Below are 72,089 nucleotides of genomic sequence, written 5' to 3' on the forward strand. Positions count from 1 at the left end.
CCAAAAGGAGTGCAAGGTTTCTATCCCAACTCCTGCTGCTCCAAAATCTAACTCATCTAAAACTGCTGATGTCAGCTCAAAGCCAAAATGGCTGAAACTGAAGAAACCAAAACACCAGGCAAAGGTCTGGTCGCTGAAGAACATGACTGGGCTGATTCAGATGACTCTGATGATGAGGAGTATGTTGACGCCATGTGTCTCATGGCTCTAGCTGATAGTGATGCGCTGACAAAAGACCAAGTCTCAACAAGTCAGTGGGTCAACGTCACTGTCAAAAAGGTACATACTCTTCTTTCAACTGCTGATGAGGACAAAAACAAAATTCTTGAGTCCTTATCATGTGATCTTCAGTTCGTTGAAACTCTGCGTGCTGAAGCTCACTCAAAACTCCTTTCAGTAAGTTCTGAATTGAGTGAAAAATCTGATAAACTCAACAGACTGAAGAATGTTCATGTTGAGCTTTAGTCACATGAGTTGCTGACTCAAAAACTTCAGCTTGAAAAGGAAAAACTCAAGCTTGAAGTTCTCAACCTCAAGAAGATTGTGACCTCTTGGTCAAATGCTTCCAAATTTCATCATCAATGTCTAAATGAACAAGTCCCTGCACAAGTTCAGGCAGTGATAGGTGGAGATTTTGAATCTACTGCCTGCATCGCTGACATGTTTAAAGATGATGTGAGACCGGAAATCTCAATTCCTCCTTCTGGTATTACTTCTCATGAGGAAATGAAAAAGTGGTATTTCGTTAAAGGAAATGATTACCATACTGAAATGGACGCTGGTTCCTCCACATCTCTTTCTAGCGACCCTTCAAATTCTTCTGAAGCTAAAGTAGTTAGCTCATCCTCATCCTCTAATAACATATTTTCCCATTTGCCTATAGTTGGCATGATGCCACACGAAGGCAAAATTCAATATTCTCCAAATGAAACATTTCATGGAGATATTTCAAGTGATGGCTACAAGTCCATCGCTCCTCAACCCCTTACTTTGAATAAGTCTGAGACTTTCAAAAGAAGTAACGTTGCTGCTCCTTATGACTATAGCACGCCTCAGCGAGCTGATCATACAAAGCAGCAACCTCAGTCTATCTCATCAAATTCTTTTCCTTCTAAAATCTCAAGTGCTGATGTATCTCAGCATGAACGTCTCATGGAGAGACGTGTAAGGTTTGGAGATATTAGAATTCATAATGAGGGCTCATCTCAAGCCAAACCGGTTGTCCATCAGCGGGCCTCTCATCATTCTCCTCCACGATCCATTCTGAGACACCCAACTCCTCTAAGAAGTAAGGTGTCTCAGTCGGTCAACAGACCAACCACTCCTCAGCGAGGAAACATTCCTCCTCAGCAAATGAGGAGTACAACTCCTCAGCAAGGACACACTTCTCGGCAGCGACTAAGAAGTGTTACTCCTCAACGAGGAAATGCTTCTCAGCACCAATCAAGGAGTGTAACTCCACAAAGGGGACACTTGCCACATCAGCAAGTAAGATCCTCCACTCCCAATAAAAGACAGTTGTCTTCCCAGCAGTCACAGTCGTCTATTCCTCGTGTGAAATATCTCCCTCATAGGCAAGGGAGGTCTTCCACACCCAATCAATCTTCTAGATCGACCACTCCCAATAAGGTTCCTCAATCCAGCACCTCCTCATCTCAAACTGATCTAAAACAAGCTTGGAGTGTGTTAAGAGGGTCACAAATGGCCTCCTCTTCCACTCCTCGTCTAGATGACCCCACTGGCAAATCTCTCTTGGGTCCCCCTCCTCTCTCAAAGAATTCTCGCAAACAAAAATCAAAGCCTAAGCCCAAGGCAAAGACTAAGGCTTCAACCTCTTCTGACCCAAAAATTGTTGAACTTGCTCAACAAAATGATTTGTCTTCTCAACTTAAAGAATTCCTTCTCAGCAATCAGCAAAGCAACTCCTCTAACAGGAAATGCTATATATATGGCATGAGAGGTCACATTGCTACAGATTGCTGTAACTCAAGAGATGCCCCTGAAGTTGTTGTGCAATCAAATGCTCACACTTTAGCCTATGACTCTCTAATCAACCATGCCTCATCTACCATGATTAGTGAGAGTCCTCCAAATGAATCTCTCTTCATTGACACTGGGTCTATGGGAACTCATCAATCTAATCTTGCCAACTACATTGCTTCTCAACGCATTGAGATTCCTCATTCTCAGAATGTCATCTCCAATTTGTGGGGACGACCTGCAATGCTGGTTGAGTTCAGTGCTCCCAACGTTATCAGCAACTCAGTGGTGCTTCAAGAAAATGAGAATAACATGATGACCACTGATGAAAATGACAGAATTCATGGGCTTCCTGACTTAGGAAACCACTTCTCCCTTGAGGAAACCTTCTCCGCTGAGTCTTCCTCTACCACTGATGCACCCATCATTACCTCTACTGACATTCCTGTTAGTGAGTCTGAAAATGGACCAAACTAAAATCGTCTGTCTTATCCTTGCAGGGTTCACTGGGAAAAGGTGTGTGGTATTTGGACAGTGGATGTTCAAAACACATGACTGGCTCAAAGACCTTGTCGGATAACTATGTAGAGGCTGCTGGCCCTACTGTAGTGTTTGGTGATAATTCTACCGGACAAACTGAAGGTTATGGTCTCATCTCCAATGGGTTAATCAAATTCTCCAAAGTTGCCTATGTGAATGGACTAAAACACAATCTCATAAGCATAAGTCAACTTTGTGACGCTGACTACAAAGTCATTCTTGATAAACATCAAGGGACGGTTGTAAATATAAACAAAGAAGTCGTATTGGTTGCTCCAAGAAAACGAGATGTATATCTCGTTGACTTCACTCCTATCAAAACTGATAGTGAGACTTGTTTCTTTGCAAAGTCAGCTGCTGAACTGAATTGGTTATGGCACAAGCGTATGTCGCATGTGAATTTCAAAACCATAAACTCACTGGCCAAAAAGAACCTTGTTCGTGGCCTTCCTCCTCTCTCTTTCGGAAAAGATAGGCTCTGTGGTGCTTGTGAAAAAGGCAAATGCCATAGAGCTACTTTCAAAACTAAACAAGCCAACTCTGTTAAGGCTTGCTTTCACCTTCTTCACATGGACCTTTTTGGTCCAGTGAATGTCCAAAGTCTAAAGGGTAGCAGATACACTTTAGTTATTGTGGATGAATATTCACGATATACTTGGACAATTTTCCTTAATTCCAAGAGTGATGCTGCTGATGAAATCATTAAATTCATTAAGAAAATGGAAAATCTGAACAGCTTAAGGGTCAAAGAACTCAGAAGTGATCATGGCACTAAGTTTAGAAACCACACTCTTGAAACTTTTTGTGCTGATCAAGGGATCTCACAAAACTTCTCTTCCACTAGAACTCCTGAGCAAAATGGTGTTGCTGAAAGGAGAAATAGAACTCTTATAGAGGCAGCACGCACTATGCTCAGTGAGTCCTCTCTTCCCAGTAGATTTTGGGCTGAAGCAGTCAACACTACTTGTCACACCCAAAATAGATGTCTTATTGTCAAAAGACATGACAAAACTGCTTATGAGGTTTTAAGAGGAAAGAAACCTCAAATCAAATACTTTCATGTATTTGGATGTCTTGTCTTTATTCTTAATAATAAGGATCACTTAGGGAAATTTGATCCTAAAGCTGATGATGGTTACTTTGTTGGACACTCTTCTATCAGCAAAGCTTTTAGAGTTTTCAATACTCGTCTTCAAAAAGTGGATGAATCAATTCATGTTACTTTTGATGAAAGCTCTTCTGCTCTTAGAGATGTCCAACCATCTTCTACTGAAGAGATCTTCAATGAGTTCATTAACCCTCCTATGGAGGATGCTGACTCATATATCAATGCTTCTTGCTCGCCTCCCCCTAATCAGCAACTCACTAAGGATAGTTCAGCAGACACTGAGCTAGAGCAAGTTGTTGCTCATATCTATACGATTGAGCCAATTGAGCCTATATTAAGGTCAATCCATGCAGCATTAGCCAAACCTAGATCACTGGCTGATGATATGCAAATTGATGACTCTGCTGATGAAGAGTTTCATGATGCTTCAGCTAATACTGAGGATATGGAGTTTGCTGATAACTCCAACATCAATAATAACTCAACTCAGTCAAATAACTCAACTGATCATCCTGATATTGAACCCACTGTCACTATTGACCTTTCCTCATATAAACCTCTTCCTTCTGTTCACTTCTCCCCATCTTCTGCTGATACTCATCTTGGCTCTTCAAATGTTCCTTCAGTTAAGTGGACAACCAGTCATCCTGCTCACCAAATTATTGGTGATCCTCAGCAGGGCATTGTAACTCGATCAGCGACTAGAAACACATGTCTATATGTTAACTTCTTGTCAATGATCACTCCCAAAAATATTGGTGAAGCCATGGCTGATCCCTCTTGGGTTGCTGCCATGCAGGAAGAACTCACTCAATTTCAACGACAGCACGTCTGGTTTTTAGTTCCTTTACCACATGGTAAGGAACCCATTGGTACCAAATGGGTCTATCGAAACAAAATGGACGAAGACGGTGTTGTTGTACGTAACAAGGCTAGGCTGGTTGCACAAGGTTATCTTTAAGAAGAAGGAGTCGACTTTGATGAAACCTTTGCTCCAGTGGCCAGATTAGAAGCTATACGCTTATTTTTGGCACATGCTGCTTATCGAGACTTCAAGGTCTATCAAATGGACGTTAAGAGTGCCTTCCTAAATGGAAAACTCGATGAAGAAGTCTATGTCGAGCAGCCACCTGGTTTTGAGGATCCAGCCAAGCCACATCATGTCTATCGTCTCTACAAGGCCTTATACGGTCTTAAGCAAGCCCCCAGGGCTTGGTACGACACTCTCTCTGAATTTCTACTCTCTAACAACTTTCAGCGAGGATCCAATGATAGCACTCTTTTCATCTTTCGAAAAGGTGCTCATATACTATATGTCCAAATTTATGTTTATGACATCATCTTTGGATCCTCAAGCACTAAACTATGTAAAAAGTTTAGCTCTCTTATGTCATCTCATTTTGAAATGAGTATGATGGGAGAGTTAACCTTCTTTCTTGGGTTGCAAATACGTCAGCTCACTGATGGTATTTTTATCAACCAGGAAAAGTATATCCGAGACATGTTGGCCAAGTTTGATATGTCTGACATTTCTCCAAAACCAACTCCCATGTCTCCTCCCAATAATCTCCATGCTGATCCTGATGGCAAGCATGTGATCCCCACTCACTATCGTGGGATGATTGGCTCGCTAATGTATCTTACAGCGAGTCGCCCTGATATCATGTTTGCTACTTGCTTATGTGCAAGATATCAAGCATCTCCCAGAGAGTCTCATCTTCTTGCTGTCAAACGCATCTTTAAATATCTGAAGGGTACAATGACCTTAGGTCTTTGGTACCCTAGGGAATCAAATTTTGATCTTGTTGCTTACTCTGACTCTGATTATGCTGGTTGCATGTTAGATCATAAGAGTACCAATGGAGGATGTCAACTGTTTGGGGGGAGATTAACTAGTTGGTCTAGTAAGAAATAGCATACAGTGTCCATCTCCACTGCTGAAGCTGAATATGTGTCGGCAGCAAGTTGCTGTGCACAAGTCCTTTGGATGAAACACCAACTCGCTGACTATGACTTAGATTACACTAAGATTCCCATTATGTGTGACAAGACAAGTGCGATTGCTATCACACATAATCCTGTTCAACATTCCAAAACGAAACATATAGACATTAGGTATCATTTCATACGTGACCATGTCATGAAAGGAGATGTTGAAATTTATTTCATCCCCACTGATGATCAACTTGCTAACATCTTTACAAAACCCCTAGATGAGAAGAGATTTAAAGATCTTGTCAGCAGGCTGGGAATGTTGAATGGTGACTCATCTATCTAACTTACATGTCCTGTGTAAGATTAATTGGAGTCAGCAAGTTTAAGTTTGTCTTACTTGCGTAAAAACAAAATAAAGGCAATGGAAAGCCATAAGTTTCCATCTAGTCCAATAGCAAACGGTTATTGGTAAAGACTTATAAAATCCGTTGATCCCTGTTGCTTTGGGAAAAAGCAAAATAAAGGCAATGGAAAGCCATAAGTTTTCATCTAGTCCAATAGCAAATGGTTATTGGTAAAGACTTATAAAATCCGTTGATCCTTGTTGCTTTGGGAAAAAGCAAAATAAAGGCAATGGAAAGTCAAAAGTTTCCATCTAGTCCAATAGAAAACGGTTATTGGTAAAGACTCCTAAAATCCGTTGATGGCTGACAATTTGCCAAAAAATTGTATCTCAGCGACCATATGTGTGTCATATGCTCGCTGATACTTTATTTAAAATATGTTCTTTTCGATATGTTCGCTGAGACATTTTTTATTAAATAAAATAAAACATATTAAATAAAACATAGGACTAGGTCTGAAACTCACTATTTTGGATGTGACTGTGTTGATGACGTGGCAGTCTTTTGTGCCACATATTATACACGTTTACAAAAAGTTACCCACTTGTTTTTACTCAAGTGCGTAATCCGTCCACTTGAGACCATGACTATGCCTCTGTTGGTCTGTATCTGTCAGACGAATACGGCGCATACTCGAGTATTTTAAAAAATATCTTTTTTCCTTTTCAAAACGTTACTCACAAAATGTTTTATATATATAAATATATATAGGGTTACAGTTGTTAAGCAACTGTAGATGTTGAAAATAAGGAGAGAGAAAAACTCTCTTTTGTCTTTTCGTTTCTGACCAATCACCTTCCTTCACCATACCTATATATACTTCTTCATACCCATTCTTCCTTTTTCATGCTTTCTTTCAACTATTCATTCTCTTCAAAATCTCTCAAAAACTCTTAATCTTCTCAAAATCATCATCTCTGCTTTCTTAGTTCTTTGAATCTTTATATTGTTCTTTCTCTCTAAACTTTAAAATGGCTTCATCTTCTCAAACTCCATCTGCTTCCGCCGCCACTCAAAAGTCTTATCTGAATTCTTCTTCTTTCTCTCCATCTGCCAATGTTATAAAATCCTCAAAGATCTCTTTCAATGCTTTTGAGATGGTTGTTAAACCTAACAACCATCTCGGCTCGTCTGTAGTACCGAAAGGTACAAAAGGATATAAGCCAATACTCGATTTCATTCATGCTTCCCCTGCCAGTCACTGTATAATGGCAGATCCGGAGAAGATATATGTTCATCTTCTTCGTGAATTCTGGTGGACATGTAACTATGATGAGTCCACCCAGTCTATAGTGGGTACTGTTCGAGAAGGAACAAAAACCATTTCTATCACTCCAGCATCATTACGCCGTACTCTACGCTTTCCACAAGAAGATGAAGAAAATGTGTTTGTGGAAGCTGCTGGAGATGATGAGTGGAAGGCATGGTTGCCTTTGATAGGGTACAATCACAATTTGAGGAACCCACCGGCCATCCCTAGCAATCCTCTCAAACAAAATCTCCCAGGGATATGGAGGGTTCTATTCACCCATGTGATCCAGTGCATGGGTGGAAACTCTGGGTCATATAATCAGGCGTCCTCTACTTCGATGCCTATTATTCATGCCTTGGCAGAAGGTAGGTTTATGGATTTTGCCTTTGTGAGAATTTTCTCCCTCATCTTCAAAGAGGCGCTGGGTGATGATATGATCTACCAAATGCTGCCATAATACAAGTTGCAAGGGTTGGCAGTAACATCTATAAGCAACCAGCTGAACACTTGGTTGCTCGCCTCACTCCACATATAAAAGAGGTACTCTTCTCCCTTAACTCTTCTTTATACCCCAAAAGCAGCGACTGAGAGGTAGCACTTCTTTTTGATGAAGTGGCTGATACAGTCGCTGCGGACGCCGGAATGCCTTCTGAGGCTGGTTCACTGATAAACCCCCCAGCGACCTCCAAAGCCTCCAAAAAGACCAAATCTTTCCTAAGGCAGCGTCCCCAACTAAAAATCTACAATCTTCACCCTCCGCTGTCGTCCCAAAACGAAAGCGGAGTGATTCAAAGGGCAAACCAAAGGTTAGGAAGTCCTCTACGCCCAAGGACGATAGTACCCAAGCCACCCCATCAGCAGCCTCCCAACAGGCTGCTGACGAGTTAAACAGGAGCAGCAAGCAGCCACCTCAAATTTCTGTAGGAGAGGTTGGTAAAGATATTGGGTCACCCCAGCCCACTAGAGGTCTTAGTCCAAATCCACCCCAAACAAATATTCCCTCTTCTCTTCAAATACCCTCTGAGTCGTTGACAGTAGCCAGATCACAGGTGATGCTAGAGTCAACACCCTCTACGGTCGATGATACCTTGGTGGAACAACACACTGAGGTTGAGGCACCAGGTTCCCTTTCCCCAACTACTATCAATGTCTCGGAAACTGTTTGTGCAGGGACCGAGACTAACATTTTTGCAGACTTCGATATGGAAGATGAATACGGCAGCTAGTTTGATCCACAAGATTCTCATGCTGAAGTTACACTCGCTGCCGCTGAAGAGAGTGAAGAAGAAGTTGTTGTGGGTGAGATGTTTGAAGGTGATATGGGCTTCATAAGGATTGGGGAGCATCAAAGTAATGAAGAGATGCCCGAGATGCTTGCTGATATGCCTCCTCCTCCTTCCTACTCCCCAAGGCCCACAGAAAGTTTTGAATCTATGGGGCACTTTGGAGAGTTTGAGACTGTGCTTAATGATGAAGAATTGCAAAGAAGGAAGGAGCTGTGCAAGAATCAACGTATTAGACCAGGAGTGTATGTTGAAGTTGAAGAACTGGATGATGAAGTTATAATGGAAGTACCTCCTATGCATCATCCAGATTTCTTTGGCACTCCTTGCTCCAAGTACCCAGTCTCTCTAAGATCTCTAAGGATGCCAGAGCTTGACGATGAAAGAATATACACCGCAGTGGACTTGCCTGGACTTGACTATGTTGAAACGTATCAATTGCAAGAGCTGCTGAGAAGAATTCAGGTGTGCCAAAGTCAAGGGAATAGGCATGGGTACTTGTATGCGTGGTTGGTTGATCAGGTTGCCCAAGTACATTTAGAAGCGCATATGCATAGCAGTGATAATCTTAATGTGGGCTGGCTGAGCAGAAAGATGTAATTATTCGAATGATTAAGGCTCAGCAGCAGCATACTGCATCAAATGAGAGGCTCTTCAAGCAGAATCAAACCCTTCTTAATGCAAGTATGAATCGGGTTAGTGTCTCAAACTCCTCTATCTCTGCCTCGCTGAATAAACTTAAAGAACAAATTGCTAAGTCAGCGACGGCAACCGAAAACACTGCCCTTCTCTCTTCTCTTCAACAACTCTCCCAATCGAACATTCTTTTTACAGCTCAACTCAATCATCTTCAAAACTCCATCAACTCCTTCTCTCGCAATCAACAAAATTTTCTGTCAACTCTTACCACTGAAATTGCCTCTCTCAAATCTTCCTTAAATTTCTCCTCATCGGCTGATGATAAACTCAGGATAGAGGAATCTGTCAGCAGCCAGCTCAAACTTGAAAAGGAGGTCTCTAACCTTAAACAGATGATGCAAGAAATGATGGGTCTCCTCAAGAATAAAGTAGAAGTAGCAAGTACTCCAGCTACTTCCAAGGGGGAGAAAACTGCAATTAACGAGGAGACCCCAAATGCTGAAAATGTCCCCCTCACTGCCAAAGATCGTGAACAGGCAGCAAGTGTTGAAGGGGAGCACGCTGAAGAAGGGAGTGCAAAGCCCGCTGAAGTTGTGACAGCGAGGCCAATAAATGTGTCAGGTTTCAAACCAACAGATGAGTTTCATGCTGCCCTTGTAAAGAAGTATGCTGAAAAGGGAAAAGCAGCAGCAGTAACTCAAGGCAAACCACCTAAGGTTCCCATCTCAGCAACTGCACAAAAAGATAAGCTCATGTCCGGAGCTCTTCCCAAGTCCTCTTCTGAAACATCTGCTGAACTCACTCCCACTGAGATAGTCATTCAAGAAGAGCTGAAGAAAAAGAGAATTCAAGAAGAACTATCTCAGAAACTGATAAGTGAGCTGATTGTAAATGAAGAACTTGAAGGTGCTGACGATGAAACCAAAAGGTTAGCTGAGCAGTCTGGTGGTTTGGAAGCTCTTAAGAGGAAAGAGCTTGAGTTCTTTGCGAGTAAGGAGAAGAAGCTTGAAGAAGCACGCCAAGCCTATCTTACTTCAAGAGAGGTAAGGCAAAGAAAAGAAGAAATCATATGGGTCAAGCCCACTCTTACTCAGCAAGGAATGAATCTTCAAGTTCAGAGGAAAGGTGTGCCCAGGGTATTCACTCTTAAAAATGTCAAATCTGACACCCTTGGGCCCACTGAGTGGATCGAGATGTATAAGCTCATCAAAGACAACAAAACACCGGTCTTTGATCCACTCATAAAGATGGCTGGTGATCAAATCAAGCAGACAAGGAGGATGGAAAAGAAATACAAAGTTGAAGACTCCTTGCTCAGTGCTGCCAGACATCCATACTCTCCTCCCTCTCAGCAACCTAGAAGCGGTGTCAAGAGGACAGCTTCTGGGCAGGTTACATCCTCACTCCCCACCATGCTTAGAACTTTGTCAAAATCTGACATTGGGGAGGAATCTTCACTCAACCTTCGCATGCCTTCAAGACTTCTTTTTGTGGAAGGGTTGTACAGTGAAGATATGGGAGGATTTTGCTTCACAAATGTTCATGGTCATGAGCTCTTTTTTAGGACCAGTGAACTCTCTGTTGCTCCCTCTGGATTTCTTATAAAATTAAGGAAATACTGCTCAAGGACTTCAAACAATCCAAGATTCATTCAGCTGATTGATGAAGAGCTGATGAAGTCCGAGAGACAAAAAGACAAGGCGTTCATAGAAGCAAAACAAGAATCTATGTGGGAGTAGTTTTATACTTGTAATTTGTTTACTTTGCTGTACTTGTAACTTGTTTCTCATATATAAAATCAGCATTGTATCAAAAATCCCTTGTCAAATGTTTGTTAGTGCAAGCCCTCTATTCAGCTAAGTCTCCTCAGCGAATAGGGGGAGATTGTTGGATCAGGGATTCGCTGAGGAACTCAACGAGGGGCTCATTCAGCGAGCTGTCAGCGAGTTCACTTATCTGCAAGCATATTCTATCTTCAAAGTCTAAAAGGATATGTTCAATGACTCACCGTCTAGTATTTGTTAGTCAAATATGAGCGGGAATTTGAAGATTAGAAGAATGGTCCCAAGGACACGTGTTGAAAGATCAAGATAAAGACATGTGACCTTGTACTACTTCGTTGCAGTGAAGTTTCTCTTTCATACCGTTTTTGGAAACAAACTAGATGAAGGAAAGAGGCTTCTGCAGATCTGAATGATCCACCAATAGATAGTTGACAACCTTCATGTGTCAACATCTACTAGAGCAGTCATGTGATTCCTTATCTGCCTATAAAAGGAATCACTTGACCCAGACACAAGTGAGGTGGGTGTGTTCCACGGTTTTACTTTATTATCTCTAAGAAAATTTCTTAAGTTTTTGTGTGTTCAAAAACTTAACATATATTTTCTGTTTATTGTTTATTGTTGTTGTAAAACAACCATCCATGTTTTCATCGTTTACTTTGATATACATATAACTAAACAAAGTTCTTTACTTCTCATCTCTATTCTTGTTATTTCATATTTACATTACAAGTTAGTTAATTAAAACACAAGCAGTGCATTCGAGGACCATCAAATGCTATTTTTCAATTTCTTGTTTTTGTTGGCTAAAGAAGTGTAATGATTCGTCAAGTTTGATAAGGCAATTCTACAAGACTCTTTATCCTTAATTGATGAAAAAGTAGAGTCGAGATTTACCTCATCATCGGGATATTCCTCGTCAATGCTGTCAGCCTCCAACACTTTGTCTTTGCTCAACCTTGCCATGAAACATACATTTGCAGACAGATCTTCATCTTCATCATCAGACAGCAAAAGCCACTTGTTATCTTCAGCAATCAAGGCTTGACCGGCTTCAACTTCCTTTGCCAGGAGCATCTTCTGCTTGTAGTATTCATAATTTTTCTTGCAAGGCAGCTTGCAATCCACAGCAAAATGACCAGGAACTCCACAGTTGTTACACTTTTTGTCAGATGTTTTTCCTTTTTTCACGATTTGTTTCTCAGTTTCTGCTTTCTTATCTCCGTTCTTGGAACCACTTGATTCACCTTGTTCAAAACTCTTTTGATGATATTGTTCCTTCTTTGGAAATGCACTTGTTGATGAAGTACGAAAATTGTTGTTAGTTGGCCTCGCTTTGAAATACTTTTTCTTGAAATGCTTAGTCACAGCGGCAAGAGCTTGGTAGAATTTATCAGGAACACCATCTCTTGGAGCCAAGAAATCTTCTCCCTCCTCATCAGATGAAGAAACAACAGTCATTTGTCTTTTAAGAGCCTCAGAAACCTTTCTTTCAACAACCAATGCCAAAGGATCAGTAGATACAACTTCTGGCACTTTGTTGAATGAATATTTGCTTTGAACTTGAAAGATTCATAAAGAGTATGAATGGTGAATTTGGTCAGATTTTGATGTTGCTTGATTTGAGTTCCAAAATCTTCCCACTCGGGACCAAGTGCTTTGATGAATTTGATGTTAAGCTCAATTTCAGTTTTCTTGACCTTGTTCTTTCTCAGCTCATTGATTACATTGCAAAATCTGTACTACACGGACTCGAGAGATTCATTTGGTCATTTCTGAAAATTGTCAAACTCAGTTAAGACATTTGTCAGTCGGATTGTTGAGGTTACATTAGCACCTTCCATTTGTCTAGCAACTTCATCCCAAATCTCCTTTGCTGTGTCATAAGAATCAACTGAGCCATAGATCTCATCAGGAAGTGCTTGATACAAGCATGACCTAGCTCTGTTGTCAGCAGCAATACGATCTTTTTGTTCGGCATTCAAAAGATCAGGAGTCAAAATAGCACCGGTATGACGATGCATAGCAAGTCCATTCATGATTGAATCCTTAAGCATGTGACCATTAGTCTGACGTTCCACATAATCCATGAACCTTTTCTTCCAAAGTCCATAGTTACCACGATAAAGAACTGGAGGTCTTGTATCAGTACCCAGAGCCAACGCTTCACGAGTAGCCATTAGAAATTGATTTGAGAATTGAATTGATTTTTGAAGAAAGTATGAAACGATCTAAAATGAGATAGAATGAAACGATCTAAAGTTGGAAAGATAGGAAAACGATCTAAATTGATAAAGGAATTGAAACGATCTAAATTTTGATTGGAAATGAAACGATCTAAATCTTGATTGGGAATGAAACGATCTAAATTTTGATTGGAAATGAAACGATCTAAATTTGTCTTCAGGAATACAATGATCTAAATTGAATTTTGGATGAAAAATTCTAAGCATTCTGAATGAATTTGGACAGAGTTTTGGTATAAATGTAATGGAATGAATTGAGCAAAACCAATCACGAAGATCAATTACCTAAGAAGTAATCAAACCAGGAATTGTTTGAGTGAAAGATGAAACGATCTAAAAGAGATCGTTTTGGATTCACCAAAACTGAAATGATCTAAAAGAGATCGTTTTGGTTTTTCAAAGTCTGAAACGATCTAAAAGAGATCGTTTTAGATTTCTTCACAGAGTTTCACCAAAACTTGATTATTTTCAAGAATTTGAATTGACCAAAACCAATCCAAAGGATCAGTTAACCACAACCACACTTGTCAAAACGATCTAAATTGAATCGTTTTACAAGCCACAACACTGAAATGTAAGTATCAAGAAAAAAAACTGAAACGATCTAAATTAGATCGTTTTAGCTTCACAATGTCGTCTTCAACCTCTGAACATGAACAACTCCATTGACGATTTTTAAAACTTCAATATCTTTTGATTTTCTGGAAATTGGAACATGAAACCACTTGTAAACAGTTTGTTTTCACCTTAGCAACGATCCGATTAACACAATTCAGCTTATAACACAACAGAATCAAATCCCAAATTTTAGCGCCAAAAACTCAAAATCTGAACTTTTGATCTAGATCGAATTAGAACACGAAACTTGAGAGGATTATGTAATTAACTATGAGGAATCGAACGGTGAACAAACATTTGTGATTTTATGTGATTTGAGAGGTTATTTTTGAATTTTCAGTGATTTAAAAAAAACAAACAAAAACCGGATTAAAAACAGAATTAAAAGGTGATTGTTTGATGAATTGTGATTGAATTCAGTTATGGATCGAGATCAAAACGATGTTTTGCTCTGATACCACATGCAACAACACGATTTTATCACTCGAATTCACATCAGCAATGGCGGTTTAGTGTGTGTGTGTGTTCTTGGTGTTTGTGTGTGTGTTGAGAGAGAATTAGGATCAAGTGTGTGTTATTCAGGTGTAATGGTATGAAACGTTGTGTCGAGGTTATGTCAAGGTTATGATTTCTAAGGAATTGAGGGTTATTTATAGTCTAAACTAACCAACTATGCTAATTATCACAATTAGCTCCTCAACCTTAGAAATCATCAACACATGACTTAACAACAAGTAAGTCCATAACCTAAATTACAATGTATCACTATTTTTGGATTTCTAACAGTCCATCTGACTGCGGATGGTAGGCTGTGCTCATATCGATACGTGTTCCCAAAGCTCGTTGGAGCGATCTCCAAAATCCTGAGGTAAATCGACTATCCCTATCACTAATGATTGATACAGGAACACCGTGTTTAGCTACAATCTCCTTAAGATACAGACGCGCATACTGCTCCATAGAGTAATCTTCACGTATAGGTATGAAATGCGCTGACTTGGTCAGTTGATCTACCACCACCCATATAGCATCTTTACCACTACTTGTTCTTGGTAACTTTGTGAGAAAATCCATAGTAATCTTTTCCCACTTCCAACTGGGGACCTCTGGTTGGGTTAACAGTCCTCCTGGCTTCTTATGTTCTGCCTTAACCTTCAAGCACGTTAGACACTTGCTCACGTAAACTGCCACATCGTTCTTCATTCCTGGCCACCAAAATAAATCTCGCAAGTCTTGATACATCTTATCTATCCCCGGGTGTATAGAGTATCCTGCCTTGTGCGCTTCATCCATTATCAGTTTCCTTAGTCCTCCATACAGTGGTATCCACAACCGATCACAAAAGTACCGTCCTCCATCCTTTCCTTGAGTAAACTGTTCCATCATACCTCCCAAACCTTCTTTATCAAGGTTCTCTTTCTTGTTTGCTTCTGCTTGTGCCCCAATCACCCTGTCCTTCCGATTATTGAGCACGGTAATACTCATGGCTCGAATTCGTCGTGGTTTAACTCTCTCTTTCCTACTCAAAGCATCCGCTACTACGTTTGCCTTCCCGGGATGATATCGAATCTCACAATCGTAATCGCTAAACAACTCTAACCATCATCTCTGGCGCATATTAAGGTCTTTCTGGGTGAAGATATGCCGAAGGCTCTTATGATCCGTGTATATTACACTCTTCGTCCCACATAGATAGTGTCTCCAACATTTGAGTGCAAAAACGATAGCTCCCAACTCCAAATCGTGTGTCGTGTAATTCTTTTCATGAATCTTCAGTTGGCGTGAGGCATATGCAATGACCTTGCCTCGCTGCATCAGCACTCATCCTAAGCCTTGACCTGACGCGTCACAATAAATGAAAAAATCATCGTTTCCTTCTGGGAGACTTAAGACCGGTGCATTACATAACTTCTCCTTCAAGATTCTGAAAGCCTCTTCTTGTTTCTCTCCCCAATCGAAACTTCTATCTTTGTGCGTCAACAACGTAAGAGGTTGTGCGATCTTTGAGAAGTTCTCGATGAATCGTCAGTAGTAACCTGCCAAGCCAAGAAACTGTCTGATCTCTGTCGGTGTCTCTGGTCTTCTCCAATTCTCTACTCCTTCTATCTTACTGGGGTCAACCTTTATTCCATCCTTGTCGACTACATGACCCAAAAATTTCACCTCTTCCAACCAAAATCCACATTTAGAGAATTTTCCATACAACTTTTCTGCCCTCAAAAGTTCCAATGCTTCCCTCAGGTGGACTTCATGTTCTTTCTTAGTCTTTGAGTAGATGAGAATATCGTCAATGAACACAATGATGGACTGATCTAAGTAGGGCTCACATACGCGGTTCATCAAGTCCATAAAAACGGCAGGCGCATTCGTTAAACCAAATGGCATCACCAAGAACTCAAAGTGCCCATATCTCGTGCTAAATGCTGTCTTTGGCACATCTTCTTCGCGAACCCTTAACTGATGGTAGCCCGAACAAAGATCAATCTTTGAGAAATACTTTGCGCCTTGCAACTAATCAAATAAATCATCAATGCGCGGTAGAGGATATCGATTCTTAACGGTTAACTTGTTGAGCTCACGATAATCAATGCACATGCGAAAAGATCCATCCTTCTTCTTTACAAACAGTACTGGTGCATCCCATGGTGATGAACGTGGTCAAATGAAACCCTTGTCTTGTAGTTCTCGTAACTGTGCCGCGAGTTCTTGCATCTCAGAAGGAGCTAAGCGGTATGGTGCCTTTGCCACAGGAGTTGCATTAGGTACGAGATCAATTCGGAATTCTACTTGTCGAGACGGAGGCAATCCTTGAACATCGTCAGGAAATACATCGGGAAATTCACGAACTATTGGGATATCGGCTAGTCTAGTTACTTCTGTTGTCGTGCTCATTAGGTTTCGTTTGTGAGACTCGGGTCGTTCACCTTGGATTTCTAGTACGTCTCCCCCACTTAAGGGAATTCTAAGGATTTTTGCGCGGCATACAATCGTTGCATCTACCAGGGATAACCAATCCATCCCCACTATTACATTGAAACTACCAATTTCAAATGGGATTAGATCTATATAGTATGAATGAGTATCTAGGGTTAACACACATTTAGGCACAACTTGGTCAAGTTTAGAGATTCCACCACTAGCTACCTCTATTTCATAGCAAGCATGGGTATGAATGGGTTTCACGTTAATAGTGCACACAAAGTTAGTGGAGATAAAGCTGTAGTCGGCACCCGAATCAAATAACACAGTAGCTAGATGATTGTTTAAGAGAAATGTACCCGTGACGATGTTTGAATCGTTAGCAGCTTCCATAGCATTCAAGGCAAAGACTCGGCCCCTGGCTTACTGGGCTTGGTTAGCTCTGGGAGGATTAGGTGCTGCAATCTGTAGAGGATTCTGATTGGCTGCGGCTGGAGCGGGTCGCCTAACAACTCTTGGGCAAGCATTGCGGTAGTGATCAGTGCTGCCACACTCATAACAGGCTCTCTGATTAGCTGGAGGAGTTCTGAGGTTTCTTGGAGCGACATTCAGTGGTGCTGCTGGAGCTCTGGCAATCCTGCAATCTCTAGCCAGATGCCCAAACTTCTGACAATTCTGACAAAATCGACATGGCACTGCTGTTGAATGATGATAAGTACAAGTAGTACACTTGGAAAATTGGCCAACATATGCCTTCTGCCCTGGCTCAACTGCTGCAAACACTTTCCTAACTCTAACTCTCTTTTCAGTTCTGAAATCCCTCCTCTTACTAGCTTCACCAAAGTCTCTCTTCTTCTCCGCAGACTTTGACAATGTTCCAGCCCTAACCAAGTCGTCAGTCATAGCACTGGCTCTTCGAATAGCTTCTTCAATCGAGTAAGGAGGAATGCCAGTCATTGTGTTGCGAATCTGGGGAATGAGACCATAGATGTATCTCTCAATCAACTTGGACTCAGAAGTCACTAAGTGAGGTACCAATCTAGCTAACTCTTGAAACTTGCTAGTATACTCTGCATGACCAGATCCCACCATGGTGTGGTGCCAAAACTCCTGCTCAATCTTCTGCATCTCATTCAGTGGACAAAAGCGGTTCTTCATCATCTCTTTAAACTGATCCCATGGGGTTTCGAAAGTAGTAGTTCTCCCAAGGGCTCTTAACAAAGTGTTCCACCAAGACAGTGCATCATAGGTGAATGAACCTCCAGTGAATCTTACTCTTTGATGAGATGGACATTCACTTATGTCCATGACTGCTTCCAGTTTCTCCAACCATTTCATAAACACACTAGCTCCTCCTCTTCCATTGTAATCTGGTGGACCACACTTCTTAAACTCGGTGTAACTGCAACCTCTTCTCTCCACAGCATACTCATCATTTCTAGGAAATCTTCTGGGTCTAGGGCCCACATACACACCATCATCAACAAACTCCACTTCGGGATCAAAGTTCTCTAGTTCTTGATTCACTTGTTGCGGTGCAACTCTTATAGGTTCAGCTTCAACTTCAGGTGCTCTTCGGTTCTGATTCGGGACAGCACCCATTGCAGCAGCCACTTGTTCGATGATAGTAGGCATTGAAGCCGCTAACTGTTCAGCAATGATAGTGGCCAAATCAGGGTTCTCACCATAGCCCATGCCATCACCACGACCACTACCACGGCCTCTTCCTTGTTGAACCCCACGACCTCCTCTCGGGTTGCCACGACCACCTCCAGGATTACCATGACCAGCACCATTTTCTTGAGCTTCGACATTCGGGTTTGCTCTTTTTCGCACCATTTTCCTATATTAGGAAAAGATGGGATCGGCGTTAGAATGAGGAAATAGTCGTTCATGACGTCATTTACGCACTCTCAAACACACTCGTGTTAGTTTTCTAGAATCCTATACACTTATATTTTCATTATCGCATGTAGCTCAAGAAATCAAGTATTACATCGGAAGGTGAGCATTATCATCACATAAATCATGCAGTACAAAGTAACATTACAATAAGATACTCAATTCATGAAGGATAGTTCGCGAGGTGAATAACATAACCAATTCAACTTAAATTTAACTTTTTAAATCCGATTAACTTTTGACAGCCAAAGTGTGGTCCGGATCTAACACCTACATCCGTTGCACTAGCGGTGTATGTATATAGGGTGTACCAGCGGCTAACCCTCCACACCTCTAGTACATCTAATGCAAGGTCGGTTCCCGGTACTAATATGCTCTCCAGGTATTGGCAAAGGTATGTATACAGGGTGTACCAGCGGCTAACCCTCCACCTGACCAACACCCATTGAGCATCCCAGAATTGCTACCACACTCCAACTATCTTAGGCACGATCCATGTTGCCATCATGTCCATAGAAAATATACCACACGCAAAAAGTTGATCAGGCTTTTCTGTGATGATATATCGCCATACTTCCTTGCTAACAACACGTCATTTCGCTTAAAATAATTACTTTAATTTAATACATCTCATAGATCGAATACCAATAGCATGAGTTCACGTGGCAAGGTAGCATGGTTCTAAGGTCTGCGCATAAATGAGTACAATAGCGTGAATATCGCAGATACAGATAAGATTCATAGAGATTGAATGCACACATAAATCCTATCATGCATGCTACGTGCGGTTCCTAAGTTATAGTCTAGGCAAAACTACCTAGTTCACTATAACTACGGCTCTGATACCAATCTGTAACACCCCGACAGCGGCGGAAAACTCGGGATGTAAGATAAAGCACACGCGCACATTTAGTTACATAGGAATACTAAATGAGTGCATAGAATAACCGTAAATAGTCAAACTCGTAATCAAGCAAGCATAGTTGTAGTCATTACACACAAGTTCAGCAAATGTAATCAAATCAAGTACGATAAGTTCCCACGCAGGGGAAACGATTAGGCATATTGCCACCAAGCATAAGTAAAAGCATGCAAACTCCAATCCTACAGAGTATGAGCACAGATATAAGTAAGATATATCTATTCGAATCCAAGTATGTCTTGATGTCAACCTAATCACAAGTCATTGAGCATAGATGAATACATGTATTAGTTCTTGTGATTAATTATTCACTGAAATGTCCTTGATGAACTGATGATTTGGTCCCTTAAAGATTATTTGAACGTTCTGACTCAAAAGTGTTTTAGATGTACTAGACTCGAAAGAAACGTCTTTTAACCTTAAAGATGTAACAACCCTACTTTTTATATATTATATATACGTGCTAGTTAGGTTGCCTATGTTCCCGCCAGCCATAGTTATGCTTGAAGTTAGTAGATAATGCCCTTAAATTAGTAATCTAAATGTAACACCCCGAGCTAGGCTCGAAATGCACCGAAAACATGACACAAGATGGAATTACCGTAGAACGAAACTATATGAAATTAAAAGGATTCCGTGAACCCAACAATTTAGTTATAAAGTCACAAAAGCATAAGGAGCATACAACCATCAAGAGTTTTACAAAAGTGATATCAAAAGGTGGCTCATGATCCTAAGCGAGTCCCATCAATGGGAAATGAATCACGGATCCATGGTCATAGTCCAACTTCTAGCAAAGCAATCAAGCTCTTGGGTTATCTTGGTTACCTGAAAAGTGTACTAACAATGTCAACACTGGGTTGGTGAGTTCGTAGGAAAGAAGGAACAAGAACACATACCAATGCCATCCATCACATATGCAAACATAAAGAACAAGAATTTAGACATCAATTAAGTATCTAACATGACCAGTGATCTCACACTTGCACCTGTCCCTCAATTGTTCTCATGTCATCCATAATTGTCATCAAGTACGTATCGTACCCGTATAATGTCATCAAGCACTAAAAGTGCCCGTTTGTATTGTCATCAAGCCCCTTATTTGCATTCATTGCACATATATTGATCATCCATGACCATCATTGTCCACACACATAACCAACTCCGTGTGTATATACTTCGTATGATACTACTTTTGAAAGGCCTTTGATGTTTATATATAGGGTCACCCGCAGCCTTCCCACCACATCTCCAACCTTTCAAAGGCATTATCATCCTCCATATATACCCAACTATCCTAAACAAACTCATCATACATACACAAGTAACCATACAATGAATCACATATCGGCACATCAACAAAACCATCGCACAACATGTAAATCACAAATGTCATCATGCACGAAGTACACTTTTCAGCCCGACTCTTAAAAGACTAAGGGAAGCTACGAAAACTCACATTGATTGGCAAAAGGAGTGAATCTCTAGTTAAAGTTGTCCAACAATCGTCAAATGCCCACAACCTAACAATACGTGTCACAATACAAGTCATGGTCAACACTAGTTATACAATACCACCACTTCCCCCAAGGTGTTTTAGAAGTGATTCGGGGCATTCAAATGACAAATAAAGGGTTTTGGCTAAACACGGTTCAATGACTTAGCACCAAAATTTGACATAAAAATCAAAGTGTTTAGAAATGTGTTTAATCAATTTTGTTGACCTTAGAATGTTAATATAAGACCATTAAACAAGTTTTGGATCATTAAAAGTCGACCGATAACCGAACAAAAAGTTGGGGAAGGAACAGAAAGACTGCGGCCGCTCGCACGGTCGGCCGTGTGAGTATCTGTATTATGGGAAAACTGCAGCCACAAGCACTGAGCGTCTGTCTGAGTGGCCGTGCTCCTACTGGCAGACTTTTGACTCCAAGATCGACTAAGGAAGCTCCAAAACACATTTTTATGCCTAAATCACCATATTTTAACATCATTGAACATAACCCATATCATAATCTTGTCCCAAAACATCAAATCCATCATTAAATCCTTACAAATCATCCCAAAACCCTAATGAAACCCTAATCCATTTTGACTCGATTTGTGACCCGAAAACACTTTGTTATAACTAGAAACAAGTTTATAAGTAAGAAAAGATGAATTTGAGATAGAAAACACTTACCAAAACTTCCACAAGCAACCAAACCCGAATTTGACCTAAATGGAGCTTTTTCTTGCACTTGAAACCTTGAATTTTTTATATGATGCTAGAATGATGAGAAGGATGATGATTTTGTTATGATTTCTACTTGAACATCATTAAATTTGTGAATTAAATTAGAGAGAGATTGAGAGCTTGAGTGTGTGTGATTGTAAGTAAATAAGAATAAGAAAGATATGGAGAAATGGGTGGGGAAAAAAAAAAGGGATAGGGTTAACTTGGGTGGGTCATGGGTTGGGCACAACCCATGGGTAGGATCCATTTACATTTTACTAGTTAGCTTGAATGTCATCTAAGTGAAAAATCGATTAGCATCTATTAATGATCTCGACTAGCACCTAATTCTCAACTTGAACAATAAATTGGCCCATATGAACACATTGCACTCAATTGAACCTTAAATTGCACTAGAACATATATTGATTAACTAATACTTAGTCAAAAATACACATAGTCAAAGAGTCAAGAACCACATTTGTTACATTATTCCCCCGTTAAGGGAATTTCGTCCCGAAATTCGATAGAACCCTAATCACTAAACAAATGCGGGTATTTTGATTTCATGAAGTCTTCCCGCTCCCAAGTGAACTCGGCTCCACGTCTAGCTTGCCATCGGACTTTGACTATCGTATAACGTTTGTTCTTCAACTTCTTGACCTCTCGTTCCAAAATTTCTATCGGTTCTTCTACAAAATTGAGCTTCTTATCCACTTGAATTTCATCCATGGGCACATGATGCATAGGATTCGCCAAACACTTTCTTAAGTTGCAAATGTGGAACACGTTATGCACACCACTAAGTTCTTGAGGTAGCTTTAATCGGTATGCCACCTTGCCTACTCGTGCGATGATCTCAAAAGGTCCTATGTATCTTGGTGCAAGCTTGCCTCTTTTTATGAAACGAACAACACCCTTCCACGGGGAGACTTTCAAAAGCACATGATCACCAACATTGAATTCCAAGGGCCTACGCCTCACATCGGCGTATTTCTTTTGCCTCTCACGAGCCACTTGCAATCTCTCTTTAATTTGTGAAATCACCTTTGTTGTCTCTATCACTATCTCCGGCCCAATGAGTTGGCTTTCACCAATTTCCGCCCAAGCGAGTGGCGAACGACACTTCCTACCATAAAGTGCTTCAAACGGTGCCATTTTAATAGTCGCATGGTAACTATTATTGTACGAGAACTCAACCAACGGTAAATGGTCTTCCCAACTCCCACCAAAATCAATAGCACAAGCCCTCAACATATCTTCGAGCGTTTGGATGGTTCTCTCGGTTTGTCCATCCGTTTGGGGATGAAACGCCGTACTCATGTCAATTTGAGTACCCATTGCTCGTTGAAAAGCTTCCCAAAAGTTTGATTTGAACCGACTATCTCTATCGGAGATAATAGAAACCGGAACCCCATGTTTAGACACCACTTCTTTAATGTATAAACGAGCTAGTGTGTCAAACTTATCGGTCTCACGAATAGCTAAGAAGTGAGCTGACTTTGTCAACCGATCCACAATCACCCATATAGTATCACGACCACTTCTTGTCTTCGGTAACTTCGTGATGAAGTCCATTGCAATACATTCCCATTTCCATTCCGGTATCACCGGTTGTACCAACAAACCAAGTGGCTTCTTATTATCGGCCTTCACTTGTAAGCAAGTAAGGCACTCACTCACATATTTAGCCACATCACGCTTCATGCCCGGCCACCAATAGAAATCCTTTAAGTCAAAGTACATCTTATCCGATCCCGGGTGAACCGAATAGGGTGACCTATGAGCCTCATGCATAAGAAATGTTCTCAAATTACCAAAGATGGGAATCCAAAGTCTTTCACCTAAATATAGCCCGTTGTCTACCTTTCGATCAAATAGTTGCTCCATGCCATTTAACCCTTCGTTGCCAAAATTTTCCGGTAAGGTAGCTTGTAATTGGGCTTCTATAATGCGGTTACGAACACTTTGTCCCACCGTGAGACTCATGACTCTCGCTCTTCTCGGCTTGACTCTCTCCTTCCTACTCAAAGCATCGGCTACGACATTTGCTTTGCCCGGATGGTAGCGAATGTCACAATCGTAATCGCTAAAAAGTTCAATCCACCTTCTTTGCCTCATATTTAACTCACTTTGATTAAAAATGTGTTGGAGACTTTTATGATCGGTGTAGATTACACATTTGGTGCCATAAAGGTAATGTCTCCAACACTTCAAAGCGAAAACAACCGCTCCCAATTCTAAATCGTGAGTAGGGTAGTTTTTCTCATGCACCTTAAGTTGTCGGGAGGCATAAGCAATAACCTTGCCCCGTTGCATAAGTACACACCCCAATCCTTGACCCGAAGCATCACAATAGACCACAAAATCTTCAATTCCATCCGGAAGACTTAAGATAGGAGCATCACATAACATATCTTTGAGAGTTTGGAAAGCATTCTCTTGTCTCTCACCCCAATCAAACTTCTTCTCCTTTTGAGTCAAGAGAGTGAGTGGTTGTGCTATCTTGGAGAAACCTTCAATGAATCTTCGATAATAACCCGCCAATCCAAGAAATTGACGAATCTCGGACGGTGTCTCAGGTCGCCTCCAATTCTTGACCGCTTCAATCTTGCTAGGATCCACATGAATCCCATCCTTGCTAATCACGTGACCAAGGAAATGAACTTCTTCCAACCAAAACTCGCATTTTGAAAACTTTGCATACAACTTCTCCTTTCTAAGCAACTCTAACATCTCACGCAAATGCTCGACATGATCTTCTTTCGTTTTTGAGTAGACAAGTATGTCATCAATAAAGACAATGACCGATTTGTCCAAGTAGGGTTGACACACCCGGTTCATCAAATCCATGAACACCGCCGGTGCATTAGTCAACCCAAACGGCATAACGGTGAACTCATAGTGGCCATACCTTGTACGAAACGCCGTCTTTGGTATGTCATCTTCATGAACTCTAAGTTGATGATAGCCCGAACGGAGGTCGATTTTCGAGAAGTATTTGGCACCTTGCAAACGATCGAAAAGTTCATCAATTCTAGGAAGTGGATATCGGTTCTTCACCGTGAGCTTGTTCAATTCCCGGTAATCAATACACATTCTAAAGGACCCATCTTTCTTCTTCACAAATAAGACTGGAGCTCCCCAAGGTGATTGACTAGGTCGAATGAACCCTTTCTCTTGAAGTTCTTCAAGTTGAGATTTTAACTCTTCCATTTCTGTCAAGGCAAGTCTATATGGAGCCTTAGCCACGGGTGCGGCTCCAGGTATCAAATTAATGCGAAAGTCAAGTTCACGAGATGGGGGTAAGCCCGGTAGATCATCCGGAAAAACATCGAGGAAGTCACGAACAATAGGGACGGTTTTCAATTCTACCTTTGTGACGGTAGCACTAAAAACCTTGGAACTAGAAAAATCGGATGTTTCACCTTGGACTCTAAGAACCTCACCATTAGACAACGGAATTTTGACCACTCTTTCACCACATTCTATAACCGCATTTACCGCCGTCATCCAATCCATACCCACAATGATGTCAAAACTCCGAATATCGAAAGGCATGAGATCAATGTAAAATTCGACGTCGTTTAAAGTCAAGATACAATCACAGAGTACTTGACTAAGTCTAGTTAGAGCACCATTGACCATCTCAATATCAAGCACATAATTTAAGGCACAAGGATGAACATCTATCAAAGGAACAAAACTATGGGACACGAAGCTATAATCGGCTCCGGAATCGAATAACACCGTGGCATAATGACCGTTAAGAAGAAATGTACCTGCCACCACATTTGGATCATTGCGGGCTTCATTTGCATTCACCGCAAAGGCTCTTCCCCTAGGTTGCACTTGGTGGCCTTGTTGGCCACGGTTTTGGTTAGGACCGGCGATTTGGAGTTGATTTGGATGAACCGCCACTTGAACATTTTGTCCCACCCATTGAGGACAAGTATTACGATAATGATCGGTGCTTCCACATTCATAACAAGCTCCCCGTTGACCCCTTTGATTGTTAGCTTGAGGAGGAAATGTTTGGAGAGGAACCGCATGAGTAGGAGCTACTCTCGGGGCCCTACAATCTCTAGCAAGATGACCAATTTGATTGCAATTGAAGAAAGTCCCACAAGGAGTGGTTGGAGCATGATGTCGAGAGCACTTACTACAAAGTGGATGAGGACCCACATAAGCCTTCCTTGTCGGTTCAATTGCCGCAAAAACCTTTCCTTTGTTAGGGTGTCTAGGGTCAAACCTACCCATTTTCTTCGCTCCACTTGACTCGGGTGCATCCTTTCTTTTTGATGATGATGCTTTGCTCAACTCACCACTTCTAAGTAGGTCTTCGGTAACACTACCGGCTCGGTTTATGGCTTCCGTCAAGGAGGTAGGCATGATATTGTTCACCAAGTGTCGGACTTTTGGAGTCAAGCCCATAACAAACTTTTGAATAGCTTGGGCCTCGGGAGACACCAAGTGTGGGATGAGTGTTGACAACTCTTGGAAACGACGAATGTACCCTTTGTAATCCGCTCCATTCATTTGAAGTTGCACGAACTCCAATGTTAAAGTTTGAAGCTCATAGGGAGGACAAAACCTTTCCTTCACCAAGACCTTGAATTGATACCAAGGTATAGCATTGCCCGCCCCTATTTCCTTGTTCCACCATTTCAAGGCATCACCTTTAAACATGCCGGTTGAATAAGTAACTTGATCATCATAAGTACAATGGCTCCTAGCAATCACCGCTTCAATCTCCTCAATCCACCTTATACAAGCCGTGGGACCCCCATCCCCATTAAACTCCGGGGCTCCACAACTCTTGAAATCCTTGAAAGAACACCCTTGACGATACACTCCATGTTAATTGTACATGGGAATGTAGTTGTCTTGCATCACCGGTGCCTCTTCCTCTTCCACCAATACCGGTTGGACATTTTCATTGTTCACATTTGCTTGAGCTTCAACATTAGGCACCGGATTGTTGGGTGTTTGGAGAGATGCCGTGACTTGGGCAACTATATTAGGCATGATGTTTGTGACCGCTTGAGCGATCGCGGTTGCCAAGTCGGGTGTTGGTGCTTCACCCTCACCTTGACCTCTCCCTTGACCTCTCCCTCGGCCCCTTCCTCGACCTCTACCTCCACCCCTACCTCGACCACCACCTCTTCCTTGAGCTCCCGGTTGAGGCTCTTGTGAATTTTCTCTGTAAGTAGTCCCGGCTCTTCTTGGTCTCTCCATTACTATAAAACAAGAAACACGTCGACTCGAAAAGTTAGCCTCAAATGCTCACATGTTAGTCACACAAGTAGTTAGTGCTCTCATGTCGACATACCATGCATCAATCATATCTTTACACTAAGGCAAAAGTACTAATGTTCTAGGGGAAATCGTTATGTATCATGCCATCATACCAAGTTCACAATAATTGTTCATCATCAAACCGCATACTCATGTTTCATGCATCACACAACCAAGCAACTAACAAGCGGTTCAAAGTATAATTCAAAACTAGTATGCTTTCCAGTTATTGGTTTGGGTTTGTATACAGGGTGTACCAACGACTAACCCTCCACCCAACCAACTCCTAATAAGCATATCGGTTCCTTATTATACTCCAAGCCAAACATGTGCAATCCGTGATGTCATTAACTTGTTATAATACTGGGTAACCATAAAATAGTTGATCAGGCTCTTTTAGGGTTGCCACAATATTATATCATGATAATGCCATAACTTCATCTTGCCCTAAATCATCAAGCCATATCAAATCAATCATCTCAATCCAACAATATGCACACAACCACATTGACCTTAAATAATCACATTAATCTCATGCACTTGACCATTACACAAAACACGTTGTTCACGCCAAACCAATTGTACTCATGTTATCACAAATAATGGATTTTCCTACGAAACCAAACGTACACTTATAATGCTCATATAGTTCACGTTGCATACAAGATTCCTAATCATGCATGCTATATGAAGAGTTTTACTTAAGCCGTAGTCTAGGTCAATCCGCCTAATTCTCTACGACCATGCGTGGGCCACCATTCTGTAACACCCCGAGCTAGGCTCGAAATGCACCGAAAACATGACACAAGATGGAATTACCGTAGAACGAAACTATATGAAATTAAAAGGATTCCGTGAACCCAACAATTTAGTTATAAAGTCACAAAAGCATAAGGAGCATACAACCATCAAGAGTTTTACAAAAGTGATATCAAAAGGTGGCTCATGATCCTAAGCGAGTCCCATCAATGGGAAATGAATCACGGATCCATGGTCATAGTCCAACTTCTAGCAAAGCAATCAAGCTCTTGGGTTATCTTGGTTACCTGAAAAGTGTACTAACAATGTCAACACTGGGTTGGTGAGTTCGTAGGAAAGAAGGAATAAGAACACATACCAATGCCATCCATCACATATGCAAACATAAAGAACAAGAATTTAGACATCAATTGAGTATCTAACATGACCAGTGATCTCACACTTGCACCTGTCCCTCAATTGTTCTCATGTCATCCATAATTGTCATCAAGTACGTATCGTACCCGTATAATGTCATCAAGCACTAAAAGTGCCCGTTTGTATTGTCATCAAGCCCCTCATTTGCATTCATTGCACATATATTGATCATCCATGACCATCATTGTCCACACACATAACCAACTCCGTGTGTATATACTTCGTATGATACTACTTTTGAAAGGCCTTTGATGTTTATATATAGGGTCACCCGCAGCCTTCCCACCACATCTCCAACCTTTCAAAGGCATTATCATCCTCCATATATACCCAACTATCCTAAACAAACTCATCATACATACACAAGTAACCATACAATGAATCACATATCGGCACATCAACAAAACCATCGCACAACATGTAAATCACAAATGTCATCATGCACGAAGTACACTTTTCAGCCCGACTCTTAAAAGAGTAAGGGAAGCTACGAAAACTCACATTGATTGGCAAAAGGAGTGAATCTCTAGTTAAAGTTGTCCAACAATCGTCAAATGCCCACAACCTAACAATACGTGTCACAATACAAGTCATGGTCAACACTAGTTATACAATACCACCACTTCCCCCAAGGTGTTTTAGAAGTGATTCGGGGCATTCAAATGACAAATAAAGGGTTTTGGCTAAACACGGTTCAATGACTTAGCACCAAAATTTGACATAAAAATCAAAGTGTTTAGAAATGTGTTTAATCAATTTTGTTGACCTTAGAATGTTATTATAAGACCATTAAACAAGTTTTGGATCATTAAAAGTCGACCGATAACCGAACGAAAAGTTGGGGAAGGAACAGAAAGACTGCGGCCGCTCGCACGGTCGGCCGTGTGAGTATCTGTATTATGGGAAAACTGCAGCCACAAGCACTGAGCGTCTGTCTGAGTGGCCGTGCTCCTACTGGCAGATTTTTGACTCCAAGATCGACTAAGGAAGCTCCAAAACACATTTTTATGCCTAAATCACCATATTTTAACATCATTGAACATAACCCATATCATAATCTTGTCCCAAAACATCAAATCCATCATTAAATCCTTACAAATCATCCCAAAACCCTAATGAAACCCTAATCCATTTTGACTCGATTTGTGACCCGAAAACACTTTGTTATAACTAGAAACAAGTTTATAAGTAAGAAAAGATGAATTTGAGATAGAAAACACTTACCAAAACTTCCACAAGCAACCAAACCCGAATTTGACCTAAATGGAGCTTTTTCTTGCACTTGAAACCTTGAATTTTTTTATATGATGCTAGAATGATGAGAAGGATGATGATTTTGTTATGATTTCTACTTGAACATCATTAAATTTGTGAATTAAATTAGAGAGAGATTGAGAGCTTGAGTGTGTGTGATTGTAAGTAAATAAGAATAAGAAAGATATGGAGAAATGGGTGGGGAAAAAAAAAAGGGATAGGGTTAACTTGGGTGGGTCATGGGTTGGGCACAACCCATGGGTAGGATCCATTTACATTTTACTAGTTAGCTTGAATGTCATCTAAGTGAAAAATCGATTAGCATCTATTAATGATCTCGACTAGCACCTAATTCTCAACTTGAACAATAAATTGGCCCATATGAACACATTGCACTCAATTGAACCTTAAATTGCACTAGAACATATATTGATTAACTAATACTTAGTCAAAAATACACATAGTCAAAGAGTCAAGAACCACATTTGTTCCACTAAAGCTATTGATTAATTCTAAATTCAATTTAATAAAATACGATTGAACAAAAAAAAAACCTTAATGATCAAATCAAGTTATAATTAATAAAGCGAGTCTCACAAGTTGAGATAACAACTAGAAATCCTTATAAATATCCAACAAATTGTACCATCAATCCAACTAAATAATATTTGGTCATAAGAATGTCATGAACAACTTAAAAATATTTATAACTCATAAAGTATATAAAAGTGTTTAAAAATCTTTAAGTGTATATATATGCTTAAAATAAATACAAGAATGCAACTAATAAGCCATGTAACAAATTTAAAACACAAAAATGTATACATACATACACATATACATGACACACACATAAACATATGCTAGGATAAGACATGCATTATATTACAACTAAACTTACATTACACTTATAAAACAAACACAAATATATATACATACAACAAATATACTTACACAACTTTTATAAAAAATAAAAAGGGGAAAACCCCTTGAATACCCCATGTGGCCGTCCCCCCTTACCCCTCTCACACTCCCATTTTGAATTCACATAACACTCATTTCTCACTCTTGAAACTCCCAACAAAAACACACTCTTCACATAGTAACTTTTATACTCTCAAGAAAAGCTCTCTTCTCTTCCTTTCTCCTTCTTATTTTCGGTCCAAGTAAAACAAGAACAAGGGCTGAAAAATCCATCTTAACACTTGTTAATAATAAGGGATAAACTAGAATAAGCAAGGGTTATTGTAGGCTAAGGTTTAAGGGTTGTTTCAAGGCTTGAACAAGGGTTTTGGAGCATCATAGGCCACGATTTTCTGCCCTATTTCCTCTTCAAAAAGTGTTCTTCAAGGGTATATATCTTCATCTCTTTATTAAATTAATCTTATTCTTGTTCATATTAAAAAGGTTTTATCAAAAGTCCATGTTTTCTTCATGTTTTCTTTTGAATATACACTTAATGAGGGCAAAGTTGATATGGTTTTTCTTCTCATGCTCATGCATGTTGAATCTATGAAGAAAAGTCCAATGATTCGACTAGTTTAAGACCCAAAAGTGTGGTTGTGTGTTTAATAGTCTTTGATATGGTTTTTCCTTTGAAAGATGGTTATATTCATACATATTATGAAGGTAATATTTCTGGAAATATTTATAAAAATATAGATTTTATTGATAAAGTGTTGGATCTATGAAAGTTAGCATCAAAAAGGTGGATATGTGTTGATTAGTTGTAAAGTAACTTTTTATATAAAAAGATGAACATATTTTATATAATGTTTATGTATATATTTCTGGAAAATTTCATAAAAATACATTTTTATGTTGATGGATTGTTGTTGGATAAAGATTTGTTGTTAAAAATGATGAGATGATTACATGCATGCTAGATTTAAGAAAGTTGGATTGTTGTTTGGATTATGAGATGAAGCTAGGCTTGTCATAAGTGAAAAATGTGTTAATATCAAGGTTAATATTCTGGAAAAATTATGGTAATAACAAAAATATGATTATGGAACCAAACAAGGCAAAATAGGCTTGAAATCGAAAACCGAAAGCTTGTTAAAATGCATTTTGAGCACACACATGCACCATGAATTTATGACCATGAAAATATGATGAACATACTGGAAATATGACATATTAAAAGTATAAAACTCAAGTCATTTGATGCATGGCAAGAATAAGCTCAAAAATCGTCTTTTCGGGTCAAATAATCACCAACCGAAAGCACAAAATTGCATATAGCACACCACCACCACAATCACGACTTAGGACATCAAAATATGATGGACATTCTGGAAAAAATGAAATAAGAACAAAAATCCCTTTTGAAGCACTTAATTTGGTTGAGAAATGAGGCAAAAATCACTATTTCGGTAAACGATTTTCATATTTAAAAGTCCTCAAATTATAAGGACACAAGAGAGGTTGAATGGTTACAGATTTTTATTGATAAAAGGTGCCTAGAAAGGCCTGGTATTTTTGGACAAAAACTCTTGTGATGATTTTTAAGTGTTTTTATAATTGGTGAATTTAAAAGGGATTTTAAAGAATAATTAAATCAATAATAAATTATATAAATTATGAACTTGGAAAAAATCACATAACTAATGTTAAAATAACTTAAACCTAGTGGAGAAAAATAATTTCAAGGAAAGAACCAAGTTTTACATAATTTAAGAATAAATAACTAAGTTAAAAATCACTAATTAATCACTATTATTAAATAAATAATAATAAAGCTTAAATAAATAAATAAATAAATAATATTACAAGTTTAAAAGCATAATACTCAGTATATAATCAAAATATAATTATCTATAAATTTTAAAGGTAATTTAAGAACCTAAGAATAATTATAAGGAATTATTTAATTAATTAATGAATAAATGGAATAAATAATTAATTAAATAATAATAAATCAAGGAAATTAATATAAATCAGAAACTATATTTTAAAACCCATAATATTACAGTACCAATATCAAATAATAATACAAAGCAAAGTGTACAAAAGAAATCTCGCGAATCAAAGCCAAAGTACCGAAATTCCAACAAACGCGCAAAAACGCATAACGCAAAAACTACTCTTATCACCAATTCTAATTTAACCAAACATTTTGAACATCATAATGCACCTTGATTCCATAATTAAGTAACAACCAAAGATAGGCAAGCCAACTAGCATACATCTCATGATCTAGTTTACTAGTTCATGTAACTCACACTTACGTTGTGTATGTTTGAATACCATGGTTTAGGCTTGCTTGAGGGACGGAACCACTAAGCACACTTCTCATATTTGATCAGCCCCCATTACTCTCAAATCAAGTGAGTCATAGCCCCTTTCAAACTATTTTATGTGTTTAACTTTCGGGGTGAAAAGCATGATAAGTAAAGTTATTTTATACATATGTATGAAGCGTTTCTTGAAAGAAAGTTTGATATATGAAATGACTCTTGATAAGTATGATTATGATATGAAGTTATATCGTATGTTCCAAGTGATAATTGTTATATGATGAACTTGAGTTCTGTCAACCCGTTTTCGTTTTGGTACACTACTATTTACTCCTAAGGGAGGCCTGTAGTTAGATAGTTGCGCAACTAGGAGTCGTCCACCCATCCAGAGTGTAACGGTGGAAGGTTGGTTGCCTTCGTGACGACCATCACTTCCATTCCGACCATTAGGGTGTTCTAGCTACATAAGTTTAATCGGTCGTCCTCATGACACGACCCCAAGTATAAGTAAGGCACTTGATTGACAGCTGGTGCAAAGATAAGAAGTATTATAAAGCTTGGACTTGAAAATGGTAGTAGTAGTGGCTCAAGTATTTATTCATCAAAAAGCTATTTAAGTTTTGCCCTCGTGGTTAAAAGAAATTGAAGTTAAAATGATTGGATATTAAGATTTGAACATACGTTTTTGGAAAAGAATATTCGCAAAGATATTTGAAGGTCCTACTTGGTGGTTCTTTATTTTCGATCATAATTGGTATATTAATATGTATATGTTGCTAGTTAAAAACCTATGAACTCACTCAACTCTCGTAGTTGACACTTTTTCTTCATGCTTTTCAAGTTTAGAGCAGTAGGTTTGCTAATGGTCCGCCTCTGGATGTTTGTATTTGTTTGATGTTTGAAGGCTTGTGATGCAAACAAGTATCTTTTTAATTCGGATTTGGATTTATGTAATGGTTTTAAACAATTGAATTTGAACTATGTAATCGGTTATTTTGGGATGATTTTAAGACTTTAATTATGATGTTTTCTATTAAATCTTTTGTACCATGTCGTTCTGTGGCATCTCGTGTTTCCGCCGTAGTCGGGGTGTTACAAAAAATGTGATTTAGTTGCCTTTAGAATTCGTACTTTAATGATGCAGGATAGAACATGTTCTCATATATTTCCATTAGGGTTTGCACTATAATCGTTGTTCTAGATCGATTCATGAGTTAGTTTTTGATGTTAATGTGTAGCTTTTGATATGTTTAATCGAATGAGTATAATGTTATGTGCTAGGTTTGGTGTTAATTGAATGTTGTACATGTTGATTCAAGAGTTCACAAAGTCGTTTTAGGGTTTTTGGTTTGCAAGATCGTCCCACTAGACAAGAATCAAGATCGTCCCTCTGTTTTATGTGCAAGATCGTTTTAGCTGACTGGCCTTCAAGATTGTCTTGGTGTCTGGTCTTCAAGATCGTTTCAGAAGTAAAGGCTCAAGATCGTTTTAGCTAGCTTAGGTGTTAAGATCGTTTTAGCAGAAAGGGGGGTCAGGATCGTCCTAGTGTCATCAAGTTGAATCAAGTGCACAAGATCGTTTCAAGATCAAGTGTTTGAGCTAAATCAATCCAAAGGATCGGTTGCCCATTAAACGTTCCAACAACATCACCACACCACACAAGATCGAACGAGAAATCAAGAGTGAACATAGGCTGCCCCAGGACGATCTTGGCGTCAAGATCATTCCATCAGGGCCGTTTCAGGGGCAAGAACAAGCACGAGATCAACATCAAGGTCTAGATTGATTTCAGGACAAGTTAGAACCTAAAAATGGTACATATATGCACAATAGCATTAACCATTAACACTTTAAACGATTTCAAAACCATCTATAACATGAAGGCGTGGCACATTAAGAACAAGTTTCCCTTCATTTTCAAAAATGGGTTTTGTAGATTAAAGCATGTTATGAACCAAATTTGTTCACAAAAAGGTTACTAAACACATTTAGACTCAAACCCATTAACTTTTAACACGTTTTTCACATCAAAAATGGACCAAATCATCAAGAACATAAACTTGAAAAAGTACACTTTTATTTTGATCAAAAACTCAAAATTTGTTGTTGTTACCTGAAATTTGAGGCTAGAAATATGTTTTGATTATCACAAGGAAGCTAAAAGTACAAGAAATTTTGGTTTAACAATCCAAAATCAAAAGATGAATTTTTGTGTGTGTATGGAGGCTGCAGCTATGTGTTTTAGAGAGAGAGAGGTGAGATGGAGAAGATGAAGAAATGGGGTCTCTCTCTCTAGGAGAATCTATTTATAGTTTTTCAATATTAAATAACCTAATAAATGTAGGGACTATTTGTGAACATTTTTGGACTAGAACTTTCTTAAATACAATCGTTTACGTCTCGAAATTTAGTATTTTACCATAATAAATCATAAACTCGTCTTATAATTCAAGATTTAAGATTGAATTGACCTTCAGGGGAGCATATATCTTAAGTCTACAGCATGTCAAGAACTTAGATAGAATTTAAGAAACTTATTTCACTACATTTTTAAGACGGTTGTTACAGACAACGAATGTCAGAATAAAAAATATTAACAATTATTATCAACAAAAAATTATTGCAGGAGATAAAATACAATATATGCGTACAAAGCTTTAGTATTATAACTTTTTCATTTTTTCTTTACCTACATATATTTTACATTTAAATTTTATAATATTAAACAAATAATCTTATCTTGAAAATGTTATATACAACCTATGTATTTGACATGAACATAAATCTATTATAGTTTTAATAGTCAACAACTAATTTAAATGTGAACAAAGCAAATCGTAAATATTCCCTCAAACATGTATATCGTAAACCGCAAATACGGATATAAGTGAATTAGAAAACTTGATTTTTGTGATTCAATCAGATCATGGCAAAGGAAAAAAAATATTAATCATGAATATCATACCTCAGTAGAACAACTTTCTCCGTATTCGTGCATGAGTGAGTAAAATTGATAATACGAGCCATGTGTAAACATTCTCTATAATATCAAAGTAAGTTGTCCTCCATTCTTTTATCAAGTATAAGCTACCGATTAGTCCCATAAATCCGACAACAAACCCAGAAACTGTGCTAATTAACAACCCCAAATCTTGTATAAAAATTTTACCTACTTCCTTACTAATATACGAGTCTGATAAGTTCTTTCTATTGCAACTCTTAAAAGGTGTGGGCCCACATAACTCATTATTCCCTTCATATATGGCTGATGGATCACCTAAAGCTTGAAGCTGGTTTCCAAATGGTATTTGACCAGATAAGTTATTGAAGGATAAGTTCAAGTAGCTTAGAAAGTTCAAGGTACCCAAACTTGGAGGAATGGGACCGGACAACAAGTTCATCGAAATATCTAAAGATTCCATATGCTTTAGATCTCCAATCTTTGACGGAATCTGTCCACTTAACAAGTTTCTAGAAAGATTCAAATTGTTCAACGCTCTAAGGTTCATCAAAACATCAGGAACTTCACCAATGAATTTGTTGCTTGAGAGGTCTAAGGATACAAGAAACTCAAGTGTTTTTGTGTACTTCAATTGAATACCCTTTATGCAAGTTTCAATATTTTCTTTATATCTAGTGCGATTGTAGTGAAAGTCAACACTAGTCACAATCATACCAGTTAAGTTATAAAAGCAACGAGGGATCATTCCAGTTATGTTATTATTTGCTAAGTTTAAATTTTGAAGAGCGTTGTTTTGACAGATTTCAAGTGGGATCTCACCCGTGAAATTATTTGATTGGAGATTCAAAATTTTAAGCCTGGTTAATTTTTTCCCGATCCAAGAAGGGATATTACCCGTGAACAAATTGTTTCCTAAGTCAAAGGTGACTAAGTTTGTCAAGTTTTGCAAAGCCGTCGGGAGATTGCCCTCAAACTTGTTGTTGTGCAAATGTAATGACTCGAGGTATGATAGGAAACCTAATGACTTCGGAACATCACCCGTTATATTGTTATTTGTAAGATCCATCACATGCAACTCAGTCAAGTTTCCAAAGCATTTGGGAAGAAATCCAGAGAAGTTATTATCGGATAAATCAAGTAATTTTATTTGAAGCGACTCGCATAAGTGCGTCGGAATGCTTCCGGTGAAAGAATTGTTCCCAAGAACTAAATCAATGAGGCCTGGATTAGAAAATTTGAATTTACAATTATTAGTCTATATAAAATTATAAGATAAGTTGGGTTAGGTTATGTTGGATTAGCCGTAGTCAACTTATAAACTCTAATCGGTGAAAACACTAAATAATTAATTCATATCTAATCCAAATATTCACAAAATACACATAATTAAAAAGATTTTCGTATTTTAACAAAAAATTAGTGTTTTGGTGAAGAACTAATTACTCAACCCAAAATAACTATATCAGACTTTTTTTCTTAGTTTTCAATGTGCATTCTAACTTTGTTCACCTCAATTTAACAACGTATTAGAAATAAAAAACTAAAATAAAATATGTAATCTAACTTTGTTCACATCAATTTAACACAACGTATTACAAATAAGCATACAAACAATTGTTATTTGTATTTGATCAAAAACAACGTAAGTTTTTGCTTTTATCATACCTTATATTTGTTATCTTATATTTTTCCATTCATTCTATATATTCAAATGGAAAGCCAAAATACTTTTATCTGTGAAAATAACAATAAAAATATGTTGTTAGCACAAAATTAAACCAAAGTTCATTTTTTTAAAACCTAAATAAGTTTCGCCAAACTTTAAGTTTTTTTTTAAACGAATTGCATTGTTACTCCAAATCTTTTTACACACATCAATATCTTTTTATTTGTTTTCTTTTTCCTTTTATTTTAATATTAAAAAAATCAAAATGTTTTTAGTTGTGTTTATTAGGACATAAAAATAACAAAACAAAAAAAATTCCATATCAACTCACTAAAAATCTTTGTACGGGTATAATTTATAAAAAACTAGCATTGTACCCGCGCAATGCGGCGGCGGTGACGGCGACGGTGGTTTATTGGTGTTGGTGATGGGTGTTGATCGATGACATCGATAACTGGTGTCGAGTGATCTAACCGTGTAAGTTGATACAATGATGATGGTGATATTTTAGAAGATAAAGGTTTAAAGTATAAATTAATTCATTAAGGGTAATTTTGGTAATATCTAATAACTCTTTTCATAAAGGTTGTTTATTAAGGGCAATCTAGTAATTTTTCATCTAATTATTTTCTAACCCTTTCCTAAAATAGGGGTGAATAATGGATTGATTCTTGGTGTTAACCCAAACACCCCTAAATACCTTTTCATGGAAAAAAGATATCTGGTTGTGGGACAAATCCAATCCTTGGAGATGAGAGGTGATGTTCTCATACCACTCTGGTATTGTATCTCTAATACCCGAATTTGAAAGACCTAAAACTTCAAGATTTGTTTGCGTTTGAAGCCAATTTGGGAATTGAGGTCCGATGTAGCAGGAGCGTGCAGAAAAACTCTCAAGTTGGAAGGGAGGAATCCAATGAGTGCTGACATTCAGCATTAATGAATTATCATACAACCACAATCTGTTTAGATTGCGAAGTTTGGTGAAGTGATGTTCCGAAACAACCCCAACCAATGAGTTATTAGAGACAAATAGTTCAATGAGGTTTGAAAGCTGGCCAATACTAGTTGGAATGCTCCCACTCAATCGATTACCAAAAAGATAAAGGATTTCAAGCATTGATAATTGACCAATGCTTTCAGGTAAGCTCCCACTCAATCGATTACCAGAAAGATCAAGGTTTTCAAGCACTGATAATTGACCGATGCTTTCAGGTATGCTCCCACTCAATTGATTGTCAGAAAGATCAAGGTATTCAAGCATTGATAGTTGACCAATGCTTTCAGGTATGCTCCCACTCAATCGATTACCAACAAGATCAAGGTATTCAAGCATTGATAGTTGACCAATGCTTTCAGGTATGCTCCCACTCAATCGATTACCAACAAGATCAAGGTATTCAAGCATTGATAGTTGACCAATGCTTTCAGGTATGCTCCCACTCAATCGATTACCAACAAGATCAAGGTATTCAAGCATTGATAGTTGACCAATGCTTTCAGGTATGCTCCCACTCAATCGATTATTAAAAAGAAAAAGGATTTCAAGCTTTGATAGTTGACCAATGCTTTCAGGTATGCTCCCACTCAATTGATTTTCATAAAGATAAAGGATTTCAAGCATTGATAATTGACCGATGCTTTCTGGTATGCTCCCACTCAATTGATTACCATATAGAGAGAGTACTCTTAGAGAGGATAGGTTACCAAGTGAGGGAGGTATTGGACCAGACAAATGGTTTGATGAAAGTCTGATGTAAGAAAGAGAGCTCAAGGTTGCAATAGAATTAGGTATTGGACCATGGAAGTTGTTATAATCAAGGTTTAGATGCACGAGGCTAGTAAGGTTTGATAACCAAACAGGAATGGTGGAGTTGATACCATTGGAAGAGAGATCGAGTGAATTAAGATACGTGAAATTGATGAACTTTATAGAGGAGATATGTATATCACACGAGGCCAAGTTCAGTGTAAGCAATGAAGGTAGCATGTTAACCGGATGGAACCAATCAATATGGTTACCAATTTTTATTCCTGAGAGATCCAAGTGCTTTAACGACGACAACAAGGACACCCACTGCAGGTCATTCTTGACCATCAATGAAACGTCATAAGGGAGAGGTACCATGTCGTACCTATGTTGGAGATTAAGATCAAGATATTGTAACCTTGAGAGATTTCCTAGATGAGGAGGGACTACACCACTGAAACCTGAGTAAGAGAGGTTCAGGTATTCCAAATACTTGAACGACCCGAAAAATTCAGGAATATTTTGTCCTGAGAAGTTGTTCATGCTCAGGTCCAAGTAACGCAAATACTTCAAGTCGAGTAAGGAAGGACTTACCTTACCTTTGAGCGAGGTACTTGTGCTTGATGATATATAGTAGTCCATGAAAGATGATGGAGATCGAAGATCAAGTTTGACAACATGACCATTTTTCCTATCACACCCAACTCCCTGCCACTCGCAACATTCTGATCCAGTCCATGTTGATAGACGATTTGATTCGTCTGCAAGGCCTCGTCTGAATACAAGCAGTGATTGTCGCTCCCCTTGGATACATGTAACATTCGAGGAAGCCATGATCATGATGTTGTTGCTGCTTGCGCAATATGTTTGAATGAACATGAATGATGCAAAAATGAGAAGAAAGGTGTTTTCCATTTTGGAGTAATTAAGATAGAGTAAACGTTGTATAATTCATAAGCAGGGGGGATGGGGTGCATATATAATAAGACATGAAATCTTTTACGAAAGTATAACTAGGTTGTGATATCGACTTGAGTCCTCAAGACACTTGATAGTAGACCTGGAGTAATGACTTGTTCAAAGTCTTTAAAGAGATAGTGGCCACATGCAGAAAAAGCTTGTTTGGGTCATAATAAGATGTTAATATCAGTCAATAGTTGTTGATGGTAGTGTTAAACACGTAAACCCTCCTATCAAAGTAGGATGTGTCTTTTAGAATTCTGGGTGGTTTTCTGCAAGTTCTCTTTTATGTCCTTGTCTTTGTCCTTTGATTATTATTAGGACGACAGATTTGATTGAGTCCCAGGTCTAAGGTCTGATATATTGAGTTATCCTAACACATTTTTTCCTTTGTGCAGATGTTTTTACTTAATAACCCCATCTTTCACGAGAGTTGCAATGTGATCAACTCTAGTTTTGCTAATGATTATTTATTTAATGGTCGTATTATGCAACATGTATTCAAGCCCATCAGGTTTGTTTATCTAGTGACACTGTTGTATTTGGATTAAATAAAACTCGAGGGGCAACAACCTAAGTGAGTAATGAGCTTGATTACATGCTACGTTATATGCTTTTATATATATTCTTAGTAGGCCATATATTGTGAACCTTCTATCCTTTCCATGGGGTGTTATAAGGAGTCGGGATGGTCTGATTGGGTTTGTGTCTTAGGATTTTGAGTCTGTCCTTGGGAAGGTTTGTTGGTGTGATGAATAGTATAAAGAGGAAACTCTTCTGCTGTTTTGGTGGAGAGCGGAAATTTGTTGGTTTTTTGAATTTGAGTATTCTTTGAAAATGGAAGTCAATGTCCTTTTATTCACAAAAATCTTACTTTTTGGGGAATCCTGATTGAGTATTTTTCTAGTTAGTGAGTGGCTAATGCTCTTGATTAGTGGACAACTATAAACGAACTCAGATATATTTCTGATATGCTACCATTATGTCTAATGACTTCTATTGGTTATACTGTTGAGTTTTCTAGTCAACATATGTCAAATACTAACAGATTTCTAGAGTCTCCATCGTGTTAGTGTCTAGTTTCTTTGTATCAGATTCATCATTTTGTGCTTGTTTATGTACTTTTTATGGTGGTTTGCGAGATTTAATCTGTGTAGTCATACTTGTCCTGTTTAAGACCTTGTGTATTTGTGCATTTCATTTAGGATATTCTAGTTTGTCAGGAGAGTTTTTAAGGTTATTGGTTTAAGAGTATTTTTTTGAAGAGATTGTTGTATTTCGATTAATATTATATGTCATGATGACGCATATATATAGGGCAAGGATCAATAAATCTTTAGGGGCCAACAGCCATGAACTTGAGTACATGCTACATACTAATTAATACATATATTTTGAACCCTGTATCATGTTGATCGGGTGTTATAAGGATGTGGGATGGTCTCATGTAGTTAGCCTTACCATTTTGATTTTATGTCAGGTCAATGTTTTCTACCTTGTTTTGTGTTAGGATTTTGAATGTGTGTCAGTCCGCGGAAAGGTATAAGAGGGGAGCTGATATGGGAAAATTGGTACATCATTTTTTCCAGTGGAAGGTATAAGAGGGTGTTGTTAGTCGGTGGACAGTTAAAAACGAATTCTGGTACGAGTATATTTTTGAGCTGCTAATGTTATGTGCTAACAAATTCTGTTGTTTATATTGTTGACTGGTCTAGTCAACTATGTCAGATACTAACAGATTTCCGAAGTCTCCATCTGGTTATTGTCTAGTTTATTTGTATCAAATTTATCGTTTTGAGCTCTTCGGCTTATATACTTATGGAGGTTTCAGGTTTGCTCTTTTTCATCTGAGTAGTTATACTTATCCTGTTTGGGACCTTGTTTATTTGCTCTTTATTTGTTATACTCTAGTTTGTCTGGGGAGTTTTTATGGCTATTGGCTTAAGAGTATTTTGCAGAACAGAGTGAATGAAGCTATGATATGGAGTCATCTAGAGGTCTGAATGCCAAGTCTTTCAAGAAGTTATGGCCACATCTTGTTTAGGTCCATCACATTCTACATCATCAATTAGTACGAAGACTTTGACTTAGAAGAAAAACAAGTTAGAAAATAGTATACTAATTTAATGACTATGCTTTTACCGAATACAACCAAAAGTGTATTATATTTCCATTTACAACCATCCTCCTAAGTTTTGTTCTTGGTATTTACTGGACCGCCAATCGTTTTCCTGTTCGCACCTCTTTTATCAGACTATAAGATTTTGGTAAAAGAAGTAATTCCATAAGCACCAGTATTTCCTGTTAACTTTAACTTTGCAACCTATCCTTTAAAATGCCGTCTCCATTTTGACTGCCCACTCCACCTTAACTACCCACAGTAGTGCCAAGCGCCTAATTTAGAATGCACATCTTCCATGACGGTTTGTGGGATTCCACCTTAACGAACGGTACATGGTCTACAGGCATGCATTTAGATGGTTGCAACAGCAGTCGATGACAAGCCCACATTACTAGTGTGCTTCCAATATAATATGTCCAATATAATATATATAACATGTCTAAATGTCAATAAAATGTATATATAAGATGTCGGAGTGTTCATCGGTTTCGATTTTTTATTTTTATTTTCCAAAACCGGAACCTTATTCATAATAGAAAACCAAATTAGAATTCGGTTCGGTTTCGCTCTAAAACGGAAAAAAACCAAATCAGAATTTCGGTTCGGTTTCGGTCTAGAATTCGGTTTTTAAAAGGTTCGATTTAAGGTTTAACCTGGTAAAAACCAAACCGCGAACACCCCTAATAAAATGTCTTTGAAATCTTTTGAGATTGTGAATTATATTTTTGAATTGGATATTAGCTTATACTTTGGGTTAAGACCAGCATCATATTCTGCAAGGATTTAGTGGTAGACTTGGAGTCATGAACTTAGTGGTAGACTTGGAGTCATGAACATTTAGTGGTAGACTTGGAGTCATGAACTTAGTGGTAGACTTGGAGTCATGAACTGGACAAAGTCTTTCTAGTGACCACATGCAGGAAAAGCTTGTTTAGGTCCATAAAAGAAGCATAAGAAATTAATAATTCTATAACTTTATTTATTTTAGTGGAATTACAAAGGTGGTTACACTACATAGCTAGTCGAGTAGTTTACTACATTAAATAACATTTTGGTCATAATTGGTTACACTACATAACCTTTTGGTCATAGTTCGTTACACTCCGGTGCCATTATCCCTAACTTTATTTTTGGCTTAACCGGATGGAAACTTGAAGTAGCCGGTAACTTACATGATATAACCCAAAAAACAAAGGTGGTTACATTACATAGCTAGTCGAGTAGTTGGTTACATTACATAACCTTTTGGTCATAGTTTGTTACACTTCGGTGTCATTATCCCTATAATCAACGCCTGTTTGGAGTGTTTTTCACTTTACTCATCCAAAGTTTTGATTGAATAACCAAGGTTTTGATCATTTGAAAACTAAAATTTTTGTGAAAACTAGAAAAAACTGACCAAAATGCACTGTGTCTTAATTTAACACAATGTGTTTTTAATATGTTTTTCAAAAACACATTGTATTAAGTTCATATCACAGTGTGTTTAAACAATTTTCCGATTTACAGCGCTATTAAAAACACACTGTGATTTAAAACTTAACACAATGTATTTTAGATTACACAATAAAACACATTGTGTTGAATTCAGATCACAGTGTGTTTTGGCAAGTTTTCTAGTTTCATAAAAAATTTAGTTTTCAAATGAACATTTTACTGAATAAACATTATCTTATTATATAGAAATCTTGGAAGTTTAAGAAGATACTAGTCATTATGCATGTGCAAAAATGATGCCTTACGGAATGCATAAAACGTAGAATCAAATGACAACCAACATAAAACATGTCTTGTATTTTCATAAGAAATTACAGAAGACACATAAGAGTTTGTCAGATTGAGCATGAAAATTTTCACTTAGAGAAGACTCATGGCTTCCTAATCTATATATATGGCCCCCTTTAATGCTATGTTATCTATTAATACACATCTATTAGTATCTAAAAATTTCTAAAATAATCATTGTATCTTAGGTATACCCAGTGGCGGATTTAAGAATCCGTCATTGGGTATGCACTTTCTGATAAAAAGATTTTGATTATTATGTGTACATATTTTCGACTAAGGTATACCGGTTGAGTTTTTTAAAGGATTTGAATGAATCGAACAAATAACACCTTGTTCATGTTTATTTTTTTATTTTATTTTTTTTCATTTAACTAAACAAAATAATTTTTTTTGTGTTCATTTTCATTCTTTTTAACTTAATAAATGGGTCATGAATAAAAACCAAACATGTAACCACATGTAACGAACATAAATGAATAGCTAATTAACTATTTATAATTATAGACTTACGAATTATTAACTGCAAAATAATACTAGTAATATTCAAATGTATAAAAAAAATCTTATAAATAGTTTTAAATTAAAGTCAACGAGTATAAATCATGACTAACAAAAGTTTACAGACAAACAAAACTCATGTTCGTTTGTTTTTGGGATAACTACAGAAAATAGAAATGAACTTTACTTGATTTCACGAAATTAACAATATCATTTGAAAGTTTTACTTTTTAGAAAATATCTTTTGTTTATTAGCAGAAAAAGTAACATCTTACCTAATAACCTGCTGATGTGTCAGTTTTATTTTTAATTTACAGAATTAGAAATGAACTTTAGATGAATTCACAGAATTAGCAATGTTATTATTTTAATTAATAATAATAATAATAATAATAATAATAATAATAATAATAATAAGCACTTTTATAAAAAGTAAAAATAATAATACAATGAATAATTACTTTATATCTTCAAAATAAATCTAATAGATAAATTAATATTTGATATATATTTAGCATTATATAATTTCAGTCATTTAGTTTTCTTGCATTTATCTTTACCTTATTTGTTCAACTAAAATCTGGATTGTCTTACCAAACTGGTTCATTTGTTAGATTGGTGAAGCTTGTCAGTCATTGGCATTGACATTGAGGTGTCTTCAGGTATTCATACAGTTAGGAATTACATTAAAATTTACTTAAAACTTAACTTAAATATTATTATTGTTATTATTACTATTTATAAAAGTGTTTTTTTTATTATTATTAGAATGGAAAATTGCATATATCCCCAAATATGTAATCAATATTACAAATATCCCCAACTAAAAACTTAGATAACAAATATACTCTTTAATAGTATCTAATAAAACAAACAGTCCTTTTTTTTTCCTTAAACTTTCCATCTTGAAAAACCGAAAATACCCTTTACCTTTATTCACCAATTTAAACATCTCCATCTAATATACCTATAATACCTTTAATGAAATAACTTACAATATAAATCCCCTAACATTTAAAATAACTACAATATCACCTTTAACATCAATTACTTTTACATTCACCACCATCGCCACCCCCATCATCGTCCACACTGCCGCCCACACCACTGTCACCAACGCCACCTCTGTTATCACTACCCTCACCACCGTTGCATTGCGCAAGCATAAGTCTAGTTTCATCAAATACTAATTTATCTATTAGATTTATTTTGAAAATATAAAGTAATTATTCACTGTATTATTATTATTATTATTATTACTATTGATAAAAGTTATTTATTCTTATTCTTATTTTTATTATTAATTAAAATAATAACATTACTAATTATGTGAATTCATTCAAAGTTTATTTCTAATGTCATGAATTAAAAATCAAACTGACATGTCAGCACGTTACTAGGTCAGATGATACTTTTTTAGCTAAAATACAAAAGATGTTTTCTAAAAAGTAAAGCTTTCAAAGGATATTGCTAATTTCGTGGAATCGAGTAAAGTTTATTTTTATTTTTTGCAGTTATTCCTTTGTTTTTTTAAGAACGGTTTGTCCTTTCTGGCTTTAGTAATCTCGTAAATCATTATCAATAGCACTATGAGAACTAAATAACTTACATAAAATTTTTAAATAAAATGATAAGGAATGGATTCATGTATTATAAAAAAGTGCATTGACTATAAAAAGATGTTGGATCAGGGATTCGCTGAGGGACTCAGCGAGTGACTCATTCAGCGAGCTCTCAGCGAGCACATATATCTGTAAGCATGATCTATCTTCAAAGTCTAAAGGATATGTTCAATGACTCATCGTCCAGTATTTGTAAGTCAAATATGAGCGGGAATTTGAAGAATAGAAGAATGGTCCCAAGGACACGTGTTGAAAGATCAAGATGAAGAAGACATGTGACCTTGTACTACTTCTGTGCAATGGAGTTTCTCTTTCATACCGTTTTTGGAAACAAACAAGATGAAGGAAAGAGACCTCTGCAGATCTGAATGATCCACCAATAGATAGTTGACAACCTTCATGTGTCAACATCTACTAGGGTAGTCATGTGATTTCTTATCTGCCTATAAAAGGAATCACTTGACCTAACCACCATTCTGTTGGTGTGTTCCACAGTTTTCACTTTATTCTCTTTAGTTATTTGTTAAGTTTTTGTGTGTTCAAAAACTTAACATATTTTTCTTTTATTGTTGTTAAACAATCATCCATGTTTTCATCGTTTAGTTTGAAATACATATAACTAAACAAAGTTCTTTACTTCTCGTCTCTATTCTTGTTATTTCATATTTATCTTATAAGTTAGTTAATCAAACAAACCATCAAAAGATATGTACCAAAAAATGTAACAAACGTTTGTATTAATTGAACAACTCTTAAATAAACTATTGCAATAAACAGAGTAGAAACATGATGACTTATGAGGTGGTGACAAGTTAAATTTAGTTTCATCAATTCTATTGGATTCAGTGTGCACTACTTTTCATTCAGTGTGCACTCTATGTAAAATAGCTTCAAAAAGAAAACTCAATTCAAATTTTTTATACTCATCTTGATAATCAAAGGTTATGCATGTGCATACCCACTCTTAGCTATACGTCCGCCACTCATATAATCGTATACTTTCACATATAAGCTAAACTTCATCATTTTTCTCAACTAAAACTTACATACAAAGTCAAACTGTTTACTAGACATGAATCTATTTCGAAATTCTTTACAAGTTTAAGACATCAAATCTCCTTTGGCTATTGAATGTATATAGTACTCTAGATATCAAGATAAGAGTTCTTAATTCTAATTCATTAGCCTAATTAAGGTGGGCCAGGCGGGTGAACATGATAAAACATGTCTTGAAATCCTTTATCAATGTAAAAATAAAAATATAGATATTGAATTTTTCTAAATATATATTAGCGTATAATTCGGTTTAGACTTGAGCCCACAAAGATTTAGATATTAGTAAAACGGGAGTCATGAACTGCACAATGTAACTGTGACTCAGCCCATAGCGAGTGTCCTTGTTTAAAGTTATCAATCAAACGAAGTCATGATTCTAGACTTTTTTCAGTAGATTTGGAAAATTTAATTGCACAAAGTCTTTTAAGAGCCCGTGGCCACATATAGAATAACTTGTTTGGGTCATAATAACTTGTCATTTTCGGTTATTTTTTGCAATGTTAAGCACGAAATTTTTTTATAATAGCCAAAAGTTTGATTGAATAACAGTTGGCCATTAACTATATAATTCCCCGTTTAAGCTTCTTAAAAGAGTGTGATTCAATGTCAAATGATTTAAGTACAGGGATTGGTTCCCTATAAAAGAGTGTGTACTAAACTGGTTTTGGAATAAAATTACCAAGACCCAACCAATTCTATATTAACAGATCCTATAACTTTACACAATTTTACTACTTATAAAAGAAGGCATGCTTTAAAAAATATACCTAGATAGCAAATAAATTCTTCTTATTCATACTGTTTAAGGATTCAACTAGCTTTTACACAAATATATTTAGACCAAACTGAGCCAACCATTATTTAGTACCCCATTATACAAAGTTAACATTTTTAGAGTCATAAATACCAAGTCTTTCAAGAACATATGGCCACATCTTATTTAGATCCATCACATCTATGTAATTCCTAAGACTTTGACTTAGAAACACTATAGTTACTGTACTTAGGAAATATTAAGGATTATCCATGGTTATAAAACGAAACAGCAATAATTACAATTCAGGTTAGAGCCTAGGGAGGATCATCTTCCCAATCCTCAAGAAATTTGCAGTATTGTAAAATCTGTAAACGGTAGAAAAGACAAATTTTTATACATGGATACCTTAATTAGAAAAATATGAACAAGCTAGTAATAACAAACACTAATCAAAAAATTTTAATTATAATCACAAGCATGAAATTTGAAGTCAATTATAAGTTTTTATGATCTTAATAACAGATTAACTAAAGATTTAACAATTCAGCGTCATGCTCAATAAACAGATTTGGAATTGAAGTCCCTTTACCCACTTTGTATAATCATTTTTCCATTTGCATCTCTTTTAACAAACCATCAGATTTTGGTAAAACACAGCTACAGTAGATTACAGAACCTTTAGTAAAGCCGCTCGCTGATTTACTGAAGCACCCCGATTTCCAGCTTCGAAACGGGAGGAAGATTGAGCCGGTTTCATGAGACCCAATGGCCAAACAGTTATTTAATTGTTTTTGCAGCTGTTGACTTTGACTCGCTGATTTACTGCAGCTGTTGACTTTGCAATTGTTGAAGCGCTCGTCAGTGTTTGAATTTCATTCTATGGACATTCATAACGAATTACAGCCTCCTAATTGTTGGGCCATACTCCTTTCTCTCTTAAAGTATAATCTTTCTGCAAAAACAAGACATATATCTTAGAAAAATAATAAGTCGAAATAAATAAACCCAACCCTTCTCTATGGCTGTAATTCAAACTCATAGCTTTTGAAGTCCACAAGATACTAACTATAGACTTGAAGTAGTCATGAATCGCACAAAGTCCTGGAATTCAGTCAGCGCTTGCTTCTTGACTGCAGTGTTTTGTAGGTAAAATCTTCCAATGTTTTGATCGAATAAACATTTTATTACTATTATATAAAAATGTTGGAAAATTGAAATTTTAAGAAGATACCACTAAGGATTATCCATGGGCAAAAGTGCAAAACCAAAGCCTTAATATTCTAAATTAGCATGGTATATGCATTCCTCTATGAAAATTCTTTTACTCTACATCTGAAACCGTTATTTAATTAGCATTCCTATTAGTACGAAACTCAATTACGTTTCATCATTAGACTCAAAATCGTCCACTTTAGACAATTATTAGAAGTAAAACTCTTAGGAATTAAGAATTTTGACTTCACACTTTAGTTCTATCCTAAACAAGTTTAACTTTAGCCATCTATATATATATACCTTATAAAAGGGGAACCACGAGTTAAGTGCCAACAGAATTTCACAAGGATAATCTGAAAATGTGGTTATATTAAGGTTCTAAAGTTCAAATTTGAGGTTAGTTTTGAGACTTCTCAAAATCTCAGAGGTTAACGAAAGTGTTAGGATCATACTTTTGCCTATGTTCAAAAGTGTTACAATGCCATTACGACTTGGCACGATTAGTTACAATAGAATGTAGCAGACTTAATAATAGTTCAAATGTACTTTTAAAACAAAAATATGATAAACAACCCATACAGAGGCTAACAACGTTTTTGTAGCATTTTTCCAACTCAAACTGGAATGAATTTCTTATATTTATAACAAAATAAATGCATTGTAATTTTCTATACTATGTAAAATCAACATTGAAGGAGCCTAAAGAATAATTGGTATAATGGACGGGTCAAGCAGGGTAGATAATGGGTCAAATGGGCAAGATTTAAGCAAGTAATGAATGGAACCGCTCAGAATACATTGAGAAGACCCACAAACACTTTAAAGTGAAAGATTTAAAAGGTTTTTTGCATTTGAATGTGGCATGGGTAACGTGTGACAAACTGATTTTAACACTGTATACACATGAAACTTGCCAAATGATCGTATTACTAATACTTGCATATTAGTATTACTACATCATTTAGAACAATTTTTGAACATTTTATTCGTACTACTTTTTAATTATATTCTTTAGTTTATAAATCCCCAATTTCACATATGCTCAAAAAGATGAAGTTTAAAATACAGAATTTCATGTAAAAAAATGATATGCAAGAATGAAGTTTAAAATCCAGAGTTTCATGTAAAAAACTGATTCTTATGAAAATTTAAGAACTCGCGAGATAGGTAAGGTTCATGAGACAATGCATTAGTTGCAATCAAGATAATTATGAAAGGAAGGATGTTCTTCGCCTTTATTAATAACTTTCAACTTGCTTTTGAATCTAGACAGCAAAAAATTATCATACTCTAGCCAAGGAATTGAAGGAACCACAAAGCTGGAAAGAGCAGAAAAGAAACTTACTAAAAAGTTGGTTTGATTTTAGAGAAATATTTTCGTAAGAAATTAGAAAAGATGCATAAGAGTTTGACTCAGATTTGGTCATCAACTATATGAAATTGGTTAACATAATACTCTTCATAAAATACATATAACAATGATCATATTGTTAACTCTATATGAAAAAAAGATTGAAAGACTGCAATTAAAACAACATACATCCATTCATCTATGAGCAGACCTTGTGGGTCTACAAAACATACAACTGTTAGTATGCTTTATGGATGCAGCCCGTTTTACATAATACCAGGATCAACCTGACTCAACCATTTCTGTACTAACCCAGACTACAAATTTTAGGAATTGATCCATACTAATTTATTACTTAAGATATTTAAAATATAATCGTACACTCTAATAACTTAATCTAAACAAATCAAAGGAATTGAAAAAATTCATAATCAATCATAAACAACACTGCCAAATACATTCTAAATCCGACATTACATTCTGCTCCTGCTTATGGGAGGGGACATGTTTTTTGCTACAATACGCAACTTAGATTTCTTAATTTTTCCGGTAGCTGTCTTTGGCAACTCCTCCATAAACACAACTGTCTTTGGGACCATATAATGTGGCAACCGCTCTCGACAATACTTTATTATGTCCTCTATACGCATCTCATCCTTTACTACTATCAAACTCACAAAAGCACATGGTGTTTCTCCCCAAAATGCATCGGGCCTAGCCACCACAGCTGCCTCATGGATAAGTGGGTTTGAGTACAAAACGGATTCCACCTCCACACTACTCACATTCTCACCCCCGGTTATAATCACATCTTTGGATCTATCTTCTATTTCCAAATAGCCGTCTGGGTGTATCACCCCGACGTCCCCAGTGTACAGCCACCCATCTTCTCTCATACATTTTCTAGTCCCGATAGGATCCTTAAAATAACCCAACATTAAACACGCCCCTTTCAAAACTATCTCGCCCTGACTCATCCCATCTCGTTTGACACCTAGTCCCGTGTGGGGATCTAATACATTGACTTCAGTCAACGCTAGAGTTCTAACTCCTTGTCTTGCTTTTAAGCCGGCTTGCTCAATAACTGGCAAGCGGTTCCACTTATCTTTCCAAGCACATGAAACAACTACACCCGCTACCTCAGTCAGACCACACCCATGGCTAACGTTAAAACCTAACCCCTCGGTTCGTAGAACAACAGCTGCAGGAGGCAGAGCTCCACCGGTCATTGGGCGAGTTTGCTATCATGTTGAGAACAACGGGCGCACCACACATGTGGGTGACGTTGTGATGCTTTATAGCCGAGAAAGTATCATCTGCCTTGAATTTGTGGAGGCATATATTAGTACCACCTACAGCTGCCATTCCCCAAGTGAAACTCCAACCATTGGAGTGAAACATTGGCAGCGTCCATAAGTAAACTGGTTTCTTGGGTACAGGCCAATGCGTGAGAGAATCAACGGTCACGATGAAAATCACACGGTGAGAATGTATAACTCCTTTTGGAGACGACGTCGTTCCGGAGGTGTAGTTTAATGTCATGGGATCCCACTCGTTCACTGGTCTTATCCACTCAAAATTTGAGTCTCCCTTGTTCACTATATCCTCGTACGTTGTTGTTGTTGTACTTAGATAATCATTATTAACCTCTTCTGTAGATCTGCTATCTGTTACATAAGTAAAACAATTATACATACACTGGCTTACATCTATTAATTAGGAAGGATTTACAATAAACTTGAGGTCACATTATTTAAAGAAAGAAATTCTTAATTTTAAACAATAATACTAAGTACATACATCTACACACATATATAATAAACCAGCAAGGTTGGATAAGTGGTAAAAAACCAGTAAGGGTTCTATCATTCCTAACAAAGCTGGATGTCTTTTTCTAACTTAGATAGACCAAGATAGAACCTGGTAGGCTTAAGGCTGTTTACATCTTAACCTCCACATTGAGCTATTGGGACCCAAAACCCGTAGACGAGTGCAACATTGGTTTTTTACTTTACTTACTTATCTACACACATGAGACATACATATACTAGTGATAAACATATTAAAAGCATGGTAATCTTATTGCATCACTAGCTAGCCCATAATATAGATGTTAATAAGAAGCATGTACGTACCACCTTTTAAGCTCTCCGTATTTATGAGAACAAGTGTGGGTCGGCGAATCCCGGAAGGAAATCTAGACACAGCATCTTGTGCAAGAAGCTTAAGATGAGAATCAACAAAGAGCATCTTAGATTCAGAGTGACAAAGCATGACGGATATCGTACGAGCATTAAGACGAGAATTGATATTGTTAAGTACAGCACCAGACATTGGCACAGCAAACGAATACCCATTTGAACAAGAGAGGAAGCCGCGCCAAGGCAGCGGTGGAGGGTTTGTGTCCATGTGAAGGTGGTGGTGGTGTTATTGTAAACAATGGAAGTACAATCTCCATAAACAGAAGCAGCTCGTTCTAAGAAGGTGAGAGGTGTAAGTGGGCATGAATTTGCAGAGGTGGGTTTTAGATGTTCCATTATGCAGGCAAAAGAGTGGTGTGGAATGAAGTAGTTATAAATGGTTGCAACAACCACTGTAATAATGTATAAAACCATTGGGGGTACTCATGTTTATTTAGCATTTATGTTTTGTTCTTCCTAGCTCATCCTTTGAGTACAATTATTACCTTTTTGATTATTAACTACTCGTATAGTATATATCAGTAAATGGGGAGCCGGATAGATAGGGAAGGACTGAAGCAGATGTAGCATTAGATGACCACGGGTATTATGAAAAAACATAAACTCATTAGAAAAATTTCACGTGCCTTGACTCTAAAATTTGAATGCCAATTTATTAGCCGATCGACATTCAAGTTTAATACGGAGTAATACTAATTTTTTTGAAAAGAAAAAAAAAAAAAAAGAAGTTTAATACGGAGTAATACTAATAATAATAAACCTATGCTGTATTCTGCATGTAAACTTACAAAATTTAAACTAAATATGATGTAAGTTTGCTTCTATATTTTTAAATCTACATTATATGGTTTCTTTTGCATAGTTGTTTTCTATTATTGTTATGTAATTAATAATTTTTCAAACACATGTCTGTTAGTAGAAGACAATTAAAAAATGTACGAGTATTTGTTTACTTAAGATATAAAATTGTTTTGTTGCTTCTCTTCTTATTTTTTTTTTTTTTGTAAAATAGAAGTTAACTTTGTACCAATGGAAAGTTGGTTTTTGTTAGTATAAGGTTTTGCTCAAATATTTGTAAACTGACTTTGATAACACGTCAAATGTGTTTAATATTAAGGAATTATTTTTCCTCCCAATTTGGATGAAGGCTGTTTTTTTTTTTTTTTTTGAAAGGAACAAACAGAAAAGATAAAAAAAAATGGATGTTGAAACTGAGACGAATGAAGAAATGTAACCAAACAAGAAGTTTTTTCTGATTAATGAAGTGTTTTTAGAGGGACCAAGCAATCATTGATTTGGTTTCTGGGTCCACTTGGTGAGTGAGATACTACCATACAAAACCATTATAAAAGTTAAACACTTTAATCAAATTATTTAAGGTCAATTATCATTTATTGTGTAGCTTAAAGATAAAAATGACCAAGGAACTGAAACTTGGTAATGTTATCTTTGATGTTGCTTTGTTGTTATAATGTTGTGAATTAGATAGCAAATTATCCATAAAATGCTCTTCATTATTAGATTAGACTGACTTATATTATTTAAAAACTCCCAAGAGATAAGAACATTGTGTACATAAGTACATTAAGTGTCTTTTCCCGAAGTTGAGTATAACATAGGTGTAATATTGATATTGCTCATTAACTTCTAGGGTTATATATTGAAAGTACCGAGTACAAGCTTAACGCTTAATAAACATCCGCGCGTAAATTCACTAAAGTGGTATGGTAGCAAGGCTCAAATAACAAGTCCGCAATGTATATATAGATAAAAAAAAAAAAAAACATTGTATACGCCATGCTCTATATCTCAGAGTGCCTTCAAATTGTTAAAATATGATACGGTCTTTTTAGTCTCATCACGTAGTCCCTCAAAGCTGATTCAAAAATCATGATACTATGGCCTGATATTTTTACTTGTGACTAGAACATCATGTTAAAATCGGGGTAATCATAAAATGTTTTTAGTGTGAACAACCAATTTAATTGCCAACAATCACATCACAAATATTCCTTGAAGCATGTATAAAGACATATCCAAAAATCTAAAACATGAATCTGAACAAATTAGAAACATTGATATATGTGAATTCAAGAATAACATGCCTCGGAACAATTTTTTTTAAATAAAGAAATATGATAGAAATGTAGAATATCATACTTCACTAGTAAAAATGTTCCTCTGTATTTGTGTAAGAGTTATTAGAATCCATACTACGAGCCATGAGTAAACATTCTCTATACTCTTATAGTAAGCTACCCTCCATTCTTTTATTAAGTACAAACTACTAATTAATCCCATAAATCCGATAAAAAAAAACCAGAAACTATGGCAATTAATAACCACAAATCTTCAATATCATCAGTATCTTCTTCCTCACTAATATGAGCATCTGATAAGTTCTTTTTGCAACTTCGTAATAGTAAGGGTCCACATAGTTCGTTGTTCCCCATGTAAATAGCTAATGGATCACCTAAAGTTTGGAGCTCATTTCCAAATGGTATTTGACCTGATAAGTTATTGAAGGACACATTCAAGTAGCTTAGAAAGTTCAATGTAGCCAAACTTGGAGGAATTCGACCAGACAATAAGTTCATCGAAATATCCAATGATTCCAATTTCTTTAGATTTCCAATCATTGTCGGAATTTGTCCACTTAACAAGTTTCTAGAAAGATTCAAGTTGTTCAATGCTGTAAGGTCCATTAAAATATCAGGAATTTCGCCAATAATTTTATTGCTTGAGAGGTCTAGGGATGTAAGATACTTAAGTGTCTTGGTGTACTTCAATTCGATACCCTTATGTAAGTCTCGACATTTTCTTCATATATAGTGCCATTGAATTGGAAGTCAACACCAGTCACAATCATGCCATTTAATTTATAAATGCAATGAATTTGTTAGTATTCCATCCACGATAAGGCCGGCTTCTTATTGTGTTTCAAATACTAACAAATTGATAAACTGGCATCATCAAACGTATCTTTCGGTCCCACATAAAATTTCGGATACCTAAGGTCGAGTCTCAACTAAGGTTTGAGTCTAGGCACTCTCTAAATGAGGGTAAACCTAAATCCCTTAAACCTTGGCTCTGATACCAACTTATAACGCCCCAAACTCTTTTAATGATCATTTAATAAAATATTGCACAAGTTGGAAAAATTTTGGTACTTAGAAAAAATAATGCAAATTTTCGTCGAAAATCGAAATGTTATAAATCAAGAAATGACAAATTGAATATTCTTATAATGGTATAATAAGACTAATTTACAAGTTTCATGACTCGGGAAGTTCAAATGAAGGCTCGGTAAAAATGATGTCGAGGACAGCAGATGGAGGATGGTATGGTGGATGATCCGCGTTCTCCTGCGGATGCTCTGAAGGATGATAAGCAGCATCCGCAGATTACTGCAGTTCTACCACAATTGACAACCTTTCTTGACAACATTTTTATGACCAAAAAGACACATCTCATACTTAAACACACAAAGAAGTTATAATTACACAATCCAACATTTCAACAATGACCATTTCTCAAAAACACAATTCTTCACCATGACGGGTCATTTTTGCAGAAGACACACTTATGACCCAAGTTGACACTTTTCATGTCAACCACCATTCATACTTTACAATTCCAAAAGACACACTTATGACCATTTTTGCAGAAATGTACCAAACAAAGTTTACCAAAAGAGACATTGCATCAAGAGCCATGGAGATGAGGGATTTCTAAGTCTCTACCAAAAGATCGTCATTCTTCCATGAATGACCTAATTACCTTAAATCTTGCAAAAACTTCGCTTCAAACACTTCAAGCTCTAGATCACACTAGTTCCTTCTTCCGGAACTACCTATAAGAGAGTAAACATCTAAAAATATAAGCAAAGGCTTAGTGAATATACTTGCATACATTTACGGATACGAAGGAGGGCAAAGTATAAGGACTTTTACATGTAACCTATGGCATCGTCATGTCACATTTACATATTCACCTTGTACACTAACAACACATATATGGATCCATATAAGCTAAACAATCATAACAATCATGTCAATCGGGATTCTTAGGCCCCGGAGGTTCTTAGGCCTCAAATCACATCAACTATCGGAATTCTTAGGCCCCGGAGGTTCTTAGGCCTCATAAACAATACCTCACATGAGCTTAACACCGAACCAATTACCATGCTTGGAACATTCACATCTCATGGTAATTGGCCCAACGTATACATAAAGGTATGCAAATGTACTCACCTCCTCCGCAACTTGAAAAATAAAGCTAAAACGATTATCCACAACAAGCTTCGACCTATGATCATCACATAAAATGCATAAGCTTACATTCACAACTTGACTAATTCAACCTAGTCATACTCAATCACTAGCCTTTCTCAACCCAAAACCCAACCCATTTGTCATTGAGCTTCATTTTCTTTAACAAACACACTAGGTAGTTCAATCTACCATTTTCATCAACAATTCCATGACTAGTCAAAACTCATATTTTCTCAAGAACTCAAATTTATCACATGCATTCATTATTTTCATAATTAAACATATCATATAACTCAATGACAGCTAGGTTAACTAAGGAATTGGGGAAAATTTAACCATAAATCATTTTTCTAGTAAAACCCCCAAATTGGTTCACTCATGAACCCTAATTTTCAAGAGGAAACAGGTGATCGTTTACTCGTGTTACAAAAACCAACCTCTGGTGGTAAAGCCCAAGATGCAAAAATTAACAAAGGGAAGGTAAAAAAGTGTAAGAAGCTTAGAAAGTGTAAAAGTTCAAATCAAAAGGCGCAAAGGCGATTAATCAAGTTGTTACCTGTCGTGTAAATGATGTGTAGTGAAGGTGTAGTTGGTTAAGTTGGTTGTTTTATGGCTTTTGCTACTAGTAGACTAATAGAAATATTACTCGCGCTTTGTGGCGGGATAGGTATCCATAACTTCGTCTGGGTGAATACAAAAAATATTTTATTAGTTGAAGCCAAGTCTGACGTAGAATCATTCATTTGTTACATCACAAATGTAATTATAGCTATATAAAAACGTAGGTGGTATAAAAAATTACATTTGCAATAAAATCATTTGAAAAGAATAATAATATTTCTACTAAAAGGCAAAATATAACAGTAAAATATTGATGATATTAAACAATATGGATTAACCACTTTTATTTAGGAAAATCAATTATTCTACTAAGATACATATTTACACATTTAGTCAAGTAACTAGCAAAAGCAAAAAAAAAAAAAAAAAACCTCTAAACTTGATTATATCTTATTTTGTGTCTGGGCTTGTAATAAGAAATGACATAGAAAAATGAGAGGAAATTATAGCCGATATAATAATCTAGATATTTTTTAAATGAAATGCCTCCATACAATACATATGAAACTTGTAAGGATTGCATTAAAATAAGTTAAGATATGAAATTGTAATTTATGAAGTCTGACTTCTAAATTTTAAGTCACTTTTTAGCATATAGTAAATGTTTTTGTCATGTTAATCTTTTTCTCTAATAACTAGATTATTACCCTGCATAATACGCGGGAAACATGCATATATAATTAATAACATGTTTAAATTTTATGATATCATAAATTAAAAAATATTTAAGCCAATAATAGTTGAACCATTAAAAAACATGAAGTTAGATTGGTGGTCCTTAAGATTCCAATTTAACGTGACTGGACCATTGGAAAATAGAAACTTTATCATTAAAGATCTCGCTAGGTAAGGTTTCCGTTTGTTTGGATGTCTTTCATGCATCCGAATATGTCTGCATTGTCATTGTGTTTGTACTTTAACCTTTTGGTCGAATAAGTTAGTTATCCACTAAATTTATTAAGCAATTTAATTATTAATCTATACATGCATATTGTGCTAATCTATTCATAATATCTTTATAATTTTTATACAATTATTATTTTGATATTTGTGATAGCTTACTATAGGTTCCGTATATGTTTTTAGTTACTCTGTATTTATTAACCTAAAATTCGTTAAATAACTATTGAAAATTATGTCAATCTGTGCATCGTACCCGCGTAATCGTATGTGTGTGTGTGTATATGTGTATGTGCACGCGCATGTTATTATATGATATTATCCGGTATTTTAATCGACCGTTCCAACCAATGAAACGGTAAAAAAGTCGGTTTGACATCCGGTCCGATTTTCAAAACGTTGATTTAAGTATAAAAAGATACTAATGACGTAAAACTAAATGTTTATAATTAGTATTTATTTATTATTTAAAATGATAAAAATTTTAAAAGTTCTAATTTAATATAAATGTATTACATTAAAACATGAAATTATATTAAAAAAAATGATTTTTAAAATTGAACATGATGTAAAGCGTATGAAATTATTTTTTTTTCGAACATTCAGTCGGTACACGACATCGGCGAAACCTCACCGTAAAATGGTGAAGCTTTGCATCTACCCTAGACAACGAGATGTTGACAATGAGCCATTACAAGTATTCAGAGGGAAGAACCTCAAGGTTTTACCATCCCTAAGGGTCGAACTCAAAATCTTTGGTAAAACCAAGAGTACTTCTCACCAGTTGGGACTGACCTTCATTTGGAAAGCGTATGAAATAGTTTTTATAATTATATCATTAAATAACAATAATTTTTATGTCTACAAGTTTAAATATAAAAATAATAATCATTTAATTTTATTAAATCTTAATTTTAAATCTAATTAAAAGTTAAACTTAATCCAAAGGTCTAAAGTTATATACTTTAAAATTAAGGTTTCTCTTTTAGATAGTAGATGTTGACTTAGAATTGTTGATATATATTTTTGTTATTTAATGTGGTTCTTGCTAGTTTGAACTTTGAAAATGCCATTTAATGTGTAAGTCTACATGAACCAACCTGAAGGTTTTGTCGATCCAAAACATCCCAACAAAGTATACAAGCTTCAAAGGTCCATTTATGGACTAAAGCAAGCATCAAGGAGTTGGAATAAAAGGTTTGATGAAGAGATCAAAAAGTTTGATTTTGTTCAGAATCCTGATGAGCCATGTGTATATTGCAGAGCTAGTGGGAGTAATGTTACTTTCCTTGTCTTGTATGTCGATGACATATTGATAATAGGAAATCACATTCCAATGTTGAAAGACGTTAAATCTTATCTTGGAAAGTGTTTTGCTATGAAAGACTTGGGTGAACCAGCATTCATACTTGGAATCAAAATCTATAGAGATAGAAGTAAACGGTTGATCGGATTAAGTCAAAGTGCGTATATAGATAAAATCTTGAAGAGATTCAAGATGGAAAATTCTAAGCGCGGGAACTTGCTTATGCAAGAAGGACTTAATTTATCCAACAAGAATGGTGCTTCTACACCTGAAGAGGTGGAGCGTATGAAGAGAGTTCCTTATGCTTCGGCGGTGGGTTCTATCATGTATGCGGTTAGATGCACTAGATCTGACATTGCGTTCGCGCAAAATATTGTAAGCCGATATCAGCAAAATCCCGGATAGGATCATTGGACTGCTATGAAAAACATTCTTAAGTACATGCGTGCTACTATAGAACTGTTTTTGGTGTATGGAGGAAATCCAGATCAAGAGCTTAAAGTCACTGGATACTGTGATGCTGGATTTCAGACTGATAAAGATGATACCAAGTCTCAGTCAGGGTATGTCTTCATTTTAAATGGAAGAGCAATAGATTGGAAGGGCAAGAAGCAATCTACCGTTGCTATGTCTGCTACAGAGTCTGAGTATATAGCTGCTTCGGATGCAGCAATGGAAGCTGTCTGGATCAGAAAGTTTATTTATGGGCTTGATGTGATGCCATCAAATGATACACCTATGGATCTGTACTGTGATAATTCTGGAGCAATTGTCATTGCCAATGAACCTGGGGTTCAAAAGGGTGCCAAACATTACCAAAGGAGATATCACTATGTTATAGAGCAAATCGAATCACGTGAAATCAATTTACTCAAAGTTCACACAGATAATAACTTGGCGGATCCTTTTACAAAGGCATTGTCGAAGGGAAAGCTCAACAAGCATGCAGAAGGCTTAGGTCTTAGATATTGCTAAGTTATTTCATGTAAATCTGTGATTAGTATTTGGATAATGAGATGTTAAACAATTGTTATTTTCAATAAATGAATTTATATACACGGTATAAGTGATTTCATTTTTATAATAATTGTGTCCTATATTTGCATGTTTAAATCCATGAATATTAGTTAGATATTCTAAATGTCTATTGTCGATTAATTATATGTGAATATGATTAAAGTAAGACAATTGTGAGAGATTGGTGAAAATATTTAAGGGAATATTTTGAAGATGGTGGATCATACCAAACTCACATGATATTCAAAAGGTGAATATTGGACTTACCCCACAGAACGAATTATCATTTTATGGATCGACGTCATTAAATGAAATTCGTGAAATGGTTACTTTATTTATCCTTTGACTTGAGATACAAGTGAGTTATGCATGTGTGGATTGCATTTCTTGATATAGTTCCTAACTGTCCTGAACAAGGCAGTAATAAAGGGCTATTTTCAGAAATGTTAAGAAACGACATGGCTAGACACTTGTAGTCAATACAGGATTTGTTCCTTCAATTTGCAACTGAAGTATGATACCATTTGGGCCCCTCATTAATTAATTAATTAAGATATTTGTATGGCCGTACCCAAATGAACTCAAGAGGATTCTTAACTAATTTGATAATCTTGATTAATTGTAGAAATGAGAAACATAATCGTTAAATTATAAAATGACATTGATCCATATTCATAATTAACAAGGGTATCTGACCAAAGGAATATTAAAGACTAAATCATTTCAACTTGGCAATTTAAGAATGTATTCTTAAATATTTTCGGGAGCATTGGAGTGTTGCTAGATGCCAACCAATGTTATTGCATTTATAATAACATGCTCAAGTGGGCGCCTGTTGGCATATGATCATATTATTATAAGTCAAATGTCCAGGAATAATTTAAGCCTACGGGTCACACGAAATGACACGGTAACTCGATAATAACAATTGATATATTAAAGTAATATATTAATTAGTTTGATCACGAAATAATTAATTAAACATAATTAAAGGATTAATTATATTTAATTGATTAAAAAGGAGGATTAAAATGTGAAAGATGGAAAGTGAAAATTGGACCCTAAAATAAGAGATAGGGGCCGGCCACATTAAGGCTTTCCATAGCCTTGATGTTGCTTAATTTCCAAGTAATGTTAACCTAATATTACCCTATAAATACAAGGGTTAATTCAAGGTTTTTCATTCATTCATTCACAGACAAATCCTCTCTTCTCTCCCTCTTTTCTTGGTTTTCGGCCGAACTCCCCCTTCCAAAGGGTTTTCGGTTTTCGATTTTTATGTTTAAGGGTTTTTAACAAAGGGTTGTTTAGGTTCGTGATCGGGGTACTAGCATACATTATTCGGAGTGTCTAGTGTGTGATCGTGGAAGGGTTTTACTTTAAACCTTAAGCATTAATAGTAATCTTATTATTATTATCTCAATTGGATCTTTGCATATAAGGTACACGTCTCAATTCTCTCTTTGTTAATTAATGTGATTGTATATATGTTTCGATTTCTTCCGTTGCGCTTATTCGTGATCTTGTATGTTTTATGTGTTTATATTCTAACACTAGGAAGGACCAAGATACAAAGGGAAAGGCTACAGTAGTTGCTACATCTACTCCAGCTACTACATGTTCACCTGTACCAGCTAGATCTTATATAGCTCCAGCTCCTGCCCCTCGGTCATCTACTCCTGTTGTTCGAGATACTCCTTCAGATACACAGCTACGATCGTGATCTATTCTTTGTGATGATGATTCAGAGGTTGTTTTTGAACGCGATGAAGTTGATCAAGTTGAACCTGATGAAGGTGAAACTGCTCGGTTCATGAAGAATTGACTTCTAGTTTTGTTTTTACCTTCTTATTGTTTTGATTACTAGTTTGATTATTGTCGGGTGATCTGGCATGTCCAGTCATTCATTGGTTTCATTTCCTGCATCACGGGTCCCCTTTATCATTTGTGCGCGCGCCCGGGGGGGGGGGGGTAAGGGTATTCACTAATGTTTGAGTCAACTGGCACTCTGCCATATTGCCGGTTCTTATTTGCGAGTAATACAAGTTACCCTTTTTACCGATAGTTCGCAACTGCCTTTATTAATATGTCCATAAGTCGAATCTCTCCTTTTTTCCTCAAGACTAATGCATCCTCTCTAGAAGGACTACTTGGAACAATTTACCCGCATGTAACTTTTCAGAACTTATCTGGAAAAAAAAAATTCTCAAAAGCACGACATCCGTGACAACAAATTTCGATCATAAGTTTGTTATGATTCCCTTAATTTATGATAAGATTTAAAAAAAAAATTCAAATCTTGATAGAGCAAACAAATTAACAGAAGTCGCCAATCGCTCTACAGAAGCCTATGAATTTAGTAAAGAATCTCAAGGAAAAGGACGGATTAATGTACTGAACCAGTTCATTTGTAGTTGTGTTATAATTGCAAAACAAAATGAAATGCCTTTCTTTGAATATCCCATGTCCAAAAATCATCATATCAAAATCTAGTAGAAACCAAACGAACCATGGCCAAAACAACGATTCAAAACAAAGCATTACCTACTGTTAATAATGCATATATTTCATAAACCCTACTTATAAATTCATTTTTTATACATCGTCTGGTACATAACCAACAAATCTAAGTTTGGGACTAGTTGCAGACTGCAGAATGTGGATGGTTCACTCATCAACCGTTATCACCAAGACAGAAGATATATGCGGATATATGCAGTAAATAACTAAAAAACTTGAAACTAGGACACATAAAAGAAGGAGGACAGCAAAATAAGCAGCAAAAGATTACCACAGGAAACAAATGCTTATTCCAAAACACTAAGCATAGTACCAGTAGACAAAGCAAGTCTTAGCCTTAAATCAAGCTATGACAGATATGCATCCGATTTGAAACCATATATTCAAAATAACTAGCTCGTGCTGCACAAAATATTAAGAAAGCCTAAGCGACCTACACCGGATATGCATTCCCTTGACTATATACAATGATGATAATTGTTTATGAAAATCTATAGATATAAGTCTACCATGGGTATACATTCACTTGACTATATAAACATAAATACATTTTTATAGAGTGAAGATACTTATTATGAAAATGTATCACGGTTATGACCATCTTAATTGACAAATTGCTGCAATTATTGAGACATGACCATCTTAATTAACGTGAGTTCGAAAATACTTGATGACTAACAATTGAGAAATTTAAATTACAAAAGATACCAATAAAGTTTCGGTGTTTTTACTTACATTATTGATGTCATTATAAGGTTTAAAATTCGTATCCTTGTGGTATTATCCATATTTGAAATTGTTTTTTTTTGATGAAAATCAGAATAAACTATTATGTGATCTAGCAATATTCATTTTTTTCCTACTCAATTTGTTCTATATATATACAAATTCATCATATAAACTCAATCGCCATTCTAATTGTCACAACAAACTCAAAAGACACATAATTTGTATGTATATACACAAATTAACTTATATTTTATATGTAACGGATGCATTACACTATAAACCCTAATTCACCTATAATTAAGTTAAATAAAAATAAAAAATATTAATACTACGAACTAATGGACACAAGATTAGAAGATTCATCTTCGAATTAGCAACTCTCAGTTTCCGACCACCGCCACTCCGTTCCGTCACCGACCATTCCTCGTTGCCGAAGTCACCAAATCCGACAACAAAGCTGCCAATTTTGAGCTCCAAATTATGTTATAAGCCAAAATCGCTCCTAATAACGGCGGTTGGGACAGAAAATTGGTCGGAATAGACGGGGATGATGGCTGTGAAGATAGAAAATGATGGCAGAGGAAGAAACTGGTTCAGTAGAGGATAGAACTTGTGATTTACGGTGAATTTACATAAGTACCCTCGTAGCCTTTTTACCTATGTAAAAAAGCGACATAATCCATGGCGTCCAAATTTTACGATTGGACGGCCAGGAATTGATCCCAATAGTCCTAATTTAAGCAAATGGTCTTAATTTATCTGTTTCCTAATTTACGCAAAGTAACCTAGAAACAAACATAAACTGATAACGGCATGTAATGATAATAATGACATATATATAAATGCAAAACATAAATAAGCAAAGATCAAAACGTTATCGTTATACTCTTATAGTTTATTGTCTATAGGTTACATAAACAAAATAATACAAAAATACATGATATTACATGATCCAGAAGATTGTTGTAACATGAATATACTTACAACGACAAATTAAAAATATTTTAAAAAACAGAAAGATAAAGATATAAATTTAGAATAATATAGCTTACTAATCTTCCTCTGTATTCGTGCAAGAGTCACTATAATCCATACTGCAAGCCATGAGTAAACTTTCTCTATAGTTTCAAAGTAAGCTAGCCTCCATTCTTTTATGAAGTACAAGTTACCAATGAATCCCATAAATCCGACAACAAAACCATGAATTATGGTAATTAAGAACTAAAAATCTTGGATTTCATTATTACCGTCTTTGTCACTAACATGAGTATCTGATAAATTCTTTTTATTGCAACTTCTAACTAGTATGGGTCCACATAACTCATTGTTCCCTCCATAAATAGCTAATGGATCACCTAAAGTTTGGAGTTGATTTCCAAATGGTATTTGACCAGATAAGTTATTGAAGGACAAATTTAAGTAACTTAGAAAGTTTAAAGTAGCCAAGCTTGGAGGAATTCCACCAGACAACAAATTCATTGAAAAATCTAAAGATTCCAATTTGTTTAGATTTCCAATCCTAGTTGGAATCTGTCCACTTAACAAGTTTCTAGAAAGATTCAAGTTGTTCAAAGCTGCTAGGTTCATTAAAACATCAGGAATTTCACCAATAATTTGGTTGCTTGAGAAGTCTATGGACGTAAGATACTTAAGTGTCTTGGTGTACTTCAACTATATACCTTTTATGTAACTCTCAATATTTTCTTCATATGGAGAGGCATAGTATTGAAAGTCAACACTAGTCACTATCATACCAGTTAAATTATAAATACAATGAGGGATCATTCCACTTATGTTATTATTTGCCAAGTTTAAATGTTGAAGAGCGTTGTTTTGACACAGTTCCGGTGGAATCTTACCCATAAAATTATTTGATTGGAGATTTAAGATTCTAAGCTTGGATAACTTTTTTCCAATCCAAGATGGAATATCACCTGTCAATAAATTTTTCCCTAAATCACAAGTGACTAAGGGCGTCAAGTTCTGTAAAGCCACTGGGAGATTGCCCTTAAATTTGTTGTTGCTCAAGTGCAATGAATCGAGATTTGAAAGAAAACCTAATGAACTCGGAACATCACCCGTTAGAGTATTACTTTTTCTATCCATCACCTGTAAATGAGTTAAGTTTCCTACGCACTTGGGGAGAACTCCAGAGAAGTTATTATTTGATAAATCAAGTAGCCTTATACTAGACCACTCACATAAATGTGTTGGAACACTTTCGTTGAAGAGATACCTAAGTTGGATTTAGCAATCATTAGTCTAGTTAGAATTTATAAGACAAGTTAGGCTAGATTAGTTTGGAACAATCATTAATCCAAATATTCAGAAAAGCTAAATGTAAAAACCTAAAGTTTTCTTGGAAAACAATCTAGCCACAAGACGAGCAACAAAAATCAAAAATTTAATTTTTTATTATACCTGGATTTCTCATTCGTGGCAAATTTCCACCGATCTTGTTTTCCGACAAATCCAAAAAACCAAGATGAAATGTGATGTTCTCAAACCATTGAGGTATGCTATCTCTAATACCCGAATTGGAAAAATGTATATCTATAATATATGTTGATGTTTGAAGCCAATTTGGGAATTGAGGTCCGACGTTGCAGGAGCATGCACGAAAATAGTTCAATTGGAAAAGTGGAATCCAATGAGGGCTCACATTGAACATTATTAAATTCTCAGACAAATCTAACACGACTAGATTGTTGAGTTTCATAAAGTGAATTTCAGAAAGAACCCCATCCAACGAGTTATAAGAGACATCTAGTTTAAAAAGGGATGAGAGCTCACCAAGACTAGTGGGAATTCTCCCACTCAATTGATTAATATAAAGAGAGAGCTCATGTAATCTCGTAAGTAGTCCAATGCTTTTAGGCAAGCCCCCACTCAAGTGATTTGCAGAAAGTTGAAGTTCTTCAAGCATTGACATTTGTCCAGTACTTTCGGGTATGCTCCCACTTAATTGATTCCTTGAAAGATCGAGCACTCTTAGAGAAGATAAGCCACCAAGTTAGCGGGGTATTGGACCAGACAATTGATTCATTGAAAGATCGAGCACTCTTAGAGATGATAGGCCACCAAGTGAGTGAGGTATTGGACCAGACAATTGATTCATTGAAAGATCGAGCACTCTTATAGATGATAGGCCACTAAATAAGAGAGGTATTGGACCAGACAATTGATTTGATGAAAGCTCGATGGAAGAAAGAGAGCTCAAGGTCCCAATAAAATCGGATATTCGGCCATGGAAGTTGTTTTTCTCAAGGTTTAGATGCTCAAGGCTACTAAGGTTTGATAACCAAACCGGAAAACTGGAGTTGATAACATTAAAAGAGAGATAAAGTGAATTAAGATATGTGAAATTGATGAATTTTATGGAGGAGAAATTGATGTCACACGAGGCCAAGTTCAGTGTAAGCAAAGAAGGTAACATATTAACTGGATGGAACGAATCAATATGGTTACCGATTGTTATCCCTGAGAAATCCAAATGCTTTAAAGATGACAACAAAGACACCCACTGTAGATCATCCTTGACCATCAACGAAACGTCATACGAGAGAGGTACCATGTCGTACCTATATAAGAGATGGAGATCAAGATACTCTAACCTTGAGAGATTTCCTAGATGAGGGGGGGACTACACCACTAAAACCTGAGAAAAAGAGGTTTAGGTATTCCAAATATTTGAATGACCCAAAGAATTCAGGAATATTTTGCCCCGTGAAATTGTTCATGCTCATGTCCAAGTAACGCAAATACTTCAAGTTGAGTAATGAAGGACTAACCTTACCTTTCAGCCAGCCCCTCCTTGTGTCTGATGATATATAGTAGTCAATGAAAGATAATGGAGATCGAAGATCAAGTTTGACCACATGACCATTTCTCCTATCACACTCAACTCCCTCCCACTCACAACACTTTTCTCCCGTCCATGTTGACAGACGATTTGATTCATCCGTAAGGCCTTGTTTGAATACAAGCAGTGATTGTCGCTCCCTTGGGATGCATGTGATGTTTGAGGAATTTGTGACCATGATGTTGCTACTGATTGCGTTATATGTTTGAAAGAACGGGAATAATGTAAAAATGAGAAGAAAAGTGGTTTCCATTTTGTAGTAATTAAGATGGAGTACACCACTAAGAAGGTGGGGTGTATTATATATACTACACCACGCCTTGGAATTGGAATTATGAATTGTAGACATGGAAATTGTCAACTGTACATGAATCACAAAACGTCATGATCATTAATTCAACAGTAGACTTTCCTGATAATTATGACCAGAGGCTGCCACTGTTTGGATTTTGTTCTATTGACCTGCAAAACGAATTAATTCCAACCTCCTAACTAATAATAATAATTATTTGGGACATACTCCTTTATCTCTTATACAAAAGTCAAAAGATAATAAGACCGTCATATATCAAAAATGTAATCTCGTGGGATAGGTAAGGGACCTTAGTTGCCAAGAAGATATTTATGAAAGCAAGGATTGTTAGTCTCTGTTCATGACTTTCAACTTGCTTCTGAATCCAAACAGCGAAAAGTTATTGTACTCTACAAAATTAGCATTTGGAAGAAATTAAACAATATCCAAACTTTTTGATCATGGGAGATCCTGAATTTTACATCATTTCAGGAAGAGAGGTCTTTATAAGATTCAACTGAAGTATCAAAATATTTTTGAGTGGGACGTTAAGTGTGATCCTTAACGAAAGGAACCACAAAACTGCAAAGAGCGGAAAAGAAACCGATTAAAAAGCAACAATGTGTCACCTATCTAAATGGTCTTCAAATTTTCTTTGTTGAGCATGAAAAGTTCTTTACTTTGCCACTAAGAAACTGAGCATTGAACTGAAGAGAAAGAATATTAGGAGGTTACAATGTGTTAGTATGCAAATGTTAAAAGGGATCAAATGTGAATTTGAAATGTGATGATTAAAATCCCATTCAATTCTGTTATGTATCTAACTTTGATAGAAAGAAAAAAACTATGTTTAAACTTTAATCTAATGACCTTGGAATTTCACTAATAATAATTCGATACAAGGTTTTAATCGTAACTCTCAAATTCAAAATATTAATTTAAACATGTTCTGTAAAATTAAGAGTTCATGCAATATGCCAAGATGACAAGGGTGGAGTGTTTGCATACTTCCAAGTATCTTTCATTACTGCGGGGGAGTACCTATCGCCGTTCACAGCTGCAGAAATCAATTCAATTTAACACATTTCTTCCGTTGTTAGTTTTACAAAAATGGATCCAATATTTTGCTTGAGGTTCTCGATTTTGGTTGTACCAGGTATGGGTGATACGTCGTCTCCTTGGTGTAGAAGCCAAGCCAATGATAGCTGAGATGGGGTGCATCCCGTCTTTCTTGCCAGTTCATTCACCCTTTCAAAAACAATCTTATTGTGCTCTAGGTTTTCGCCTTGAAACTTTGGTAGACTCTGCAAAAGATGATAAGTTATAAAGTCTGCCAACGGTAACATAAGCTCACATTTTCACAGAGAATGATAGATGAGGCATGTTATAAGTACCCACCCTTTGGAAGTCATTGCTTGCAAAGTTTTCAACTACCTTTGGACCCTTTGAGAAAAATCCCTTTCCTAGAGAGCTAAATGGGACTATCCCAATTCCAAGTTATCTGCAAACAATCGGATTTTAAGCTAAATGTGTAATAAGCATGAGCTAAAGCTGTCTGAAAGCTAACTAAAACACCTGTCACACACTTGCAAGTAGGAATAACCTCTTCTTCTGCATCTCTTGTCCACAAGGACCATTCCAGCTGGACAGCGGTAATTGGATGAACTGCGTGTGCCCGTCTGATAGTTTCTGGTGACGCTTCAGAGAGACCTATGTATTTTATTTTGCCTTCCTCAACTAGTTCTTTCAATGATCCCACCTAGTAACAAAATGTCAGAATGAGAAACTCTTTATTTAGCATACATATATTATATAGTTTCATTAGTAGTTATTATGAGGGATACCGTAACTTCAATGGGGATGCTTGTATGGATACGATGAACATAATAAAGATCAATACAGTTGACTCCAAGTTGTTTCAAGCTAGCATTACAAGCTTCCTTCACATATGCTGGATCGCCGCTCACCTCCATCCCTTTATCGCCTGAGAGTGACTTAATGCCGAACTTGGTAGCCAATTGCACTTTTTGTCTCATATACTCACCTTGCCGATAATGATAATATTTGTGACAGGACCATACATCCTAAACGAATTGCCGATACATCCTAAACCAATTGCCGAGACCTCAAAACCTTGCGACCCCAGCTTTCTTTTAGGCCCCACTATCGGTTCTTCCATTATCTCCCATACACAGTAAAAACAGATGTAGAAAAGGTAGCATCTGATAAATTATATACTAGTATAAAGGAAGATAGCACATGAGAGATTATTTTAATACTTGCAGGGAAACTTTCACGCAATGCATCTAGCTGAAAAATACCTAAATCTCTAATAAAAGATAATAACCAACTATCAATAAATGAAAGGAGGCATAAAAGAATTACCTGTGTTGAAAAACAGTCGTAAAGAGACGAAGTTCTCCAGAAAACTCAGTCAACTTACCTTCCATAATCTCAATTGGCATGCTTTGAGACTCAATTTGTTTACTTTGTTCTACAGTTTTCCTACTTTGAGAGCATAAAACAGTTTTCCTACTTTGTTCTTCGGTTTTTAATTTTTTAACTTTCACTTCTCATCACAACTAAATTTCGCTACTTGGGACTTTGTCACTCCAGCCCCTTGACGTCTACGAGCTCTTCTAGCCTTATCAGGTCCTAAGAGTTTATTCATAACAATGCTTTTCTGTTTCTGGGCACTTTTCAGGAGTTCAGAATTGTTGCTGGCCTCATACTTTGATAGGGTGCAAGACTGCAAGTCTAGACTACTTCAATTAAGAATTTAATAAACTAATTATCTAGATTTTAGTAGTTAGTTAAAATTACTAAAATCGTGACCGTTTGGCACATTACCAATGCTCTAAAGTTTAGTAGTTGCTAACAAAATCTATGTTTGTTTCTACGGTTTCAAAGGAATTAGTATCAATAACAGATTCACACACAAAACATAAAAGTTTTAACTTTTAAGCAGCGTCTTGACATATTTAGGATTAGAAATTCTAAAATGGTATACAAACATGATTATACCAACAGTTATTCACCAGTCCGCACTCCAAAGAAAAGTCCGAGTATGCCTATAAATTTAATGTGTACGCAAAAGAGCATGTTATTTCCACGATGACAAAGGTGGAGTCGCCACATTTGAAAGAGCCAGGATTTTGGGAGGTAATCTTTTGCCCTTGAAAGCATTAGTTGAGGCAATAGACTTGAGCTCAATTTGGTCCGCTGGTGAGAGTTTGACTGACAAAGCTCCAATGTTCTGGTTCAAGTGCTCCAGCTTTGAGGTACCTGGAATGGGACACACATCGGGTCCTTGGTGCAGAAGCCACGCCAATGCCAACTGAGACGGGGAGCAGCCCTTCTTCTGAGCAATATCACTAATCCGCTTGAACAAGTTATTGTTGTGTGCGAGATTTTCCCCTTGAAATTTTGAATCCCATTGCTGGAGATGCAGAAAAAATCAAGAATCAATACCAATAATAAAACTACCAGCATTCGTAAAACTATCCTAAATTGTGATGGTTGTTTCTGCAGTTTTGGATGGAAGTGTTCTATATATCGTCTATTGGGATTCAAAATGTTAACTTGCTAAATGAAAAGTCTGTTACTTCCATGTTACTCATAGAACACAAACCTTCCGAAAATCAGAATCTGGCAGACCCTCGAAAAACTTGGCACCAGAAGTAAAAAATCCACTTCCGAGAGGCGAATATGGAACAATTCCAATACCTAGTTCTCTGAAAATCATACATCATTTAATCAACAAGAACATGTATTATCCATCAACCAAGGGTTCTTTTCATTGAGGACAAAGCATGCTAAATAAATAACTAGACTGCACATCTACAGATTAACAACTGGTATCAAGATTTGGTTGTATATGACTCTGGCTATGGCTTACCTGCAAGT

At 36.5% G+C, this 72,089-nt stretch overlaps 4 protein-coding genes and 2 pseudogenes across 5 annotated transcripts in view; 1 reads left to right on the forward strand and 5 right to left on the reverse strand.

Annotated features, from left to right (window-relative positions):
• Positions 1-2,457, forward strand: part of LOC122604402 (probable serine/threonine-protein kinase nek3) — a 3,494-nt gene extending 1,037 nt beyond the window's left edge. Inside the window, exons 3-5 of the mRNA XM_043777297.1 lie at positions 1-124; positions 616-831; positions 967-2,457. The exon at positions 1-124 is cut by the window's left edge and continues 12 nt beyond it. Coding sequence (XP_043633232.1) covers positions 1-124; positions 616-831; positions 967-2,457 — 1,831 coding nt within the window. The remainder of the gene's footprint in view (positions 125-615; positions 832-966) is intronic.
• A 31,978-nt stretch (positions 2,458-34,435) lies between these two features.
• On the reverse strand, positions 34,436-40,052 carry LOC122604404 (receptor-like protein EIX1). The gene is made up of 3 exons (XM_043777298.1): positions 38,043-40,052; positions 35,735-36,931; positions 34,436-34,519 (listed from the first exon to the last, which is right to left on the reverse strand). Exons 1-3 carry the CDS (start codon positions 40,005-40,007, stop codon positions 34,436-34,438), a joined length of 3,246 nt encoding a protein of 1,081 aa, XP_043633233.1. The 5' UTR covers positions 40,008-40,052.
• Positions 40,053-50,934: 10,882 nt separating this feature from the next.
• Positions 50,935-52,998, reverse strand: LOC122606059 (annotated as a pseudogene).
• Positions 52,999-65,250: 12,252 nt separating this feature from the next.
• Positions 65,251-66,961, reverse strand: LOC122604405 (probable LRR receptor-like serine/threonine-protein kinase At1g12460). Its single transcript, XM_043777299.1, has 3 exons — positions 66,451-66,961; positions 65,709-65,963; positions 65,251-65,603 (listed from the first exon to the last, which is right to left on the reverse strand). The coding sequence occupies exons 1-3, from the start codon at positions 66,959-66,961 to the stop codon at positions 65,251-65,253; spliced, it is 1,119 nt and encodes a 372-aa protein (XP_043633234.1).
• Positions 66,962-69,148: 2,187 nt separating this feature from the next.
• LOC122602917 lies at positions 69,149-70,362 on the reverse strand (annotated as a pseudogene).
• An 878-nt stretch (positions 70,363-71,240) lies between these two features.
• Positions 71,241-72,089, reverse strand: part of LOC122602916 (auxin-induced protein PCNT115-like) — a 2,810-nt gene continuing 1,961 nt past the window's right edge. For both annotated transcript variants that reach the window (XM_043775530.1, XM_043775529.1), the window contains 3 exons: positions 72,082-72,089; positions 71,815-71,917; positions 71,241-71,622 (listed from right to left, as the gene is read on the reverse strand). The exon at positions 72,082-72,089 is cut by the window's right edge and continues 165 nt beyond it. In XM_043775530.1, the coding sequence (XP_043631465.1) occupies positions 71,287-71,622; positions 71,815-71,917; positions 72,082-72,089 (447 nt within the window). In that variant the 3' untranslated portion in view covers positions 71,241-71,286. The remainder of the gene's footprint in view (positions 71,623-71,814; positions 71,918-72,081) is intronic.

This window comes from Erigeron canadensis, chromosome 6, assembly GCF_010389155.1.
Source record: "Erigeron canadensis isolate Cc75 chromosome 6, C_canadensis_v1, whole genome shotgun sequence".
In the NCBI taxonomy this organism is placed as follows: domain Eukaryota; kingdom Viridiplantae; phylum Streptophyta; class Magnoliopsida; order Asterales; family Asteraceae; genus Erigeron; species Erigeron canadensis.

What these genes read in the sequence shown, in the direction of transcription:
- LOC122604404 (XM_043777298.1), bottom strand. Translation starts at nt 40,007, where the DNA reads ATGGAAAACACCTTTCTTCTCATTTTTGCATCATTCATGTTCATTCAA. An exon ending in TATCTTTTTTCCATGAAAAG is followed by an intron (nt 36,932 to 38,042) that starts GTATTTAGGGGT and finishes AATTTTATATAG; the next exon opens with ACTAATAATTGTAAATTCAA. An exon ending in AGAATGTTTACACATGGCTC is followed by an intron (nt 34,520 to 35,734) that starts GTATTATCAATT and finishes TACCATTTTTAG; the next exon opens with GTTCTAACTTGTCCTGAAAT.
- LOC122604405 (XM_043777299.1), bottom strand. Translation starts at nt 66,961, where the DNA reads ATGTCAATGCTTGAAGAACTTCAACTTTCTGCAAATCACTTGAGTGGG. An exon ending in GCCACGAATGAGAAATCCAG is followed by an intron (nt 65,964 to 66,450) that starts GTATAATAAAAA and finishes ATTTATTGACAG; the next exon opens with GTGATATTCCATCTTGGATT. An exon ending in TATTGAGAGTTACATAAAAG is followed by an intron (nt 65,604 to 65,708) that starts GTATATAGTTGA and finishes TGAACCTAGCAG; the next exon opens with CTTTGAACAACTTGAATCTT.